The 72,089-nt window shown below is 42.9% G+C and overlaps 1 protein-coding gene and 1 pseudogene across 4 annotated transcripts; both read right to left on the bottom strand.

The window, feature by feature from the left end:
* Nucleotides 1-16,963: 16,963 nt before the first annotated feature.
* Nucleotides 16,964-51,178, bottom strand: LOC140211722 (sialidase-2-like). 4 transcript variants are annotated; one of them, XM_072281814.1, is made up of 4 exons: nt 51,092-51,103; nt 22,451-22,518; nt 21,595-21,792; nt 16,964-18,611 (listed from the first exon to the last, which is right to left on the bottom strand). In XM_072281814.1, exons 2-4 carry the CDS (start codon nt 22,451-22,453, stop codon nt 17,514-17,516), a joined length of 1,299 nt encoding a protein of 432 aa, XP_072137915.1. In that variant the 5' UTR covers nt 22,454-22,518; nt 51,092-51,103; the 3' UTR covers nt 16,964-17,513. The 4 variants fall into 4 exon arrangements, with proteins under 4 accessions (XP_072137915.1, XP_072137914.1, XP_072137916.1 ...); XM_072281813.1 differs by lacking the exon at nt 51,092-51,103 and adding an exon at nt 23,715-23,766; XM_072281815.1 differs by lacking the exon at nt 22,451-22,518 and having other exon boundaries at nt 51,092-51,114.
* On the bottom strand, nt 47,860-56,876 carry LOC140211721 (sialidase-2-like; annotated as a pseudogene).
* Nucleotides 56,877-72,089: the final 15,213 nt, after the last annotated feature.

Here is a 72,089-nt window from a genome sequence, read left to right on the forward strand (position 1 = left end):
CTCCATTCTAAATGGCCTACCGCTTATCCTTAAACTGTGGCCTCTGGTTCTGGACTCCCTCCAACATCGGAACATGTTTCCTGCCTCTAGCGTGTCCAATCCCTTAATAATCTTTTATGTTTCAATCAGATCCCCTCTCATCCTTCTAGATTCCAGTGTCCACAAGCCCAGTCGCTCCGATCTCTCAATAGCAAGAATGTCCTTCCTCAAATCGGAAGTTCAGTTCGACATGTCAGAGCTGCAGCTAAAGGAAGTCAGAGAGGTCATCTGGAAAGCAAGGGCAAGCTCGGCTCCAGGACCAAGCAACACCTTCATACAAAGTGTACAAGGACTGCCCCAAACTCCTGCTGCGTCTGTGGAAGATCCTGAGAATCTTCTGGAGAAGGGGGAAGATCCCAGAACAGTGGAGAGTGGCTGAAGGGGTGTGGATCCCAAAGGAGGAAAATGCCACCCAGATAGATCAGTTTCGCATCATCTCCCTGCTGTGTGTCAAGGCAAAGATTTTCTTCAGTGCAGTTTCTAACCGGCTGTGCAACTACCTAGCAAAGAACACCTATATTGATACATCAGTCCAGAAGGGTGGCATTTCAGGGATGCCAGGCTGTCTGGAGCACATCGGTGTGGTGACACAGCTCATCAAGGAGGCAAGAGATAACAAGGGCAACCTGTCAGTGTTGTGGCTCGATCTGGCAAATGTATATGGCTCCATTCCGCACAAGCTGGTGCACCTCACACTGACCAAACATCAAGTCCCCAGCAGCATCAGAGACCTTATCGCTGATTATTACAGCAACTTCAGGATAGGGGTCTCTTCAGGAGCAATTACATCAACTTGGCACAAGGTGGAGATCGGCATCATCACAGGGTGCACTATCTCAGTGACACTGTTCTCCCTAGCCATGAACATGCTCACTAAATCTGCTGAACCAGAGTGCAGAGGGCCCAGAATGAATTCCGCTCAACAGCAACCACCCACCACAGAATCAGTCCCAGGCTGCAAGGGTTCGAAAAGCCGGTGGAGTGGGCCCGGATGCATTTTAAACCAGCCAAATCAAAATCGATGGTGCTAAGGAAAGGGAAGGTGGAGAACAAGTTCCGGTTCAGCATCGCAGGCACAGCCATCCCAACCATCACAGAAAAGCCAGTCAAGAGCTTAGGCAAGGTTTTTGACAGCTTTTTAAGGGATACGACATCCATTCAGGCAACCTGCACTGAGTTGGATGGCTGGCTGAAATCTGTGGACAAATCTGGCCTACCTGGGAAGTTTAAAGCCTGGGTGTATCAGCATGGCATTCTTCCCAGAATCCTGTGGCCCCTCCTTTTCTATGCAGTTCCAATCTCAACAGTCAAAACCTTAGAGAAGAGGGTTAGCAACCACCTCAGGAGATAGCTGGGGCTGCCAAAGTGCCTGAGCAGCATCGCACTCTATGGACACCACAACAAACTGCAACTGCCCTTCAAATCCTTGGAGGAAGAATTCAAGGTAACAAGATCCAGAGAAGTGCTACAGTACAGGGAGTCAAGTGATCCGAAGGTGGCTAGAGCAGGGATCCAAGTGAGGACTGGTAGGAAGTGGAGGGCAGAGGAAGCTGTTCAGGAAGCAGAGGCGAGGCTACATCACAGGAGGCTGGTGGGGGTGGTCACACGAGGCCCAGCTGGGCTAGGATCCTTTCCAACTCCCCAAATGGACACCTGAGGGAAGGAAAGGCGTCGTCTAGTTCAGGAGGAGGTGAGAGCAGTAGTGGTGGAGACGAGAACCTGCAAAGCAGTGGGAATGAAGCAACAGGGAGCTTGGACAAGATGGGAGAATGCGGTTGAGAGGAAAGTGACCTGGGCTGATCTTTGGAAAGCCGAACCACACCGCATCCAATTCCTCATCCAGGCAGTGTATGATGTGCTTCCAAGCCCATCAAACCTGCACACATGGGGCAAGGCAGAGTCATCTGCGTGCCCACTATTCTCCAAGCGAGGAACCCTGGAGCACATCCTCAGCGGCTGCGCAAGGGCACTTGGTGAGGGATGGTACAGGTGGAGGCATGATCATGTTCTGAAGACCATCGCTGAAGCCATCAGCACAGGAGTTGAGTGAGCAAAGTGGTCCCGATCCTCCAAGCAGTCCATTGCCTTTGTCAGAGCTGGGGAGCAGCCAATACCCACCAAAAGAACATCTGCAGGCATTCTGACCTCTGCAAGGGACTGGCAGCTGTTGGTGGAACTCGAATGGCAGCTGAAGTTCCCCAACCATATCGCAGCCACCACCCTGCGACCAGACATTGTCTTTGTGTCTGAGTCTACTAAGCAAGTGGTGCTGCTGGAGCTGACAGTCCCATGGGAAGATCGCTTGGAAGAGGCCTTTGAAAGGAAGCTCTCCAAGTACGCAGGACTGGTCAGCAACTGTCAGCAGGCTGGATGGAGAGCGAGGTGTCTCCCAGTGGAGGTTGGTTGTAGGGGATTCGCAGCCCGTTCCTTAGCTAGAGCCTTCAGCGTTTTGAGCATCGAGGGAGAGAGGAAGAGGAGAGCCATCCGCAGTACCACCGATGCGGCAGAGAGGGTCTCAAGATGGCTGTGGCTCAAAAGAGGGGGTCCATGGAGTCATAAGTAGCTAGCCATCTGGACACAAGCTGGGTCTGATCAGCCCCGGCTGGGTCACCTGGAGGAGGTTGTATGATGTTGAAAGACCCGAAACACCCGATGATTCCAGGAACATCACTGAAGATGTGTCCAGAAGCATCAATAGATGTATGTACACAGTAACTATTCAGATAGTAATCTGCCTTCCCGTTCTTGCCACCAAAGTGGATAATCTCACATTTATCTACATTAAGCTGCATCTGCCATGCATCTGCCCACTCACCCAACCTGTCCTAGTCACCCTGCATTCTCATAACATCCTCCTCACATTTCACACTGCCACCCAGCTTTGTGTCATCTGCAAATTTGCTAATATTACTTTTAATTCCTTCATCTAAATCATTAATGTATATTGTAAATAGCTGCGGTCCCAGCACCAAGCCTTGCGGTATCCCACTAGTCACTGCCTGCCATTCTGAAAAGGATCCGTTAATCCCTACTCTTGGTTTCCTGTCTGCAAACCAATTTTCCATCCATGTCAGTACCCTACCCCCAATATCAAGTGCACCAATTTTGCCCACTAATCTCCTATGTAGGACCTTATCAAAGGCTTTCTGAAGGTCCAGGTACACTACATCCACTGGCTCTCCCTTTTCCATTTTCGTAGTTACATCCTCAAAAAATTCCAGAAGATTAGTCAAGCATGATTTCCCTTTCATAAATCCATGCTGACTCGAACCGATCCTGTTACTGCTATCCAAATGTGCCGCTATTTCATCTTTTATAATTGACTCCAACATCTTCCCCACCACTGATGCCAGGCTAACTGATCTATAATTCCCTGTTTTCTCTCTCCCTCCTTTCTTAAAAAGTGGGATAACATTAGCTACCCTCCAATCCGCAATGATGTCATCCAGTTAACACTGTGTGCCTGGGCAGCCTTGCACCACCTGAGCCAGAACCAGAGGCCACAGTTTAAGAATAAGGGGTAGACAATTTAGAACGGAGTTGAGGAAAAACTTTTTCACCCAGAGAGTTGTGGATCTGTGGAATGCTCTGCCTCAGAAGGCAGACATGCTCTTTGTATGTGCCCTACTTTGTTGCATTTTTTGCACGCTTCACCTTTAAATCTGCATTTGTTTGGTGTATGTGAGCTCCCGTTTGTTTGGCCAGGCTGTTTCATATTTTGATGCTGCAATTTAATCATGCTCACTTTCATTCCAGACTGCAACTCAGTTGCATCTCTGTCTGCAGTTTCCATTGAAAGTATGATTTCCACTGCTCTTTTAAATGTAAGCTGGGCTTCAGGTTTGAATGCTTTCTTTTAAGATTCCTCAGGATTCTCCAGGACGTACTCATGCAGTGAAGTTGTCTTTGGCTTCGCTCCATTCCCGTTACCTTTTTTTAAACTTAAGATCTCCTTTATTTAATTAATTTTTACCTACACTAGATGATTTATTCTATACTACTGATCTTTCTTTGAACTGTAACTGTAAAATCTGAAGAAATGAGCAAAGAAATAAGTACAAGATCCGAAGCGCGTGAAACTAAAGACGGGAAGGATTCCAACGGGAATGGAGGGAAAAGAAAAGGTGAACCTAAGCAAATGGAACTATCTTATGATATTCTGTTGAAGCTTTTAGGTGAAAAATTTGAAGAACAACATCAAAGTTTAACTGAAAACTTTGAACAACAACGTCAAAGTTTTAAAGAAGACTTAAAGTTAATCACGGACTCTCTGAAATCGCTTGATTGAGAGGTTAAGCAACATCAAAGTAAAATTACTGAATTAGATACTGAATCTCAGAAGAGAGCTTTGAAAATCGAGAAATTGAAGCAGAAATTATCTTCGACCACTAAACAGCTGGAACATTTTAAATCCAAGATTATTGATCTTGAAAACCAATCTAGAAGAGGGAACTTGCGTATAATTTGTCTCCCCAAGGATGTCGAGGAAGGAGACCCTTCAATATTCTTTTCTCAACTTTTAAAGCATGAGTTTAGTTCTGTATTCCCTGATGATCCTCCATTGCTCGACCGCACCCACCGCACAGTGCGTCCAAAACCGGTGTCCTCTGAATTTCAACTGAGGCCAGTGATTCTCCGGTTCTGTTATGTTAGCGTTAAAGAGCATCTTATCCGGATTGCTTGCCGGCAAGGTATGATTAAATTTCGACAACATCAGTTCCGTTTAGTGGAGGACTAGAGTCCTGAAGTGATGAAGGCGCGGCTGGCTTTTAAAACTCTGATGTCGGAATGCTACCAAAAAGATCTCAGACCAGCCTTATTGTACTCTGCACGTTTAAGAATTTCTCTTTCGGATGGATCATGTCGTGTCTTTCATTCCACAAATGCGGCTCGAAGTTTTTTGAATGAGCTCTATTCATCTGCTTCGGATACCATGCTTTAATTAATGTTTAGTGCTCACAGCATCGGCTCTGTTCTTCAGGTGCTTTTTTTAAAACGTCTTCAATAATTGTATGAAGAAGGTCTATATAAGTTCAAGATTTTCGTCTTCGGTTAGTAGTGTAGGTATTTTTCACAACTCAAAGTTCATTTTTCCTGCGGATGATTTTACTTTTCTTTAATTTGTTAATTTTTAATTATTTGATTTCTGATTTGATGGTAATTTTGACTGTATGGAGGAACATTTTCTTTATTTTTGGCTTTGTATAAATAAAATGGCGATCTGTTTCCCTTTTTTCATAATTTCTTTAGTTCTTTCTGACTACGCCATCTTCTTAGGTTTCTTCTTCCCATAATTCCTCTCTTTTTTTGAAGCGTCATTTCCAATTATTTATGTTTGTAATTGATTAACCATATGTATCGGTGCTTACCTTTTTTATTCATTTTAGAAATCACAACATATAGATTATTATAGTACAGTGTTTAATTTTTTTTATTGGATTTCGGGGGGGTTCATTTTAACATATATTTTTGGAGTTGCCTTCTGGAGAAATGGGGTTAGATTTAGTATTTGTTCTCAGTTCTTTCTCTAGCTGTCTCTGGCTTAGTTTTGGGAATTCAGGGGTGGAGGGTCGGGGGAGGTTCTTTTCCTTCTTTATTAATTTTTTTTCTATTGGGCTGATTCAGTACTACAAAGATGTCTGCAGTGTCGTGATTTCCGGTTCCGCTCTGAATATTTATTCTTCTTCTGATCTCATGAGTTTACATTCTGGTTAACTCTTTAACTCAAAGGGTTAACATTAAGTTATGGCTCAGATTATTAATTTTGTCTCTTGAAATACAAATGGTTTAAACCATCCAATAAAACGGAAAATGTTTTTTAAAGTATTCCAAAGACTGAATGCTCACATTATTTTTGCATAAGAAACTCATGTGAGGAAAGAGGGTAATCAACGTTTCTTTAGGTTTTGGAAAGCTTAACAGTACCACTCGAACTCCCAAACCAAATTGCAAGGAGTTTCAATTTTTATAGATTCCTAAAGTACATTTACTCATCAAGACATTATTTCAGATCCTAGTGGTAGATTTTTGTTAATTACTGGGTTACTTTTTAATTAAAAAAAGTTGCTATGGTTAATGTTTATGCTCCAAATGTGGATTATCCGGAATTTTTTAAGCACTTATTCACTTCCTTTCCTAACTTAAACAAGTATATGTTGATAATGGGGAGTGATTTTAACTGCTGTTTAAATCCCATGATGGATAGATCCATATCTAGTCAGGCTTTACCGAATAAGTCAGCTACTCTTTATTAACTCTTTTATGATTGACTCTGGAATTTCAGAAATTTGGAGATTTCTAAACCCTAAGGATAAAGAGTTTTCATTCTTCTCATGTTTGTCATTCTTATTCTTGAATTGACTACTTTTTTATTGACTCTCATTTAATTCCATCTGTAATTGACTGCAATTATGACATTATCGCCATTTCTGATCATGCTCCAATGAAACTTTCTATCAAGTTAACGGATACTTCTTCTACTAATAGGCAATGGTGATTTAATTCTAATTTACTTCAAGACCCAGACTTTGTTAAGTTTATGAAGGAACAGATTGATTTCTTCTTTTCAACTAACATTACGGAAGAAATTTCCAATGGGATGGTATGGGATGCTTTTAAAGCTTATATCCGTGGACAGATTATTTCTTATTCTGCTGGTTTGAAAAAACGTATTAAGAGTGAAACACTTCTGTTGGTTGACAAAATTAAAGAAATTGTTAAGAAATATTCTATTGCTCCTAGTAAGGAGCTTTATAAACAGAGAGTCGAACTTCAAATGGAGCACAGCTTATTATTAACATCCTCAATTGAAAATCAATTAATGAAAACTAGATGAGTGTTTTACATTCATAGTGATAAATCGGGTAAATTATTAGCTAATCAATTGAAAACTACTTCGGTTAAATGTCAAATTATCAAGATCCGTAAATATGATGACACTTTGACAGTTGATCATGACGAGATAAACAAAACTTTTCAAGAATTTTATACCTCTTTATACCATTCTGATTTTCCTCATAATCCCAACACCATGCATGATTTTTTAAGGAAATTGAACTTTCCGAAATTATCACCCGAAGGATGTTTAACATTAGAAACTCCTATTACAGATGAAGAAATAATAGCTGTTATTTCTTCAATGAATTCCGGCAAAGCACCTGGTCGTGACGGTTTTACAGTGGAATTTTTAAAGTCTAATTCCTCTATTCTCTCTCCTTGGTTGTCTAGAATATTTAAAGAAGCAATCAGATTAGGTAAATTACCAGAATCGTTTTATGGAGCTTCTATTGCTTTAATTCTTAAAAAGAATAAAGATCCTACTGATTGTGTATCATACAGACCGATATCTCTTTTGAATGTAGATTCAAAAATTTTTTCTAAAACCTTAGCAACTAGGTTAGAAAAGGTACTACCTCAAATTATCTCTGTGGACCAAACAGGATTTATTAAAAATCATTATTCATCTTTTACTATTAGGAGGTTAATGAATATTGTTTATACTCCTTCACTTAGCACTCCGGAATGTATTATTTCATTAGATCCTGAGAAAGCTTTCGACAGAGTTGAATGGTCATATTTATTTAGTGTGTTCGAGAAATTTAATTTTAGTAGGATATTTATATCTTGGATTAAATTGATATATCATACCCCTGTAGCTTCGGTTTGTACTAATAATCAAAGATCTCTCTTTTTCCGTTTATTTCGGGGTACTAGGCAGGGATGCCCTCTTAGTCCATTATTATTTGATATTGCCCTTGAACCTTTAGCAATTGTCACCCGAAACTCACCTAACATTTTTGGTATTACCTGTGGAAATGAAATACATAAGTTATCATTATATGCAGATGATTTGTTATTATATATCTCTAATCCTGGGAAATCTATTCCCATTATTTTATCTTTGCTGGCTCAGTTTAGCAACTTTTCTGGTTATAAATTGAACCTTAATAAGAGTGAACTATTTCTCCGAAATATGCAGGTTCCTATTTATGGATGTTTACCATTTAAATTGGTTACTGACTCTTTTACATATTTAAGGGTTAAAATCACAAAAAAGCATAAAGATTTATTCAAAGCTAATTTTTTACCTTCAATTGATCATGTCATGCGTGACGCCAAGCAGAGCTGCAGGACGGATGATGCTAATGAGAGAGATAACGGAAGACAATGGAGAAACATTCAAAATGCTAGTAAGAGAGAAGAGAGAGATTAACGAGAAAGAACACAATTCCGATGTTGGCGTCTGTGACAGGCCATTTGCTTTGAACCTGAACTGTTTGAAGTTTGATGGACAGGTGATACCCCAGCAAGGGGATAAAAATAGCAGGTTTGCTAAGGTACGGGACACACACGCCTCAAGACCCTGGAAAGAGCACTGTGCCCCACAAGGTGGTGGGAGTTTGGAGGACTGGTTCATGGGAATCGGTTAGAGGCTCACAGGGTGTAAAGGTACGATCAGTGGGAACCTGGTGTGTGTCCGCCCTTGCCTGGGTGTTGGGTTCACCACAGAAGAATGATCGCATCCGGAACAGAGGGGTCATAGTCGGTAACAACAGCTGGATCAGAAGGCATCGAAAAGGTTTGCCTGAAACCAACTGCATCTCTCACTCTCTCTCTCTCTCTCTCTCTCTCTCTCTCTCTCCCTCTCCCTCCCTCCAACGGTACAACGACAGTGATTACTTTGAACTGCACTAGACTGTACTGAGCTCTGCTTCACCTTAAGACTGATCATTTTACCACTAGACTGCAATAGAGCTTGGTTGATTCCTATTACCCTGTTTCTGTGTATATGTGTATGCTATCATTGCTAACCTGTTACATTTATAACCTGTTACATTTAGTGTACTGTATTACTTATTTCTTTAATAAAACTTTATTAGTTCCTACACGTGTTCCATTTCTGCTGGTTTGGCAACCCAGTTACGGGGTATGTAACATAAGTGGGGATCTTGTCCGGGATTTTGAACGACAAATTTGGGACGGGGTAAATTGATTGGGTTAAAATTCCTGAAAGAAAAAAAAGGGCAAACAGCACAAATGGAGATTGAAGAATTTCTAAAGGCGCCAACCTTGGAGGCATTAGAGGATGCCAGGAAATCAGAATTGGTGACTGTTGCAAAATGGTTGGATCTTTTTAAGGGGAAGCCAACTCTTTTTAAGGAGAACGGAGATGCACAGAGCTATCGTTGAGCATTATGTATCTAAAGGTGTGTTTCCCCACGGGGAGCTGGAGGTGGTGTCTATGAGCAAACCTGGTGGAGAGGCAGCGCAGCTGCAGATTGAAAAATTAAGGCTTGAACATGAGCTCCGAATGAAGCAGTTAGAACGGGAAGAGAGAGTAAAGCAGCTAGCGTGAGAAGAGAGAGAAAAGCAGCTGAAACGGGAAGAGAGAGGGAGAAGGAAAGGGAGTTTAAGCTGGAGAAGTTAAGGATGGCGCTAGAGAGGGGCCAAAAGCCAGACCAAGGTGGAGGGTTCAGGGCGATCTAGGAGGTTAGGTTGGTTCCCCCATTTGAGGAGGCCGATGTTGATTGATACTTTCTACATTTCGAAAAAGTCGCTGCAAGTCAGGACTGGCTGAGGGATAAGTGGGCTGTTTTGCTTCAGAGCGTACTTAAAGGGAAGGCTCAGCAAGCTTACTCAACATTGTCAGCAGAAGATGCCCAGAGGTATTATGTGGTAAAAGCGGCTATAACTCAGGATTTATGAGTTGGTCCCGGAGGCATACCGGCAAAGTTTCCAGAATGTGAGGAAGCAGTGGGGCTGCACGTATTTAGAGTTTGCCCATGAGATGCAGATGTATTGTGAGCGTTGGTGCACCTTGAAAGGGGTCACTGGGAATTATGATAAACTGCTACAGCTAATACTGATTGAGCAATTTAAAGGTTGTGTCCCTGAAGGTATGAGGCCCTATCTAGATGAGAAAGAGGCAGAAACCTTAGCCGCAACTGCTAAGTTAGCGGATGAGTACATGTTAACACACAAAGCAAAGTTTACCTCGAGCAAAAGCTACCAGAAGGGTAGTTGAGAGGGCGGAGAAAGTCCGCCGGCAAAGCCAGAAAATAAGCTGTGGACCAGTGAGAAGGATAAGGAAGACGGGATGCAGTTTGGTAGGAAGTCTCCTGGGATCGTATGCTATAATTGTGAGAAAGCCAGTCACATTGCGTCCAGGTGTTTTGCCCCAAAGGAGGAGACAGGGAAAGGAAAAACGACGACTCCGACTGGCTGTATTGAGCTGGCAAACAAACCGCTAGGGGAGAAGAGGTCTGATAGAGTTCAGGAAAGGTGCGAGAAGTTTATTTTGGCCGGATTGGTGTCGGTGAAGGAGGGGTCAATCCCAGTTCCAGTACGGATCTGGAGAGACACTGGGGCTTGTCGGTCATTGATCTTAAAGAGGGTGTTAGACTGTAGTGCAGAGACTGAGACTGGGGAGGTCAGTGTGATAAAAGGCATTGGAAAAGGGACTGAAGCAGTATCTTTGCACCAGATATACCTGAAAAGTGACTTGGTCTCCGGACCGGTCACGATAGGGGTGAGGCCCAAATTACCGATGGAAGACTTGGAGGTCTTACTCAGTAACGACCTTGAAGGTGGAGATGTGTACCCAGCAGTAAAGCTGACAAGCCAGCCTGCCAGGACTGAGGACCCGCCCATGGACTCACAGGTTTATCCCGTTTGCGCAGTAACTCGGCACATGTCCAGAAAGGCTGCCGAAGCGAATGTAGATTTAGCTGAGACGTTTTTACCAGCCTTGTACCAGGAGGGGTTAGAAAGTGAGAAGAAGGAGCACAGTGGAGCGGAAGGAAGTGAGGGAGTTGAGGTAGATTTACCATTAGCGAGGAAGGAATTTATACAGGCACAGGAATGAGACGAGGAGCTGACGGTTTTGACAGAGACGACCCTCTCTGAAGCAGAAATAAAAAGGGAACCAGTGGGCTATTATGTGAAGGAGGGAGTACTGATAAGGAAGTGGAGACCAAGTACCGTGCCCGCAGATGAGGAGTAGGGGGTGGTACCCCAGGTGGTAGTGCTGAAAACTTATAGGGACGAGATTTTTAACCTGGCCCACAAGATACCCCTCGGTGGACATTTTGGGGTGAGGAAAACAGTCGATAGAATTACTGGCCGAACATGAGGAAGGATATTACTGGATATTGTAGACGGTGTCATTCCTGTCAGGTGGTAGGAAAGCCGAACCAGGTCCTGCCTAAAGCGCCCCTTCGAACCTTTTTCCCGAATAATTGTGGATTTTGTTGGTCCCCTGCCCAGAACTGCGAGTGGGCGAGAGTATGTGATGACTATGATGTGTGCCACCACCAGGCTTCCAGAGGCTGTGCCCCTGGCAAGCGTCAAGGCTCCTGCAGTGGTAAAGGCACTTCTGAAATTTTTCACTACAGTGGGGCTGCCAAGGGAAATCCGATCAGATCAGGGGAGTGTCTTCACAGCTCACACATTCCGACGGATGTTGGATGAGATGGGAGCAAAGCAGAATTTGAACTTCACGTACCACCCGGAGTCCCAAGGGGTGATGGAAAGATTCCACGCAACATTAAAGACCATGATTAAAACTTATTGTCAAGAGAACGCTAGAGACTGGGATGATGCCTTGCCTCTCTTGTTATTTGCCATAAGGGACACGGTTCAGGAGTCATTGGGGTTCAGCTCATTCGAGCTCGTCTTCAGTCATCGGCCCAGAGGACCTCTGACCTTACTGAAAGAACAATGGTCTAGTCCGACAGTACAAGTCAATGTGATTGATTATGTTTTAAAATTTCGTGAGAGGCTTAAAAGGATCTGTGACCTTGCCAAGGAAACCTACGAAACTCCCAAACAAATACGAAGCAGTGGTATGATAGATGTGCCCGCGAACAAGTGTTTCAAGTGGGCGATAGGGTCTTAGTTCTGTTTCCAGTGGTAACCAACCCCCTCCAGGCGAGATTCCATGGTCCGTACAAAGTGATTAAAAAGATAGATTCTTTGAATTACGTTATTGAAATGCCGGACAGACATAAGCCAACCCAATTAGTGCATATTAATATGTTAAAAGCTTACCACGATAAGAAAGCAGATCCAGTCGGTGTTATCACAAAAATAAATGAGGCTGGGGTGCCAAATGATAAGGGGAAAACCCATCTTGAAAAGATAAATATGGTGCCGACCAGATTGGAGAACTCTATTGTTTTGGCCAGCTTTGCTGATAAGTTCTCTCACTTAACCCCTGAACAGAGCGAGCCGCTGATAAAGCTAATTAACCGGCACGCAGACGTATGTCCAGATGTCCTGAGGCAATGCAAGGGGACGGTACATGATGTTGTTGTTACATCAGATCAGCCTATTAAGCAACACCCCTATAGGATGAACTTGGAGAAGGGAAAGCTAGTGGAGAAAGAAATTGAACACATGCTAGCCACAGGTATTATTAGGCCATCCAAATCGGAATGGGCTTCTCCCTGTGTGGTTGCCCCGAAACCCGATGGGAGCATACGATTCTGTACAGATTACAGAAAGGTGAACGCCACCACAAAAACTGATGCTTACCCCATCCCAAGGGTAGATGATTGCATCGATAAACTGGGGAGAGCTAAGTATATCACAAAGATCGATTTGCTGAAAGGGTATTGGTGTGTTCCTTTAACCGACCGGGCTAGAGAAATCTCAGCATTTGTCACTCCATCGGGGTTATACGAGTATAATGTTATACCTTTTGGCATGAAGAACGCCCCAGGGACCTTCCAAAGGATGATTAATTCAGTGATAAAAGGGTTAAAGAACGCAGAAGTGTATATTGACAATTTAGTGGTCTGGAGTGACACGTGGGAGGAGCACATTGTGGCAGTAGAGAAACTGTTTAAACGGCTGTCTGAAGCCAACCTGACACTCAACCTTGCGAAAAGTGAGTTTGGCCACACTAAGGTCACTTATCTGGGGTATGTGGTAGGACAGAGGCAGCTGGCACCGATGAAGGCTAAGGTACAGGCTATCTCCGAAGTTCCCATCCCGATGGACAAGAGGGCCCTGAGAAGGTTCTTGGGAATGGTGGGGTACTATCGGAAGTTTTGCAAAAACTTTGCAGATATTACCCTCCCTCTTACTAAGCTCTTGCTGAAGAATGAGAAGTTTGTGTGGAACGACCTTTGTCAAGAGTCTGAAGGCGATTCTGTGTCACCTTCCTGTATTGAATGCGCCTGACTTTTCAAAACCCTTCTCCCTAGCAACAGATGCTAGCGACGAAGCAGCAGGTGCGGTACTCTTGCAGACAGACAAAGAGGAAATTGACCACCCAGTGGCTTATTTTTCTGAGAAGTTTAATGTCCATCAGAGAAATTATTCCACTGTGGAGAAATAATTACTGGCAATCATTCTGGCATTACAACACATTGAGGTTTATATTTGTCTGTCACGGAAACCACTGATAGTTCACACTGATCACAATCCGTTAGTGTTTTTGGCCACAATGAAGGATAAAAACAAACAGTTGTTAAGTTGGGGCCTGGTACTACAGGAATTTGATATTAATATAAAATATATAAAAGGAACTGACAATGTGATTGCTGATTGTCTGTCCAGGTGTTAAAACTTAAAGTTCTCTGTATTAGCCGAATAGCTGATGATTACCTGTATATTAGTGTGTATCTTGTAATGTGCATTCATGCCCATAATCTTTACCCCGGTAAAAATCCTTTTCAGGGTGGGGTTGTCATGTGTGAGGCTAAGAAGAGCTGCAGGACGGATGATGCTAATGAGAGAGATAACGGAAGACAATGGAGAAACATTCAAAATGCTAATAAGAGAGAAGAGGGAGATTAACGAGAAAGAACACAATTCCGATGTTGGCGTCTGCAACAGGCCATTTGCTTTGAACCTGAACTGTTTGAAGTTTGATGGACAGGTGATACCCCAGCAGGGGGATAAAAATAGCAAGTTTGCTAAGGCACGGAACACACACGCCTCAAGACCCTGGAAAGAGCACTGTGCCCCACAAGGTGGTGGGAGTTTGGAGGACTGGTTCATGGGAATTGGTCAGAGGCTCACAGGGTGTAAAGGTACGATCGGTGGGAACCTGGTGTGTGTCCGCCCTTGCCTGGGTGCCGGGTTCACCACGGAATAACGATCGCATCCGGAACGGAGGGGTCACAGTCGGTGACCACAGCTGGCTCAGAAGGCATCGAAAAGGTTTGCCTGAAACCAACTGCATCTCTCACTCTCTCTCTCTCTCTCCAACGGTACAACGACAGCGATTACTTCGAACTGCACTAGACTGAACTGAATTCTGCTTCACTTAAGACTGATCATTTCACCCCTAGACTGCAATAGAGCTTAGCTGATTCCTATTACCCTATTTCTGTATATGTGTATGCGATCATTGCTAACCTGTCACATTTATATCCTTGCGATTAGTGTACTGTATTACTTATTTCTTCAATAAAACTTTATTAGTTCCTAGTAATCACAGACTCCAACACGTGTTTCATTTCTGCTGGTTTGGCAACTCAGTTACAGGGTACGTAATGATCAGATTAAACTTTTGTTCCCTAAATGGTCACCAATACCTCTGTCGTTGATCAGTTGGATCAATGCTATCAAGATGATTATTTTGGCTAAATTTTTATATGTATTTCAAGCGGTGCCAATTTTTATTCCAAAATCCTTTTTTGATAATGTTGATTCCAAAATTTCCTCATATATATGGCAGAATAAAAATCCTTGGTTAGGTAAAAGATATTTACAGAAATCTACAAAGGGGGGGAGTTTAGCTTTGCTAAATTTTAGATTTTACTGTTGGGCAATTAACATTCGATATTTAAAATTTTGGTTATGGGACTTGGATGTAACTTCAAGTCCACATTGGGTAAATCTTGAATATAATTCTTTACAAGGGTTTTCACTGGGTTCTATTTTAGGGATTTCACTTCCCTTTACTCTTTCTAAATTGTATAAACAAATGGATAACCCAATAGTTAAACATACTTTACGTATATGGTTTCAATTTCGAAAATTTTTTGGGTTGAATGAATTTATTTTAGCAAGTCCTATTATATCTAATTTCTTTTTTCAACCCTCTACTATGGATCAAGCATATCTGGTTTGGAAAATTAAAGGTATAGTTTGATTTTGTGATTTATTTTTGGATAATTGTTTCATGTCCTTTGAACAATTATCTAATAAATATAATCTGCCTAGGTCTCACTTTTTTAGACATTTACAGGTTAGAAATTTTTTAAATACTGTTTCTCCTACCTTTCCGAATTTATATTCAATGGATATTTTGGAAAAAGTTTTAGATTTAAATCCTTTTCAGAAAGATGTAATAGCAATTATTTATAATACAATTATGAAAATATGTCCAGCAGTATCTAATAAAATTAAGACATAATCGGTAAAATTATGGTACCGATTGAAAAATGGGAAAAATTCTTCAATTAGTTAATTCATCCTCTGTATGTGCTAAACACGCATTGATACAGTTTGAAGTAGTGCATAGGGCTCACATGTCTAAGGATAAATTATTTCATTTTTATTCTTATATAAATCCTATTTGTGATAGATGTCACTCCGAGATAGCTTCTTTAACTATGTTGGTCATGTCCTTTGTTGAAAAAAAATTGGAAAAATATTTTTGATATTATTTCAACTCTTTTGAATATTGATTTACAAACCTCACCCTATTACTGCCATTTTTGGGTTACCAAAGATAGAATCAAGTCATTTAACCTCTTCAGCTCCTCGGATGAATGCATTTCTTACATTAATGGCTAGAAGATCCATTTTGCTGAACTGGAAAGAGATTAATCCTCCCACCACATTTCATTGGTTCTCTCAAATTATGTTGTGTTTAAACTTGGAAAAAATTAGAAGTGTTGCTTATTAAATTCGAAAAGACTTGGGGGCCATTTATTTAACATTTTCAGATGATGTAATTTGACCTTTTCCAAACTTATTCTATTTCTTTGTAATATTTGTTGAGAGGAGCAGAGTCATTGACACTAATCGTTCCTTTTTTATGATGTTACATAACAGCCCATGTCTTTTTTTTAGTTTAGTTGATTAACACTGTTTAGGTCAGTTTTTTTTGGGGGGAGATATATATTTTTTTCCTTTTTCATGTTTTTTTTTCTTTTTCATGATTTTTTTTAGATATGTTTCCTTGTTTTATATCGTTCATCTGTATCCTGTATGACTGGGAGATTTAACACTCAAGTGTCAACTGGGCTTATATTGAACTATGTTATTTACAACAATGTATTCCCAATAACGTTGTATCAATAATATGCTATGTTTATTATTATGAAACCAATAAAAAGATTGAAAATGAAAGAAAGAAAAGAAGATTCCTCAAAGTAAACAATCTCTTAGTGCATCATTAAGTCCCTTACCGAACTGAGAATGCTCAGACAATCTCAATTCAACCACGTACAACGAAATGGACTCCCCTTCCTTTTGATTCCGCTTATGAAACTTAAAGAATGCTGCAACCAACAAAGGCTTTGGTTCTAATTTTCCTGCATTACTTTGATAATATCAGGAAAGCTCATTTCTGATGGTTTGGTTGGAGCAGTCAAACTTTGAAGCAAACTGTATGCCTTTAAACCACATGAACTCGACAAAATTGGCACTCACTTCTCATTGGCTATTTCATTGGCTTCAAATAGCTCAGTAGACATGAGTCAATTACCAGTTGTGTAAATAAACTCATCAGTCTTTCCGATGTAGCCAACCATTTCTGATTTTCTTAATGGTTGTTGGCACCCAATTACTCACTCTTCATGAAACCTGAATTCTTGCATTTCTGGCCTTTTTTCAGACTCAATCATGTCTTCCCTTTTGAAGAACACGTGCTATTGTGTTTCCTTGTTCCTCACTGAGACAGTGTTGTTTTGTAACTTCAAGACATTGAACTAATTCAAAGGAAGGCACGAGTCCAAGGATACTGGTGTAACTTAGAGTTTACTTTAAGTGAGGGATACATATATCATGTGGTAGTGTGATGACGTATGCAATTAATGCATTTATGCATATAACCGGAAATGAATTATTGAAATGACCAAGAATGCTTTTTATATTTACCCAAATAATATTGAAATATTGAATAGACAACACCCCCATTTTGTTTCATCCTCCTGGCCATTAATGTAAATAGTAAACAACTGAGTGCCAAGAATCGTCTCCAGGAGTACTCCATTGGTTATGTTGTTACAGTCTGAGAACGACCAATTTATTCCAACTGTCTACACCAACACACTTCCTCCCATATCCTGGGCTCTTCCCTCGAGTGGTGTCAAGTGCCTTTTGGAAATCCAAATCTATATCTATAGGCTGTGCTCTGTCTACTCACCCTGTCACATTCCCAGAGAAGTAGAGTGTATAAAGTTGTCAGACGTGGGTTTCTGTTCAATGTGTCATGTTAGCTTGATTTTATTATATTCAGCCCGTAGGATCATTGGGGACCCAAACATCCCAGTCACAATCTATTCCAGCTGCTAGCAGCAAAAACAAAAGCATCTGCTAATTGCACATTTGTCTGCTTCTGGTTTCCCACAATATTTCTTTTTCTTTACAGTTTTCTCAATAATATCATCAATTTGAAAAACACAAAATGAGATCGTATTGTTTTTATCCCCATATTCAAACAAACAAGTAACAATAGGATTTCTTTCCTCAGGAAGTTTAACAAATGCCAGTTCTGAGTAGGCACTTTCATGAGGGAAAAAGATCCAAGGATTTGTCCAGGTAAGATGGACAGGAGGATAAGTATCTGCCTGGGTATAAGCATCATCAGAATAAGTACTGAGGTAAATTCCTAAATCCTTCCGTGGGCTGGAGTTTGTGATGTGTGAGAACAATATAATGTGAAAATTTGGAGCATGACCTCCCTTTTGAGTGTGGTAATTTTCAAGGTCGGAATAGTTTTGGACATTTGAAATGTCTGAGGCAGGAAAACTGATGATACTGCCATGGCAACCTTGGGAATGTTCAACCAGCTGTGTTGACAATTTCCCTTCTGTGAAGGTTTTTCCACCATCAGTACTGAAGGCTTCCACCCGATACGGATTGTTATGTGCTTTATTGTTCCGAGCATTGCAATATATTAAAGACTGCTCATTGCCTTGATCCAATGACACCATCTGACATTCACCACACTCTTCCCCGTATATATATTTGCTGATTTGCCAGGAATTCCCACTATCATCACTGTAGAAAGTGAGAGCCCGTACCCTGATGGTATCATTGGACTCTATCACATGAGCATTGGCAGGGATAACAAGACGGCCACTCTTTAGCTGAGTGCCGTGGCCTGGACCCAGAGCAAATGTTGCCCACGTATTGATGGTGACACCTAAGCAAGACTCTGTTAGATCTGTAGTGTTACTCCACGTCTGTCCATTGTCGACACTAGTAACGTAACAAAGTCGTGCGGCATTCTTTCTATTTATGATTTGATCTTCCTCTGACTTTGATCGATCGACTGCAATGAAGAAGAGGAAGACCGTGTTCGTGCTTTTCTCATAGACAGGACAAGGATTCATGGATCGGTGCTTCTCTAGTCGTGCAGACTGGATAGGTGTCGCATCCTTCCACTGAGAAAATGACACCAAGAAATAGTCAGGTAGAATAGAATTATAGCAATTTTAACATTCAAAAATTCATGGGTATTTTCCATTCATTTAAATGATGTAAATACTGAACAATGAGAGCCAGTTGACCCATTTAGCTCAGCCATGTGTGTCCTTCTGATCCCCCTTTAAATGAACTGACTTTAGAATGGCTGCAGTTTTTGTTTGCCAGCACTTCCTACAATCCACTGCAGACATTAATCACGACAAAAAGACAGTTCTGATTTCAGAAAGGAATTTACCTTTAACAATTTATAACCAGCATGATCGATCTGCAGTGATAATTTAACTTCAAGCAATCTTTTGCATTGACCTTCCATATTCCAGCTGTTTAAATCTGCATGATCTGTCTCCTCTTAACAGCAGATTAATTACTTTATTTTAATCCATCCCCAAGTTTCAAATGTCATGAACCTAAGTCAAGTTTAATCCTTTTGCTGTATATCGTTCAGTGACTGGGAACTTTCTCAGCATCCCAGGACAAACAAACATCAAAGTCTAAAAATGCACCCAGTTATCATCATACTCCAGTTTCTGGCTTTGTGTCCAAGCACCAGCTTTCTCACATTCCTTCAGCCCTGATAACAAAACCAACATCTGCTGCCCTTCCTTAATTGCTCAGGAGAGGGTGACAGTGAACAATTTTCTTGAAGGTTGAAGATTTCTCAATATTGTTCTAATGGTTTAGCTTTAATAAGTTTTCAGATACTTTTGGAAGCAGTACTGAGGAGTAGGAGTATGGCATTCAGTTCCTCAGTTGACACAACCAGTTACTGAGATTAAGTAGACAGCACGTACGACAGCCACTGTAGAGATAGTAGACCCAGTACCAAAAGGTGTCTCCTCTGAAATAAGATCAGGTTTCATAAATGTTATTGGATCCTTCCAGATGGCGGCAAGGTTTTGGGGAAATACAAAGCAAATGACCTACGACAGAGAACCCAGACTCTGACCTGCCCTTGTAACAGTAATGTGTGTGTCTGGTCAGTTCTGTTTGTATCCTCGAGAATACTATGAGATTTGTCACACATAGAACATAGAACAGTACAGCCCCTTTTAACCTACTGTAAGATCAATTTAACTCCTCCCTCCCACATAGCCCTCCATTTCTCTCTCATCCATGTGCCTATTTCAGAGTCTCTTAAATGTTCCTAATGTATCTGCCTCTCCCACCACTCACTGCAGCGATTCCACACACCCGGACCTCTGTGTAAAACATCTGTATCTGACATCCCTCTCCAATTAACAACTCAAAAGGTGACCTTTGAACAAAACTGGGAATAACTGGAGATGGAGCGTCTTTTAGGATGGAGCAAATTGTGAATGAAAGGGTAAGTCTGTGACAGGTGGAAGACTGAAGATATTAACTGATAAAACAGGTGAAATGCAAGATGAAAGGAAGCACCATTAAGGAAACTGTGGTTATTCCACATTTATCTACAAATTTAGGGGTCTTTCCTGGAAGTACATCTTCTACAGAATACCTGCTCTTTAAATAACAACATCTTCCACCTGAAACATTACAACTACTTCTTCTATAGATTAATTAATATTAAAACTTAAAATGTATGAAGATTTTACAATATCAAGAATTATTACTGCATAGTTAATTCAGAGTAGTCATTTAAGATGCTTGTTTTCCTGTCCACCCTTTGCTCCATATAGTCATAAGTGGAGATATGAATTGGTGAATTCACTATGCAATAGGTAGATTCATTCACAATGCAGAAAAGAAAACATCTTATCCCAGCATGCAGCAAGACGTGAATAAAAGCTAGGTGTAGGCTAATAAATACCAAGTAATGTTTATGCCACTTGAGTAACAATGATGGGTAAAGATCATTACCAAGAGAGATCATAAGAAATAGGAGCAGGAGTAGGCCATCTGGCCCATCGAGCCTGCCCTGCCTTTCAATAAGATCATGCTAAACACTCTTCCCTTGTCATTCAATCACTAGATCATCCTGAGGAGGAATAACCATTGACCAGAAATTCATTCAGACCAACCACTCAAATACTGTTGCTGATCTGACTGGTAATATGCCAATTCACCTCATGACTCCCCAAATCACAGGTCAACAAAGTGATTACGTACTCTTACTATAGTTTGAACAACATTAGAACATCATTCAGTGCAAAGCAGCTTCCCTAACCCTCTGACTTCCAGCCTATATCATTTGACCGTTTTGTCAGCACCTCCCAAACCCAACATCTATCAACTAAAATTACAAAGGTTGTAGCTGAAGGAAATGCCACCAATTCTTCCCCCCTCCACCAAGTGTCAGACCACCAGAGGTGGGAATATATTGTCATTCCTTCATTAATTCCTAATTAATTCATTAATTCCAGGCTAATTCCTGGAAAATTCTGTGGAGAACCTTCACCAAAGAGGTTGCAATACTTCATGAAAATAATTCCCAGCATGTTCCAATGAGTAATTATGGAGAGAAACGAAAGGAAGATCTTGCCAGTTACACCCACAGTCAAACAGTCAAGACACACGAAGTGGAAGTTAATGCTAACTGGGAAAAGCTGAGATTTTTTTCTTAGTATTGTAGTGCCAGCAGCTTCCAAGTCCAAAGCCTGAGACAGGAAGGAAGCTGCCTTCTGCAAGTGGACAAAAGACAGGGTGGAAGTTTTGTAGAAGTCTTATCTCTCCCAAAATAAGGAAAAGTACATTCCTCTGCATACCTTCTGCAGTAAGGACAATTCACAAGCTATGTTTAAGATTGACATGTGGTACATATGAACACTTTACAAGGAAAGTAATTTTGAGTGAGTTGCAGGGTAATATACACAGTCTCTGTAACTGAATCAACATACACAAGATGCTGGATGAGGCCATACTGGTGTCAACAATTTGCTCAGTTTGGTTGTATTTTTAAGTATAGTCACATTTGCTTCATCAGCATTTGCTTACTTGCTCAGATTTCTACTTCTAGTTTACCTGAAAATCTTTTGAAGATTTATCATATTCGCCGCATTGCAGGTACAACACGTCAGCACTTTCATCTTTGAGTCCGCGTCTGCTCTCCGCAAAGGCCAGAAGTATGTTTGAGTCTGGAATGTGGAGCAGTGCAGGAATTCGAAATCCACACTTTTTCTTGAACAGATCGCTTTTGCGCAAAGAATCTGAACAAGCCATCTTGGTAGAAAAGTAGAAGATTTTGTAGTTATATAAAAGGTACCAATTCCTCTGCTGAAGGAGAAAGTTACTCAACATTACTTCTGAATCTTGGTTTTAAACTGTACACACTGAATAAGAGAGGAGCCCAGGCATTTGGCCTATCTAGATCATAGCAGCACTATAAAGAGCAATTCAGCTTGTCCCTTGCCCTGCCCTCCTCAACACACTAAGGAATTCTTCCCTTTCAGTTATTTGAATAGTATGAATTTTCCTTGTCTTTTACCATGTCCAAAGTAACTACGTCAAATCTGACCAGAGGATTTGACCTTTTAATCCTTTCCTCTCAAAGAGCCAATTGCAATGAAGAGTATTGATTTAATGCCAGACCAATAAATAACTTCTATTGGATCAACACTGAGTATTTTGTGCAATGATTAGCAGTCATCAAATTAGTTTGTGCATTCATATTTCTAAATAAGAGGTTGTGGGTTGAATGTTCAGACTATCAACACTTCAGCACACCACTGAGGGAATGCTACAGTGTCAGAGGTGCTCTCTCCTTGTTTGTTGATCTGCTGAATATTAATATCTTAGGAGATGATAATAAGGAAGATGATGCAGAATCTTCCACATTCTTAATAATGGCAGAGATTCTGGTCATCTTCAAATGACTCACCATCTTCAATGTCACCCTCAGCAGAACTCAAGAGCCTTATCAAGGAGGGCTGGAAAAAGCAAGGGCAGCTGTATGTGGAATGAAAACACAAATTAGTAGCTACATCAAACCAGTTGGTCTATTTTGTGTTGTCAGTGGGCATCTATACTCATGTTAGGACAAACTTCTCATCCCAGAAATTCACCTGCTGAATCTCCCTTGGAATACTTGTATCACTACTAAATGCTTTTCATGTAAGGCAACTGAAACTGTTTGATGCATGGCCTCATCCTGTACAATTATTAAAAAAAAGGCCTGCTTTTTGATCCCCAATCCCTTACAACATTGGCTAAAATATAATTTGCCTTCTGAGCTACCTTTTGGACTTTCCTGTTAGCTTTTTGTGATGAATGTACTGAAACGCCCAGACCCTCTCAACTTCACTCATCTGCAATCCCTCTGCATTTCGATAATAATCCATCCTCTGATTGTTCACACATCCTACATTTATCCACACCACGTCTTTTCTCCCAGCCACTCAATCTATCCTTTTGCAGATCCACTAAGTCCTCATCACCAAATAGCACCTCCACTTAATTCTCAGTCATTGGCAAGCTTGGAACTTCACATTTTGTTCCATCCTCCAGGTCATTAATCTAATTACTGTAGTAATCAGCAGAGAGTAAAGAATTGATCCCAGTAGTACTCAATTGGCTGGGTCTTTCCAGCCTGTACCATCCACACTAACACACTTCCTCCAATAATTTGGGGCTTACCTACTGTATATATAACTTTCTATAAACCAGTAAGACCCCGGCATTGCATCAGATACACAACTTTCACAAAAAGTCCCGATGCCTCTTGTCCAGTCTGCCAGTTCCTCTTCAGTGCTTCTCTCATTCACAGGCACCGATCCTTCCGAACGAAATGAAGGATCACTGGCAGTTGAAAAAATTGGTTGGGATTTGTGGAGATTGTGCAGCAAGTAGAGGGAGGAAGAGGGAAAGTGACAGGAAGTGTCCAGGGTATTGGGATGGGAGAACAGACTGGTGCCGCTTTGTGCTCTGAGAGACGGGGGTCGCTAAGGCTGAGCCTGAGAACCGCTGCTCGGTGCCGCAGGTCGCGGGTCCTCAGAAGCGGCGGGGCGTCCACTGACAGAGACGAGGATGGGACAGCACATTCCACCCCTCGGTTCACCAGCCATCTCTGGATTCGCTCTCACTGTCTCCGGAGGCAACAGGAGGAGTTGTACCATTCGCCCCAACTCCGACCGATGACAACTTACCCTGGGTCGGTAACTGTCTTCGGGTCCAAAACTCTGCCGCCGTCTCAGCCGCTGTGAAATACAGTCACCACCAGTGCAAGTACCAGTGCAAGTTTCCGCTCTTTATATAGTGAGACCACTGCCCCCCACTCCCCACCGTCACCGCCCCGGATCCAAGTTGTCCGACTGCTTCTGCCAACAACACTCCTCTGCAATATCGAACTGTTTACTAGAAATTCACTGAACTGTGAATTCCTGGAAGATGCATTGGCAAGAAAGAGATGCAGTTCTTTAGCTATTTGCCATGATTTATTTCCAGACATCCCACCCTGCAAAAACTCATTTCAGGGAGGTAGCACCACTACCCCTGCCCCCAACAACCCCAGATCCGCCCTCCCCAACCGATCGACCTCCAAGGGTGTATGTATGCAGGACATTTGATTATGAAGAACACAACAATTTATTTGATCACATATTGAAACTATTTACACACACATATATATATTCCTTGTTGAGTATTTTGTTGGCAGTCTCAATGCTAATAGCTAAATGCTAATGCAAATATGTTCCAGAGGCACACATCAACTGAGGGTGTCTACCTCCACACCAGATCAGATGGGAGGCTGTTCAGTCTGTCCCGGTTGAGGGCAAAAACCAAGGATTGTGAAGTACTCATACGGGACATGTTGTTTACAGACGATGGCACTGGCAACACACTCTGAAGAGCAACTGCAACACCTCATGGACAGCTTCTCAAGAGCCTGCCAGGACTTCAGCTTGACCATCAGCCTGAAGAAGACCAACATGTTGGGCCAAGGCATTGAGCACCCCCCTGCCATTACCATCAACATCTACAAGCTGGAGATAGTTCACAAATTTACATACCTTGGCTCCACCATCACGGACAGCCTCTCCCTAGACCCCGAGATCAACAGACGGATCGGACGAGCAGCCTCAACATTCACCAGGCTGACAAAGAGAGTCTGGGAGAACAGAAAGCTGACGACGCACACCAAAGTTGCAGTCTACAGGGACTGCGTCCTCAGCACACTGCTTTACGGCAGCGAGACCTGGAGCCTCTACTACAGACAAGAGCAGCATCTCAACGCCTTCCACCTTTGCAGCCTGAGACGCATCCTGGACATCAAGTGGACCGACCGAGTCACCAACAATGAGGTCCTGGCCCGCGCCCAGATACCCAGCCTCTTCACTCTGCTCCAACAATGCTGTCTCTGCTGGCTGGGCCACATACACCGCATGTCAGATGGGAGGATCCCGAAAGACCTGCTGTACGGGGAACTGGCCTCTAGCAAGAGAGCGCAAGCGCGGCCCCTTCTTCGTTTCAAAGACGTTTGCAAGAGAGACATGAAGTCACTGAAAATGAACGTCGAGGGGTGGGAGGACATCACAAGTGATCGCTTTCACTGGAGGCTGGAACTACGCAGAGGTCTAAAAAGAGGAGAAGAGAAGCTGAGGCATGCTGCTGAAGAAAAGTGCACTCGTCGGTGAAACAGCACCAAGACAACACTGGAGGACAGCGCCTTCAAGTGCAGTCGCTGCAGCCGAGACTGTCACTCCCGTGTGGGCCTCTACAGCCACAACAGACACTGCTCTAACAGACTGAAGCCAGACATTCCAGGTGCAGATCCGTGGTCTCGCGAGACTAACAGATGCCACCAATGCAAATAGCTTTTCTATTTCTTTTGCAAACTTTCCTTGTACTGTGATGTGACTTGCTTGGCAGGTTTGAACATTTTGCCGGAAGTCTCAACTTCGTAGCAGTCTGCATCAATAAATTTATTAATTTTGCAAGACATCAGATTCACAAGATTCACAATTATATTATATTATCATGGAGTTGTTTTTTTATTCCATTACTACTTTAAGCAAGTCTACAGGGAGTTTGGGCTCATCACGTAGGACACCAATAGAGTAGCTCCTTAGCAGCTAGCCAGCTATTTAAGTAATGTTAGCTTTGCTAATGAACGAATGACACCTGTTAAACTCACCTCAACAAGTCTTTTACAGTTATTTAACCCACCATGGGCAATAGAAAAATCACTGTTGCAAACAGTGCAGCGAGCAACACTGTCATTATTTATGACCCCTTTTAGGCAAGGGTACACTTTAGTGTAGTCTGGGGTGACGTATGTTTTATATTTTCTTGTTTTGGAACACTCTGCCATGGCACTGCAGGACACTAAACTGAACTGATGGACAATGAAAGAGAGAGCGATTTCGACTGTAAAGCCCACCCACAGAGAAAACTGATAGGTCTACTTAGCACAAAGAGAGACCAATCAGGATGCTCTCTCTGTCACTCTGTCGCTATGTCTGTCACTTGCTCTCTCTGTCTAAATCTGTCTCTCTCTCTCTGTCTGTCTGTCTCCTCTCTCACTAGCTCATTCTCAAAAAAAAATCGACTTCCGGGATATTGTATGTAATTTGCGGGCATCAGGAAGCCGATCAATATGCGGGAGATTTCTGGAACTTCCGGGAGGGTGGGATGTCTGTACTTCCAACTTTGGTCCGCTGCCTTCATCGCAAATAATTTACGTTACAACACACACATAAAACGCTGGAAAACCCAGCCGGTCAGGCAGCATCCACAGAGGGAAATAAACAGTTAATGTTTCAGGCTGAGACCCTTTATCAGGATTGAAAAGGAAGAGTGCAGACTTTCGAAAATAAAAAAAAGTGAGGCATTTTATGTTTCAGAAAAAACATAACACATTTTACTACAAAATTACTACATAACGTCAGACCAGCCACGTAAAGTGAACCCCAACTCAATGTCAACGTCGGTGGGTGTGAATTACGTATGTTTCCACCAGTTACGTTACCCTACACAGGCCCAGCCCAGAATTCACTAAAACCGGCATTGTGAGCCTGTCCATAGCTCAGACCAGGACCCCTGTAAGCCTTGGAAATGGCATTCAGGATACATCGGAGGTCTTTGTCAGAGTGTACTGTGATGGAGATGTCATCCGCATACAGAAGCTCCATGATAGTGGTGGTCCTGACCTTCTTCTTGGCCTTGAACTGGGCCACTAACTCTGCCACCTAACAGCACCTTCTGTCCTCGTTTGGATAAAGCTTCAACAGGAATATCCAGAGGGTATTGGAGAATACTGGGGTCTGTTTAAATCTTCAAAAACATCCTTGGGTACAGGTCCAGCATACATCAGGATTGGTCTGATATAATGACATGGAGACAGGTTTGTTCTGTCTCCAGGAAAAGGAAAGCCTTTTGTGCCCGGCAGAATGACATTGACAGCAAGGCCAAAAGAGAGGCCTACTCCCGAGCCGAGGCAAATGTCCAACTCGGTGAAAGAGCTAAAGAATTCTTGATAGACTAGAAATCCAGAGCCTGGCAGATTCTGGTAATACGAGAGGCTTCCTCAGTGCCACCAAATCAGACTGTAGTCCAAGTTACTGCAGATTAAATCCTCTGCGGAAAGGGCGGGAAGAAATTGCTGAAGGATCGGCAGGATATCAACAATCGATGGAGAGGGCTCTTTCAGGAACTGCAGCTGCACTGTTGTACCAGAGGTTACTAACCAAGTCCTCCAGAGACCTGTGAGAGAAGATATGGGGGAACCTCCCAGTGTGAAAGAGGACCATAATACTAATGGGAGACTGAAATGAACAATGCCACTGGTTCTGAGGGGATCCCAGCAGAGATCCTTAAGGAAGGGGAACTGCTACTCCTGCACCTTGCTCCTGATGGTCTGAGCAAAAGGTGCAACTGCCCTCAGACCTCAGGGATGCTGTAATAGTGACCATACTCAATAAGGGAGATGAGGCAGCTCATGGCATTACAGAGGCATCTTCCTCCTGTCACCAACAGGCTACGTGCTTGCACGTATTCTTGTCAACCGGCTTCTTCCTCTGTCTCAAGAAGTACTCCCTGAATCGCAGTGTGCTTTCTGCCCAACTAGAGGTACTAGGGATATGATCTTCACAACACGCCAATTACAGGAAATAAGCTGTGAACAAAGGCAACCCTTGTACTTGGCTTTCATACACATGACAAAGGCATTTGATACAGTATACCTGTACCACCAAGCACTGTGGTGTATACTATCAAAACATGGCTCTCCTGGAAAGTACTGATGAATACTGAGGCGTGTTAGCCACAGGGCTCAGCACAGTGGAGCTGAATCTGAACCCTTCACTGTAAGCACAGGGGTTAAACAGGGCTGCATCATTTCACCCACCCTGTCAGCCATCTTTATTGCTGTGATCCTTCACCTCATTGGCCAAGACCTGCCACAGAGAATCCCAGTCATTTACAAAATGGACAACAGACATAGAGTTGTACAGCATGGAAACAGGTCCTTTGAGCCACTGCTTCTGTACCAACCTTTATGCATATCCACACTAATCTCACTTGCCTGTGTTAATTCTATACACTGCTATATCCTGCTTATTCAAGTACCTTTCAAGATCCCTTTAAATGTTGTTACCATTCCTGCCTCCACCACACCTTCTGGCAGCTCATTGCAGCTACTCTTTGGGTGAAAAATTTACCCTTCAGTTCCTCTCCTCCTGCTCAGCTTCAACCTGTGCCTTGTGGTGTTTGACACCCCTACCATGGGGACCAGACATTGACTATCTACTTCATCTAAGCCTCTCATAATTAAAAAAATGCTCTTTCTTTGAAGTTTCATGTTCCTATTGAGACGCTCACCACATAGACTATGTTCGTTATTTATTCTACTAAAATGGACAATTTCACATTTCCCTTCCAGTTGACACATATCTGACCCCTCACAACACCGAACTACATCATTTTTATTCCCACTTTACAAACTACTTTCTGACAACTCGTTGCCTCATTAGTAAATGGTGTTATCGCAAGAAGAAATAGGAACGGAGGTAGTCTGCCCACCATTCGATCTAGTCATGGCTGATCTGTGTTGGCCTCAGCTCCTCTTCTGTTTCAGTTCCCCATAACCCTTGATTCCTCACCTTTATCATATGTATTTCTAGAGATTTAGCCTACGCCACCACCCTTTATGGCAATGAATTTCTGAGATTCGCTACCCTATGAGAGAAAGAATTTCAATGTGTCTCAGTTTTGAATAATTAAGCTCTTATTTTGTATCTACAGTACATCCCCTTGTTCATGACTCATACAAGTGAAAACATCTAAACATCTACTATGCTTGACAAGGTCATGCCTCATTCTTCTAGACTGCTAGGAAAGATACACAATTTGACTAGTCTCTGTTTGTAGGAGAAACTTGTGATCCCAGAGGTTTGCCTGGTGAATCTCCTTTGGAATGCCTCTAACACTACTACATTCCTTTTCAGGTACAGAGATGAAAACTATGCACTTTCTGTGGTCTCATATGTAATAAAGCCATCCTGCTTGTAAACTCGAACCCATTTGCAATGAAGGCCAAAATACAATTTGCCTTCGAAACATCCATTAAAACTTCCTGTTAGGTTTTTTTGGGGTGGCTAATGTACTAGAACACTGAGATCCTCTCAACTTCAGTCACTTGCAATCCTTCTCCATTTACAGTAGATAATAATCCACCATTTGATTCTTCTTACAAAAGTGCGTGACCTCACACACATTAATCCACGTAATAGATTTTGACTCAGCCACTGGAGGTCATGGTCAGGGAGCACTACAGCCCAGAAACAGAAGCTTCTGTCAATCTAGTCAGTGCCGAACTGTTAATCTGCCTAGTCCCATTGACAGGCATCTGGACCGTAGACCTCCATACTCCTCCCAACCGTGTACTTACCCAAACTTCTCTTAATGAGCACACATCCTCACTTCTGCTGACAGCTTATTCCACACTCTTACTATCTTCTAAATGAAGATGCTCCCCCTCACTTTCCCTTAAATATTTCACCTTTCACCCTTAACCTATGACCTCTAGTTCTAATCTCAACCAACCTCTGTGAAAAAAGATTGCTTGCATATACCATATCTGTACCTCTATCTGCAAACCTCTACAAAATCTGCCTTCTTTCTTCTACGCTTCAGGGAACCTATTCAACCTTTCCCTATAACTCAGGTCCTCGCGTTCTGGCAACATCCTTGTAAATTTTCTCTGCACTCTTTCAAACTTATTGATAACTTTCCCGTAGGTAGGTGAGCAGAACTGTACTCAATACCCCACCTTGACCTCACTAGCATCTTGTCAACTTCAACATAACATCCCATCTTCTGTTCTCAATACTTTCATTTATGAAAGCCAATGTGCCAACAGCTCTCTTTACAAGCCTCTCTGTAATGCCACTTTCAAGGAATTATGGATCTGTATTCCCAGATCCTTCTGTTTTCCTGCACTGTTCAGTGCCCTACCGTTTACTGTACAAGTCCAATCCTGTTTGTTCTCCCAAAGTGCAACATCTCACACTCCAACTGGTCCAGATCCCACTGTAAATTTTGATAGCCTTTCTCGCCTCCTTGGTGAGCTGTCTACAGCCCACTCCCTCAATCTTAGTGTCAGCTGCAAACTTGCTGATTGAGTTTAACACACTAGCATCCAAATCATTAATTCAGATGACAAACGACAATGGGCCCAGCACCAATCCCTGCAGCACACTGCTAATCAGGAGGAGAAGATGGCAGCACAACGCACCTCGCAGCGACCACTCCGGTGGTGATGTCTATTATTTGTCAAGTAGGGTGCCGTGCGCAATCCTTATTTGATGGAGACGGACGTGAGAGCATGGAGGAACATCTGGTGAAACTTCTGAAATGCCTGCTTCGCTGCTGCTGCTAACCGTGTGGTCCAGAATCTCCAGAGAAGAAGGCCCCGAGTCCTCAGCTTTGCTTGTTGCTCGGCAGCCGGGGCGGAGTGGAAGTGCTCAGAGAGGCTGTGTTGGAGGGGCTGGTCAGAGGCTCGAAGTTTTTGGACGGACTCAGATTCTGCTGCAGTCAGGTGCTTCCAATGGTGCTGAATCAGCAAGTTGGCGGCGCTTGGAGGTTCAAGGCAGGGAGGGTATCTCCCTTCTGCCGCCTGCGTGAGATGATGAGTCCATTGGGACATTGAGACTTTTTTTTTACCATGCCCATGTTCTGCTCTTTATCGAACTATGGTATTGCTTTGCACTGTTGTAACTATATGTTATAATTATATGGTTTTGTCAGTTTTAGTCTTGGTTTGTCCTGTGTTTTCTTGTGATATCATTCTGGAGGAATGTTATATCATTTTTTAATGCATGCATTTCTAAATGACAATAAACCAGGACTGAGTGTCCTCATAATCTAATCTAATATCAGGCTACCAGTCAGAGAGATAACCAACCACTACCACTCTCTGGTTCTACCACTAAGCCAATGTTGAATCCAATTTACTACCTCATCCTGACTGCCAAGTGATTGAACCTTCTGGTCCAGCCTCCCATATGGGACTTTGTCAAAGGTTTTGCTAAGGTCCATGAATAGCTATCCTTCAGTCCTCCAGCACCTCTTCTATGCCTAATGATATTGTAAATATCTCTACCAGGGACCTTGCAATTTCCAGAGCGTCCCACAAGCTCTGAGGGTACATATTGTCTATCCGTGGCACTTAACAACCCCAATTTGCCTCAAGATAGCAAGCACCTTCTCTTTTGCAATGAAGATGTGGTCCATGACCTCACTACTGTTTTGTCTCACTTCTATAAACTCTCTGTACTTCTTCTGAGTAAATACAGATACAAAAAAAACCCTTTCAGCTCTCCCTCATCCCTTTGAGTTCCATACACAGATGACCAATAAATCTGTAGAAATCCTTGGGCTTCTCCTTCACCTTGTCTGTCAGAGCAATGTCATGCCTTCTTTTAACCCTGCTGATTTCTCTCTCCCATGTTGTCATGCATTTTTCTGATTTAGAATCTCGACCTGAGGACCATTCCTATCCTTCATCATAATTATCCTGAAACCAAAATGTTCCCCTACATACTCTTCTGTCACCTGGCCTGTCTCATTTCCTAATAGGAGATCTAGTATCACACACTCTCTAGTTAGGAACTCTATATACTGATTAAGGAAACTTCCCTAAGTATATTTGACAAACTCTATCCCATCCAGCTGCCAGTTCTCCCCTATTGCAACCAGGTTTCATTAATAGCTACCACATTTTAACTTCACATGCTGATCCATGCTCTAAGCTGATCTGTCTTACCCGTGAAACACTTTCGTTTTCCTTGTCTGTGTTAGTCTAGGGAAGACAATCTTCGGCCCCACCAAACGTGTGAGATTGAGGTGTGAGCCCCCGCCAACCCCTGTATGAGTGGACGCTGGGTAATTTTCCACCCTGTTACAAATTAATGTCACAAAATATCAGACAGTACAGTGCATACGATTAAAGGAATTATATTTATGAATCTTAACTAAACGGTTAATAAAGAAGAACAAAAAGAAAAGGGTCTATTCTAATTAAACAGTCAATGTGCACAAATTGGAGCTCATCTTGAACTTCTCTGTCACTCAAGCACTGGGCCCTCGGTCAACATGAAAGCACACACCACCTTCTGAACATCGCTCACAATACATCTCCCACCGGATCGTATGCTATGACCGGTTCTCCCCAGCGTCTTCTCTCTTCATCTCCTCTCGAACAAATAAAACCTCAAGCCCAATCTCATTGGCCCTCACCAAGAAAACCTCCCGCTAATTAGATGGCACATATTTCACATCATCCCTTATAGACAATAGATAATAGACAATAGGTGCAGGAGTAGGCCAATTGGCCCTTCGAGCCAGCACTGGCATTCACTGTGATCCTGGCTGATCATCCACAATCAGTACCCCCTTCATATCCCTTGACTCCGCTATCTTTAGGAGCTCTATCTAACTCATTCTTGAAAGAATCCAGAGAATTGGCCTCCACTACCTTCTGAGGCAGAGCATTCCACAGATCCACAATTCTCTGTGTGAAAAAGTTTTTCCTCAACTCTGTTCTAAATTGTCTAACCTTTATTCTTAAACTGTGGCCTCTGGTTCTGGACTCCCCCAACATCGGGAACATGTTTCCTGCCTCTAGCGTGTCCAATCCCTTAATAATCTTATATGTTTCAATCAGATCCCATCTCATCCTTCTAAATTCCAGTGTATACAAGCCCAGTTGCTCCAATCTTTCAACATATGACAGTCCTGCCATCCCGGGAATTGACCTCGTGAACCTACGCTGCACTGCCTCAGTAGCAAGAATGTCTTTCCTCAAATTTGGAGACCAAAACTGCACACAATACTCCAGGTGTGGTCTCACTAGGGCCCTGTACAACTACAGAAGGATCTCTTTGCTCCTATACTCAACTCCCCTTGTTATGAAGGCCAAAATGCCATTAACTTTCTTCACTACCTGTCGTACCTGCATGCTTATTTTCAGTGACTGATGAACAAGGACACCCAGATCTCGTTGTACTTCCCCTTTTCCTAACTTGACACCATTCAGATACTAATCTGCCTTCCTGTTCTTGCCACCAAAGTGAATAACCTCATATTATTCCACATAATAAACTGCATCAGCCATATATCTGCCCACTCACCCAACCTGTCCAAGTCACCCTGCATTCTCAAAAAATCCTCCTCACATTTCACACTGCCACCCAACTTTGTGTCATCTGCAAATTTGCTAATATTACTTTTAATCCCTTCATCTAAATCATTAATGTATATTGTAAATAGCTGCGGTCCCAGTACCAAGCCTTGCGGTACCCCACTAGTCACTGCCTGCCATTCTGAAAAGGATCCGTTAATCCCTACTCTTTGTTTCCTGTCTGCCAACCAATTTTCTATCCATGTCAGTACCCTATCCCCAATACCATGTGTTCTAATTTTGCCCACCAATCTCCAATGTGGGACCTTATCAAAGGCTTTCTGAAGGTCCAGGTACACTACGTCCAGCGGCTCTCTCTTGTCTATTTTCATAGTTACAGCCTCAAAAAATTCCAGAAGATTAGTCAAGCATGATTTCCTCTTCGTAAATCCAAGCTGACTCAGACCAATCCTGTTATTGCTATCCAAATGTGCCGCTATTTCATCTTTTATAATTGACTCCAGCATCTTCCCCACCACTGATGTCAGGCTAACTGGTCTATAATTCCCTGTTTTCTCTCTCCCTCCTTTCTTAAAAAGTGGGATAACATTAGCTACTCTCCAATGCACAGGAACTGATCCTGAATCTATAGAACATTGGAAAATGATTACCAATGCGTCCACGATTTCTAGAGCCACCTCCTTAAGTACCCTAGGATGTAGACCATCAGGTCCCGGGGACTTATCAGCCTTCAGTTCCATCAGTCTATCTGACACCATTTTCTGCCTAATGCGAATCTCCTTCAGTTCCTCCGTTACCCTAGGTCCTCTGGCCACTATTACATCTGGGAGATTACTTGTGTCTTCCCTAATGAAGACAGATCCAAAGTACCTGTTCAATTCATCTGCCATTGCTTTGTTCCCCATAATAAATTCAACTGTTTCTGTCTTCAAGGGCCCAACTTTGGTCTTAACTAATTTTTCCTCTTCACATACCTAAAGAAGCTTTTACTATCCTCCTTTATAGTCTTGGTTAGCTTACCTTCGTACCTCATCTTTTCTCCCCGAATTGCCTTTTTAGGTATCTTCTGTTGCTTTTTAAAAGTTTCCCAATCTTCTGGCTTCCCACTCATCTTTGCTATGTTATACTTCTCCACTTTTATTTTTATACTGTCCTTGACTTCCCTTGTCAGCCACGGTCGCCCCTTACTCCCCTTAGAATCTTTCTTCCTCTTTGGAATGAACTGATCCTGCACCTTCTGTATTATTCCCAGAAATACCCGCCATTGTTGTTTCACTGTCATCCCTGCTAGGGTATCTTTCCAGTCAACTTTGGCCAGCTCCTCCCTCATGGCTGTATAGTCCCCTTTGTTCAACTGTAATACTGACACTTCCGATTTTCCCTTCTCCCTCTCAAATTGTAGATTAAAACTAATCCTATTATGGTCACTACCTCCTAATGGCTCCTTTACCTCGAGTTCCCTTATCAAATCTGGGTCATTACGCAACACTAAATCCAGAATCGCCTTCTCCCTGGTAGGTTCCAGTACAGGCTGCTCTAAGAATCCATCTCGGAGGCACTCCACAAACTCTCTTTCTTGGGGTCCAGTACCAATCTGATTTTCCCAGTCTACCTGCATGTTGAAATTTCCCATAACAATGGTAGCATTACCTTTGCGACATGCCAATTTTAACTCTTGATTCAACTTGCAACCAATATCCAGGCTACTGTTTGTGGACCTGTAGATAACTCCCATTAGTATCTTCAACAATAACCCAAAAACACTGAAAGCAGAGCAGTGGCTCTTACAGAGCTGCTGAATGAAATACCTACAGCATAACAGTAAGGATGTGAACCAGGGCACTACACCTAATAAACTCCTTGCATTGAAATAGTTGCAATGCCATGCTCAACCTTTTGGTTCCTGTCTTTGAATGTGTGTTTAACATCTACTTTCCCCACACCCACTACATTTGCTGTGCTGGAATGCTGGTTCCCATCCCTCTGTAACTCTCGTTTAAACTCCCTGGAGCAACACTTTAAACTGTCTGGCAAAGATACTGACTCCCCCTCCAGATTAACTACAAACATTTGTACAAACTGTTGCATTTGTACTGGTGCTGCACTCCCTGGAAGAGAACCCAATGATCCAAAAAATCTAAAGCACTCACTCTTGCCCCATCTCCTTAGACACAAGCTAAACTGTATTCTCTTCATATTTCTGGCCTCACTGGCACATGACACAGTTAGCAATTCTGAGATCACAACCCTGGAGGTCCTGTCCTTTAACTGAGCTCATAACTCCCCGAATTTGCTTTGCAGGAACTCAGCACCCTTCCTACCTACGTCTTTGGTACTGACATGGACAATGACCTGTGACTGCTCCCCCTCCCCCTTGAGAACGCTATGGACTCGATCTGAGAACTCCCTGACCCTGGAACCTGGGAGGAAACATAGCATTCAGGAATCTCATTCTTGTCCACAGAAGCTCTTGTCTGTTCACCTAAACAATGAACCTCCCCACCAAACACGACAGTTCACCTATTCTGCCCAATTCCCCTCTGAGTCACAGAGCCAGATTCAGTGCCAGGTGTGACGACAAACCAAGTTATCAGAAGATTGATGCTGATCAGAGAGATAAGGGAGACAATGGAGAAACATTCAAAATGCTAATGAGAGAAGAGAGAGATTAACGAGAAAGAAACACGTTTCAGATATTGACAGACCGATTGCTTTGAACCTGAACTGTTTGAAGTTTGGTGGACAGGCGATACCCCAGCAGGGGGATAAAAAAAACAGGTTCGCTAAGGCACGACAGACACCACGAGATCACGAGATAACAAGACCCTGGAAGAGCGGTGTGTGGTGGGAGTTGGGAGGTCTGGTCGCGGGACCGACCATAGGTGAACAGGGTGAAAAGGGACAATCGGCGGTAACCTGGTGTGTGTGTCCGCCCTTGCCTGGGTGCCGGGTTCACCACGGAAGAACGGTCGTATCCGGAATGGAGGGGTCACAGTCGGTGATCACAGAAGACACAAAAGGGTTCGTCCGAAAGCTAACTGTGAAGAACATCAAAGGTCTGTTTGAATCAAAATTTGCATTCTCTCTCTCTCTCCAACGGCACAACAGCGATTATTGCAAACTGTACTAAGCTGAACTGAATTCTGCGTCACTTAAGACTGATCACTTTACCCCTAGACTGCGATAGAGCTTGATTGATTCCTGTTACCCTAGTTCTGTGTACACATGTGTATTATCATTGCTAACCTGTTGCATTTACATCCTTACGATTAGAGTACTGTGTTACTTATTTCTTTAATAAAACTTTATTAGTTTCTGTTAAACCAGACTCCAACTAAGTGGTCCATTTCTGTTGGTTTGGCAACCGAGTTACGGGGTACGTAACACAGGGAACTGAATGCCATGGCTTCCTCTGCGAGTCATCCCCCACTACAGAATCCAAAACAATATACTTGTTATTGAAGGGAATGGCCACAGAGATAACCTGCGTTGTCTGTCTGTCCCCGTTCCTTCTCCTGATGGTTACCCTGTTCACTGAATCTTCACCTTAGGTGTAACCACCTCCCTGTCTCTCCTGTCAGTCAATGCTCAGCTTCCTGAATAAGCCAAAGGTCATCCAGCTCCAACTCCAGTTCCCCAACGCTGTCTGTAAAAAGCTTCAGGTTGATGCAGTTCTTGCAAATGTAGTTGTCAGAAAGACTGGCAGTCTCTTTGTCTTACTACATCCCATTAGAGGAGCACTCTACTGTCCTGTACTGTCATTTCTACTGCTCTAGCTGTGCAATAAGTAAGAAATACTCCCTATCTTACCGAGGGTTTGAGACCCATCGGCTACCCTCACCTGGTTTAGCCAGCTTGTCGAAGTCGTTGCCCGGGGTGTGGCCACTGTTGCATGCAAACAGCATATGAAGACAGACTCCGGCAGATTGAGCAGGCGAGACCTATGGAAGGTCCAATGGTCAAGAAGGCGGACTCTGCAAGCATCGTGGAGCGTGTAGAGCAGGACAAGACACAGAAGATGTCCTGGTCATCCACTGCGCCTAGTCCCTTCTCCAGCCGTCTCGACTCTGACTTGCCACTGGATCCAGATGGGAATTGGGAAGAGAGAGTGAGGCTGACGCTGCGCAACTCTCCCTCACTTAAATCCAAATCACACGCTAGTCTCGACACCATCATAAAAGTGTCGAGGCCCTCATCGACATCTATGATGGACGATCACAAGTAAGAAAGAAAGAAAAAAGTTTACCAATAACTTCTCTCAGCCTCCACCTTTCCTTGGTGAAGCACCTTGAACCACAGCCTCAGCTTCCTACTCTAACCCTGGCCCGCTATCACAATGCCTGCTCCCTAAATGGTTGCTCTGATTAAATCTAACTTCTTTTTATTGGCCCTTGCCAACTTCCCAGTAACTCAAACGATCTGTAGAGCACTGGAAATCCCGACAGGCCCCACTCATTTTTTAAATCTAGTGCTAAAATCTGCATGCAATTTCTTCTGCAATCTATTCTATCTATTCCTTTGCTGACTCACAATGTCCTCAACACCGCATGCCCTTCCACTTATTTCTGTATCATCGGCAAGTGTGGAAACTGACTGCTATATTTGTAACTGCAAAACATTCAACTAGTTCAATGGAAGACAAGAGAGTCAGTCCGAAGTACGGGTGTAATTTCGAGTTTACTTTAAATGAGGTGTGCACATATCACGTGGTACTGTGATGACGTGTGCAATCAATATATTTTTACATATAAGCCATAATTAATTATTTAAATGAACATGAATGCTCAATCAAACAATATTTATATACAAGATTACTCAAACATTGCTGAAATATTAAATATACAACACCCCTCCCTGCTTAGCTATAAACTCCAACTTAATAGAGAATGTATCTCAACTATATACACAGTATGCTACCTAATATAACAACCTTATACAGACATCCACAAAATTTTCAGATTGTCCCATTCAGGCCGACAGGTATAATCACACTGGAAGATTTATACTCTTGTGGGATAGCATCTTTCCTGACAAGGGGTCACTTTGCTTGGCAAGTGAGACTTGTGGTTGTACAACAACCTCAGGTTCTGAGACCTCTTCGTGATGATTATAGGAGCTGACTCTGGGATGGCAGGAAGTGGTTCTGAAGCTGTGGCCCCCTTTCTTCTTTAAAATTTGACTCTATTCTTCTCAATTGATTGATGTGTCATCTCTGGATGATATCAGATGCAGTCTCCACCGTGTAGGGGAGTGGTCCAGATCTGTCCTTAATCTTTCCGAGCACCCACTTTTGATCTCCTCTATAGTCCTTCATCAGGACTATTTGTTCAGGATTGAAACATCTAACCTCCTTGTGTGAGGAGCCCTCAATTTGTCTCAGGTGTTTGTCCTGCATAGTCCTTCTGGAATTGGGTTTGAGGAGATCAAGCATGAGTGCAAGGGACAACCCAGGAATGGTGTAGCTATTCAGTAGCTGGTTGTGGAGTGTGCTGCATTACAAAATGCAAGGAGGAAATTGGTGAGCTTCTGGTTCAGTGTCAGTGTCGTGTGTTCTGCTGATTTTGCATGCAGTGTGTTGTTTAGACGTTGGACAAAACTTTCCAACAAGCCACTTGTAGCTGGGTGGTACGGTGCAGATGTAATATGTCTGATTCCATTCATTTTCAGAAATGACTGAAACTGTTCCATAACAAACTGGTCCATTGTCACTGACTAAGTGTTCTTGAACACCAGTCCTTGAAAAGAGGCTTCTCAACACATCAACAGTGAGTGAGGCTGTAGTAGAGGATATTGGGAACATTTCTGGCCACTTTGTGGCTGCATCCACTTGCCCATGAACACTCTGGAAAAATCCCCATGAATCTTTTGCCAGGGAAATGCAGGCCATTCCCAGGGATGGAGCGGCGCTGCTCTTGGCAACCTCTAGACATGTTGGCAACCCACACAGTGAATGGGAAGCTGCTCGATCTGCTGATCTATCCCCGGACACTGGAGAAAACTATGAGCCAGCACTTCCATTTTAACCTTGCACAGATGACCAGCATGTTGCTCCTCCAACATCTTAGCTCTCAGCTTGGATGGTCAAACAACTCTCAATCCCCACATAGGACAATTCCGTCAAGGGCAAATTCATCCTGGCACTGGTAAAAATTGGGGAAGCGGGATGGCAGTTGCACATTCCAGCCATTTAGAGTGGCCTTGTAGACCGGAGACAATGTGTGGGTCCTTCCTGTTTTCCCTTTGGATCATCTCTGCTATAATTGGGAGAATTTGGATGTTTGTTAGGGAGATTATGTCAAGAGGAGTGTTCTCTTCTGTAAAATTTCTGTAATTGGGACAATCCATCAGCATTTCCGTGATTAGTCATCCTCTTTGAATTCAGTCCTGTAATTGTGTTCTCCACGAAACAGAGCCCATCTCTGCAATCGTGCTGCTGCTGTTTGTGGAACCCCTTCTGTAGACTGAACATGGACACGACTGGTTGCTGAATAGTAACGAGGGTAAACTCTCCATACAGATACTGGTTGAAATGTTTTACTCCCCAAACCAGATTCAAGGCCTCTCTGTCAATCTGTACATAATTTTTCTTTGTTTTCCCTTTGGGAAGGGAGGGAACGTGATGCAAAATCTATGGTGTGTTCACTTCCATCACTCATGATTGTTCCTGTACCATAAGGCGAAGTGTCACAGGCAAGCTTCACTGGATAATGTGGATCAGAATGTGTGACTACAGCCACTGACGTCAGTATTTCCTTTACCTTTTCAAAGCCACCTCACACAGCCTTGTACATTGTTATTTCTTCCCAATCTGAAGTGAAAAGTGAAGGGCTGGGGCACAGCAACTCGGTTTGGCAGGAACCTGTCATAGTAATTGATGAATCCTAAAAAGTACTGCAACTGTGACACATCATGTGCCCTTGGAGCATTCACTACTGTGTGAATTTCCTCAGCACATTTGTGTAATCCTTATGTGTCGATGGTGTGACCACTGTAAGTGATGTTGGTTTTGAAGAATTCACACTTGTTGCATTGTGCTCTGAGCCCATAATCTTCTAATCTTCTTAACACTGTCTTGAGGTTTTGGAGATGTTTGTTGTTATCCTTAATGGTAATAATGATGTCATCCAGGTAACACTGAGTGCCTGGGCAGCCTTGCACCACCTGGTCCATAGCTTTCTGCCAGAGTGCAGATGCAAATCAGAAGCTACAGTGGCATGCAAAAGTCTGGGCACCCCTGGTCAATATTTCTCTTACTGTGAACAGTTAAGTGAGTGGAAGATGAACTGATCTCCAAAAGTCATAAAGTTAAAGATGCAACATTCTTTTCAACATGTTAAGCAAAATTTTGTTTTGTACAATTTTAGAGTATGAAAAAGGAAAGGAGCATCATGCAAAAGTTTGAGCACCCCAAGGGAGTTGAGCTCTCAGATAACTTTTACCAAGGTCTTAGACCTTAATTAGTTTGTTAGGGCTATGGTTTGTTCACAGTCATCGTTAGGGAAGGCCAGGTGATGCAAATTTCAAAGCTTTATAAATACCCTGACTCTTCAAACCTTGTCCCAACAATCAGTAGCCATGGGCTCCTCCAAGCAGCTGCCTGGCACTCTGAAAATTAAAATAAATGATGCCCACAAAGCGTTTTCAGGTAGCAGTTTCCTTGGTTCGTAATGTAATTAAGAAATGGCAGTTAGCAGAAATGGTGGAGGTCAAGTTGAGGTCTGGAAGACCAAGAAAACTTCCCGAGAGAACTGCTTGTAGGATTGCTAGAAAGGCAAATCAAAACCCCCGTTTGACTGCAAAAGACCTTCATGAAGATTTAGCAGGCTCTGAAGTGTTGGTGCACTGTTCTACTGTGCAGCGACATCCTCAAACCTTTCCTGCATGCTCACCACAAAATTCAGCATCAGAAGTTTGCAAAGGAACATCTAAACAAGCCTGATGCCATTTTGGAAACAAGTCCTGTGGACTGATGAAGTTAAAATAGAGCTTTTTGACCGCAATGAGCAAAGGTATGTTTGGAAATAAATGGGTTCAGAATTTCATGAAAAGAACACCTCTCTAACTGTTAAGCATGGGGATGGATCGATCATGCTCTGGGCTTGTGTTGCAGCCAGAGGCACAGGGAACACAGGGTAGAGGGAAGAATCAATTCAATTAAATACCAACAAATTCTGGAAGCAAACATCACACCGTGTGAAAAAAAATGCTGAAGAAGAAAAGAGGATGGTTTCTACAACAGGATAATCCTAAAACCACCTCAAAATCCACAATGGACTCCCTCAAGAGGTGCGAGCTGAAGGTTTTGCCATGGTCCTCACAGTCCCCTGACCTAAACATCATCCAAAATCTGTGGATAGACCTTAAAAGAGCAGTGCATGCAAGACGACCGAAGAATCTCACAGAACTAGAAGCCTTTTGCAAGGAAGTATTGGGCAAAAATCCCCCAAACAAGAATTGAAACACTTTTAGCTGGCTACAGAAAGCATTTACAAGCTGTAATACTTGCCAAAGGGGGCGTTACTTCGTACTGACCGTGCAGGGTGCCCAAACGTTTGCATCGGGCCCTTTTCCTTTTTTGTTACTTTGAAACTCTAAAGGATGGAAATAGAAAAGTAATCTTGCTTAAGATATTAAAGAAATGTGTCATCTTTAACTTTATGCCTTTTGGAAATCAGGTCATCTTTTACTCGCTTAGCTATTCACAGTGACAGAAATGTTGACCAGGGGTTCCCAAACTTTTGCATGCCACTGTACTCCAAAAATCAGCCTATTATAGTGATAAGACCCTTAGCAAGCAGTTTTGGACTCTTCTTCCTTCTCCACCTGCACGTAGGCCTCAGCTAATTCCGCTTTGTTGAAGTGCTCTGTCCAGAAAATTTTGCAAAGATGTCCTCTACCCTAGGCAGATGGTATTGATCTACATTCAGTACGGAATTGATGTTCAAGTTCAAGTTAAAGTCTGTCCCGAGACTTATAGACTCATCAGGCCGGTGCTTATGCCAGTTTCCTTGGCTTGAAGCAACAGAGAGTACGAGACTCCCTCACCTCTGGATAGGACGCCAGTCTATCACGAGGTTAAACCCCCAGCATTTTGCCGGTACCCATTTTCAGCTGGGTGGACTGGAGCAATGTGTGGTTAAGTGCCTTGCTCAAGAAAACAACATGTTGCCTCGGCCTGGGTTCAAACTCACGACCTTCAGATCACTAGTCCAATGCCTTAACCACTTGGCCACATGCCACACATGGGACTGATGGTGACCTTAAAATCACCACAAATCCTGACAGGTCAATTCTTCTTGGCTGCTGGGACCACTGGCATTGCCATTGTCCACTCAATCCTGGAAAGAATTCCTTCAACCTCCATGTAATTTAACCTACTGGCTACTTTATCATGGCTGGTATAAAGAACCGGATAGGTTTGCAAAGCTTGGGCCTGACATTTTCATTTAACACTATTTACCCTTGAGATGTTTGAATTTTCCAATGCCATCCTTGAAGACTGCAGTGTCATCATCCAGTACATTTCTTAATTCACTTTCAGTTGACTCTATTGCAGGGGGTGTGGCATGCAAATTGTGAAGTATCTCCAATCAGGTTGTAGTTGTCTGAGCCAGTCACTTCCCACAATGTTGATACACGATGTTTTTACCACATACAAGCTCAACGTGGCACCCACTTCTAGTGTAAGCAATATTGCTTGTCTGTCGGTAGCTTTCACATTGTAAGGTTCAAAGCTACGCATTTCTGTGTCACTCTTATCCCTGTGGTTTTGCATCCCAGTGCAGACTATTTATTTTTGTCTGCCTGACATCCTCCTTTAATGTGTGCTACTTTGTTGCATTTTTTGCATGTTTCACCTTTGTTTGGCCAGGCAGTTTCATATTTAGATGCTGCAATTTAATCATGCCCACTTTCATTCCAGACTACAACTCAATTACGTCTCTGTCTGCAGCTTCCATTGAAACTGTGATTTCCACTGCTCTTTTAAATGTAAGCTGGGCTTCAGTTTTGAATGCTTTCTTTTAAGATTCCTCAAACTAAACAATCTCTTAGTGTATCATTAAGCCCCTTACCGAACTGACAATGCTCAGACGATCTCCTCAATTCAACCACGTACACTGAAATGGACTCCCCTTCCTTTTGATTCCACTTATGAAACCTAAAGCAGCGGTCCCCAACCACCGGGCCGCGAGGAAACAATATGATTTGGTGATATGAGCCAGCTGCACCTTTCCTCATTCCCTGTCACGCCCACTGTTGAGCTTGAAGACACACGAGCTCATTACCCGCGCGTCATCCATGTCAGCGCGGGAAGGAGATCAACTCCTCGAGCTTGCAAATGACGGCGGGCTGAAAAGTATATTTGACATAACATCTCTGCCGGCATTCCGGATCAAAGTCAAGGCTGACTATCCTGAGATAGCTACGGAAGCACTGAAAACATTGCTTCCATTTCCAACATATCTCTGCGATGAATGTAACAAAAACTAAATTGTGGAATAGACTGGACATAAGGAACCCCTTTCAAGTATCACTGTCTCCCATCACCCCTCGATAGGACCGTCTTGTTGCAGGGAAACAGTTATTCAGCCCAGGGCTCCCACTGATTCAGTGATATTGGTGCATTGCAATGATTTTATATGTTCATACGAGGAAAATATGCGCTTTGTGTTTAATATCCAAACATTACTTAAAATGTTATGATGCTATTATAAGTGACTTATATAACCATATAACAATTACAGCACGGAAACAGGCCATCTCTGCCCTTCTAGTCCGTGCCGAACACTACTCTCATCTCGCCCCACCGACCTGCTCTCAGCCCATAACCCTCCATTCCCTTCCTGTCCATACACCTATCCAATTTTTCTTTAAATGATAATATCGAACCTGCCTCTACCACTTCTACTGGAAGTTCATTCAACACTTACTTCAAGCTCCCCTGATAATTGACTTATTCATGCGAGGAAAATATGTGCTGTGTTTTAATAGTAAATTCGTTAGATAAACCCTTTTAGAAACGAAATTGAGTGTATCAGGCACTTATCACCGATATTCCGGTCGTGATTATCACCCCCCCTCCCCCCCACCGCCAAAAGAATAGGCAAAAACGATTTTTAAGAAATCGGGACGTACATGCATACGCAAGTTACGCATGCGCACTGGTGCCCGCGTAAGGCTTCATGGTCATTGTAGTCTTTCTCAGGGTAAACACTACGTATTTGCCTGCTACTCTTGTACGTTGGCAACACTAACCCTCCCCTAGTCGGCCGGTCCGCAAGAATATTGTCAATATGAAACTGGTCCGCAGTGCGAAAAAGGTTGGGGACACCTGCTGAACAGTAACAAGGGTAAACTCTCCATACAGATACTGGTTGAAATGTTTTACACCCCAAACCAGATTCAAGGCCCCTCTGTCAATCTGTGTGTAACTTTTCTCTGTTTTCCCTTTGGGAAGGGAGGAAACGTGATGCAAATTCTATGGGGTGTTCACTTCCATCACTCATTTTGCATTTTGTAGTTTGCATAGTTTGCATTTTGTTGTTTGATTGTTTGTGGTTTTTGTGTTGCTATATTTATGCTCTGTTCTTGGTTGGTGCGGCTGTAACGAAACCCAATTTCCCTCGGGATCAATAAGGTATATCTATCTATCTGTCTATCTATAACGTGTAACGTGATTGTTTCTATAACATAAGGTGAAGTGTCACAGGCAAGCTTCACTAGATAATGTGGATCAGAATGTGTGACTACAGCGACTGATGTCAGTATTTCCTTCACCTTTTGAAAGCCACCTCACACTGCCTTGTACATTGCTATTTCTTCCCGATCTGCCGTAACACATCCTGTACCCTTGGGTTATCCACCACTGCTTGAATTTTCTCAGCACACTTGTGTAATCCTCATGTGTCAATGGTGTGACAACAGTAAGTGATGTTTGTTTTGAAGAATTCACACTTGTTGCATCATGCTCTGAGCCCATAATCTTCTAATCTTTTTAACATTGTCTTGAGGTTCTGGAGATGTTCCTTGTTATCCTTAATGGTAAAAATGATGTCACCCAGGTAACACTGAGTACCTGGGCAGCATTGCACCACCTGGTCCATAGCTTTCTGCCAGAGTGCAGAAGCAGATAAGAAGCTACTCCAAAAATCAGCTTATTACAGCAATAAGGCCATTTGCAAGCATTTTTGGACTCTTCTTCCTTCTCTAACTGCAAGTTAACCTCAGCAATTTCCATTTTGTTGGAGTGTTTTTGTCCAGAGAGTTTTGTAAAGATATCCTCTATCCTAGGCAGATGGCATTGATCTACTTTCAGTACGGGATTGATGGTGACCTTAAAATCACCAAAGATCCTGACAGGTCAATTCTTCTTGGCTGCTGGGACCACTGGCATTGTCTATTGTCCACTCAATCCTGGAAAGAATTCCTTCAACCTCCATGTAATCTAGCCTACTGGCTACTTTATCACGGCTGATATAAGGAACCGGATGGGTTTGCAAAGCTTGGGTGTGGCATTTTCATTTACTACTATTTACCTTTGATATGTTTGAGTTTTCCACTGCCATCCTTGAAGACTGCAGTGACATCAACCAGTACCTTTCTGAATTCACTTTCAGTTGACTCTTTGTAGGGGGGTGTGGCATGCAAATTGTGTGATGGATCTCCAATCAGTTTGTAGCTGTCTGAGCCAGTCATGTCCCCACAATGCTGATACACAATGTTTTTACCACATACGAGCTCAATGTGGCATTCACTTCTAGTGTAAGCCATATTGCTTCTTTGTTGGTAGCTTTCACATTGTAAGTTTTAAGGCTACGCAGTTCTGGGTCACTCTTATCCCTGTGTTTTCGTTGCCTTGTGTAGACTATTTATTTTTGTCTCCCTGACATACTCTTTGTATGTGCCCTACTTTGTTGCATTTTTTGCACGCTTCACCTTTAAATCTGCATTTCTTTGGTGTATGTGAGCTCCTGTTTGTTTGGCCATGCAGTTTCATATTTAGCTGCTGCAATTTAATCGAGCTAATTTTCATTCCAGACTGCAACTCAATTGCATCTCTGTCTGCAGTTTTCATCGAAACTGTAATTTCCACTGCTCTTTTAAATGTAAGCTGGGCTTCAGTTTTGAATGCTTTCTTTTAAGATTCCTCAAACTAAACAATCTCTTAGTGCATCATTAAGCCCCTTACTGAACTGACCATGCTCAGACGATCTCTTCAATTCAACCACGTACACCGAAGTGGACTCCCCTTCCTTTTGATTCCGCCTATGAAACCTACAGTATTTTGCAATCAACAAAGGCTTTGGTTCTAATTTTCCTGCATTACTTTGACAATATCAGGAAAGCTTATTTCTGATGGTTTGATTGGAGCAGTCAAACTTTGAAACAAACTGTATGCCTTTAAACCGCATGAACTCAACAAAATTGGCACTCACTTCTCATTGGCTTCAAATAGCTCGGTATACATGAGTCAATTACCAGTTGTGTAATTAAGCTCATGAATCTTTCCAATGTAGCCGACTATTTCTGATTTTCTTAATGAATATTGGCACCCAATGCTCTGTCTTTATGAACCTTGAATGCTTCCATTTATGGCCTTTTTCTGGACTTGATCATGTCTTCCTTTTCGAAGAACACGTGCTGTTGCGTTCCGTTGTTCCTCATTGAGCCAGTGTTGTTTTGTAACTTCAAAACATTGAACTAATTCAAAGGAAGACACATTATCCAGGGATACTGGTGTAACTTAGAGTTTACTTTAAGTGAGGGACACATATATCATGTGGTAGTGTGATGACGTATGCAATTAATGCATTTATGCATATGACCTGAAATGATTTATTGAAATGACCAAGAATGCTTTATCATGCAATATATTTTTATATTTACCCAAAATATTATTGAAATATTGAATAGACAACACTCCCATTTTGTTTCATCTACCATTAATGTAAATAGTAAACAACTGAGTTCCAAGAATCAACCCTAGGAGTACTCCAGTGAGACTGACCAATTGATTCCAACTGTCTACACTAACACACTCCCTCCAATATCCTGGGCTCTCCCTCGAGTTTTGTCAAATGCCTTTCGGAAATCCAAGTCTATGTCTATAGGTTTTGCTCTGTCTATTCACCCTGTCACACTCCTAGAGAAGTAGAGCATATAAAGTTGTCAGACGCGGTTTTCCGTTCAATGTGTCATGTTGGCTTGGATTTATCATATTCAGCTGTCCGAAATTATTAACTATTTCCTCCATGATTCTTGAGACTAGCAGCTTACCCACAATAAATGTTAAACTAACTGCATGTCCCGACTTTCACAGTGGGCGTGGCAGTGGATGGCACCCTCCCAGAATGTAGTCAATGGGTTCATCTAACTATTTCATCTTAAATATGAAATTCAGGCTAAAATAGCTAAAGCACTGTCAGATTTTAACACAATCCAGCACTTATTGTGGATCTTAAACAAAGACAATGTGAAATGGGGTAAGATCTATAATACATTGGACCTGGATAAGGGCTCTTAAATTTCAGCATTTCTTAATTGTGTTTTCTATTGAGTTCTGTAAAGACAGGGTCTACGATGTTGCAAGTCAAATGTTTATTACTCACTGCAGTAGTTGGGTTTACAAAAGGTAAAGGGAAACACAAAACTTCAGCAGAATGTGTTTTAATACAGATAAATACCAAATTGCCATTGGACTGTGACAGTGAAAAATAATGCAGCAAGCACAGTATCAATGAGCTTCACAGGCTGACTCCCACTGTCATCATGAACACAACTTTCAGTTGGTGTAGATATTAGAGTTTGTGCTTTAAACATCAGCACAATTTGAAGGAACCACCTTTACATTGGAGAAACCAAACCCAACTTTGCACCATTAACAACTGAACACTGTAGTAAGCTTTTGCTCTTAAGAATGCAATGTTTTGATTCATGAAAAACTCTAAAAAAAAAGTCATAACAGTGTATCTCTATTTCGAGAGTGATCTTTTTCAATAAAAGATTATTAAAAGCTTATTGTTTCTATACATGAACTCCCTTATTAAATTTATTTATTTTTTAGCAAGATATTAGCAGGCTGACTGCTGTCCTCTACCTCTGGCATTAATAGAGAATGCGGAAATTTTCCATGTGTTCTCTGGTATCAGCAGGTGGAATCTGACAAGCTGTTGTGCTTGTGATTGTTTACATTGAATAAAAGTGCTTTTGTGGTTATATCTGCATTTTCATTTCAAAGCTAGCGAGCATTACAAAATTCTTTTGATTTAATTAACCTGCCACAAGGTTATTTCATATAATTAACATACAATTCTTACAGCTCAACATTGAACTTACATTGCTGGTGATCAGCTGGAGCTGAAAACAAGCAGCTATGATCTGCACAAAGCTATCAAGGCTGCGAAACACTACAGGGACAAGACTGAGTCAAGATTCACAATGACTAGCACACGTGACTTGGGCCAAGGGCTGCATACCATCGCAGACTTCAAACCAAATTTTGTGGTGCTGCCAACATCACAGCCTCTCTCCCGGATGAGCTCAATTGCTTTTATTATAGGTTCGATGTCACTAACTCTGAACCTCTGAGGAAAGCCACTTCTACAACCTGTTACTTGCTCATCTGAGGCTGAGGTACGCAGATGTTTCCAATGAGTAGACAGTCACAAGGCATCCCAGGGCGGGTACTCAGGATGTGCGCAGCACAACTGGCAAGTGTGTTTACTGACATTTTTAATTTCTCCCTCTCCCAGTGCAGAGTGCCCTCCTGCTTCAAATTATCCACCATTGTCCCTGTACCGAAAAAGGACCGAGGTAACATCCCCGAACAACTGGCGTCCTGTCGCAATCACCTCAATGATAAGCAAATGCTTTGAGAGGCCAGTCAAGGATTACATCTGCAGCTTGCTATCATTCACACTGGATCTCTTACAATTTGCTACCGACACAACCGATGAACAGATGATGCAGTAGCCAAAGCTCTACACACGGTCCTTACACACCTGGAGTACAATGTGTATGTGAGAATACGGTTCTTGGACTACAGTTCAGCATTCAACACCATAGTTCCATCCAGGCTCAACAAGAAGCTCAGAGAACTCAGCCTTGACCCTGCCTTGTGCAGCTGGATCCTGGATGTCCTCTCAGATCACCAGCAGGTTGTAAGAGTGGGCTCCCTCACCTCCAACCCTCTGGCTCTCAATAGAGCAGAGACTCAGGGCTGCGTACTGAGTCCCCTCCTTTACTCCCTGTATACCCATGACTGTAACACCACCCATAGCTCCAAACTGCTAATTAAATTTGCCGATGACACTACATTGTTTGGCCTTATCTCAAACAATAACGAGGTGGCCTACAGGGAAGAAGTCAACTCTCTGACACAGTGGTGTCAGGAAAACAACCTCTCTCTCTCTCTCTCTCTCAATGTTGCCAAAACAAAGGAGCTGGTTGTGGATTACAGGGGGAATGGAGACAGGCTAACCCCTATTGACATCAATGGATCTGGGGTTGAGAGGGTGAACAGCTTCAAGCTCCTCGGTATCCACATCACCGAGGACCTCACGTGGTCTGTACACACGAGCTGTGTGATGAAAATGCACAACAGCACCTATTTCACCTCAGATTGTTGAAGAAGATTGGTATGGGCCTCCAGAAACTAAGAAATTTCTATAGGGGCACAATTGAGAGCATCCTGACTGGCTGCATCACTGCCTGGTATGTGAACTGTACCTCTCTTAATGGCAGGACTCTGCAGAGAGTGGTGCAGACAGCCCAGCACATCTGTAGATGTGAACTTATGATTCAGGACAATTATAAGGACAGGTGTGTGAAAAGGGCCCGAGGAAGCATTGGGGACCCAAGCCATCCCAATCACAATCTATTCCAGCTGCTAGCAGCAACAACAAAAGCATCTGCTAATCGTGAATTTGTTTGCTTTCTGATTAATTCATTTTCTTTACAGTTTTCTCAATAATATCATCAATTTGAAAAACACAAAATGAGATCGTATTGTTTTTATCCCCATATTCAAACAAACAAGTAACAATAGGATTTCTTTCCTCAGGAAGTTTAACAAATGCCAGTTCTGAGTAGGCACTTTCATGAGGGAAAAAGATCCAAGGATTTGTCCAGGTAAGATGAACAGGAGGATAAGTATCTGCCTGGGTATAAGCATCATCAGAATAAGTACTGAGGTAAATTCCTAAATCCTTCCGTGGGCTGGAGTTTGTGATGTGTGAGAACAATATAATGTGAAAATTTGGAGCATGACCTCCCTTTTGAGTGTGGTAATTTTCAAGGTCGGAATAGTTTTGGACATTTGAAATGTCTGAGGCAGGAAAACTGATGATACTGCCATGGCAACCTTGGGAATGTTCAACCAGCTGTGTTGACAATTTCCCTTCTGTGAAGGTTTTTCCACCATCAGTACTGAAGGCTTCCACCCGATACGGATTGTTATGTGCTTTATTGTTCCGAGCATTGCAATATATTAAAGGCTGCTCACTGGATACATTGCCTTGATCCAATGACACCACCTGACATTCCCCACACTCCACCCCAGATACATATTTGCCAATATGCCAGGACGTCCCATGATCATCACTGTAGAAAGTGAAAGCCCTTACCCTGATTTTTGTTATGCACTCTTTCACATGAGCATTGGCGGGGATAACAAGACGGCCACTCTTTAGCTGAATGCCATGGCCTGGACCCAAAGCAAATGTTGCCCATTTGACGGTGTCACATATGCAACACATTGATTTGGCACCCATGCAATCGTCTGTTAGATCTATAGTGTTACTCCACGTCTGTCCATTGTTGACACTAGTAACATAACAAAGCCGTGCGGCGTTCTTTCTATGTTTGATTTGATCTTGCTCTGACCTTGATCGATCGACTGCAATGAAGAAAAGAAAGGCAGTCTTCTTTTTTTCGTCATAGACGGGACAAGGATTCATGGATCGGTGCTTCTCCAGTTGTGCAGTGTTCATAGGTGTTGCATCCTTCCACTGAGAAAATGACACCAAGACAGAGTCAGGTAGAATAGAATTATAGCAATTTTAACAGTCAAAAATTCATGGGTATTTTCCATTCATTTAAATGACGTAAATACTGAACAATGAGAGCCAGTTGACCCATTTAGCTCAGCCATGTGTGTCCTTCTGATCCCACTTTAAATGAACTGACTTTAGAATGGCTGCAGTTTGTTTGCCAGCACTTCCTACAATCCACTGCAGACATTAATCACGACAAAAAGACAGTTCCGACTTCAGAAAGGAATTTACCTTTAACAATTTATAACCACTATGATCAATCTGCAGTGATAATTTAACTTCAAGCAATCTTTTGCATTGACCTTCCCCATTCTAGCTGTTCAAATCTGCATGATCTGTCTCCTCTTAAAAGCAGATTAATTACTTTATTTTAATCCATCCCCAAGTTTGAAACATCCTGAACCTAAGTCACGTTTACTCCTTTTCCTGCATTTTGCTCAGTGCCTGGGAACTTTCTCAGCATCCCAGGACAAACAAGCATCAAAGTCTAAAAATGCACCCAGTTATCATCATACTCCAGTTTCTGGCTTTGTGTCCAAGCACCAGCTTTCTCACATTCCTTCAGCCCTGATAACAAAACCAACATCTGCTGCCCTTCCTCAAATGCTCCGGAGAGGGTGACAGTGAACAATTTTCTTGAAGGTTGTAGATTTATCATAATATTGTTCTAATGGTTTAGCTTCAATAAGTTTTCAGATACTTTTGGAAGTAATACTGAAGAGTGGGAGTATGGCATTCAGTTCCTCAGTTGACACGACCAGTTACTGAGATTAAATAGACAGCACACACTACAGCTACTGCAGAGACAGTAGACCCAGTACCAAAAGGTGTCTCCTCTGAAATAAAATCAGGTTTCATAACTGTTATTTGATCTTTCCCCATCCAAAGAAATGGAGAATTTCTCATCACACATCGGACCTGCCCTCTAGACGGTGGCAAAGCTTTGGGAAAATACAAAGCAAATGACCTACGACAGAGAACCCAAACTCTGGCCTGCCCTTGTAACAATAATGTGTGTGTCTGGTCAGTTCTCTTTGTATCCTCAAGAATACTATGAGATTTGTCACACATAGATCATAGAACAGTACAGGCCCTTTTAACCTACTGTAAGATCAATTTAACTCCTCCCTCCCACATAACCCTCCATTTCTCTTTCATCCTTGTGTCTTTTTCAGAGTCTCTTAAATGTTCCTAATGTATCTGCCTCTCCCACCACTCACTGCAGTGATTCCACACACCCAGACCTGTGTAAAAAAATCTATATCTGACATCCCTCCCCAATTAACAACTCATAAGATGACCTTTGAACAAAACTGGGAATAATTGGAGATGGAGCGTCTTTTAGGATGGAGCAAATTGTGAATGAAAGGGAAAATCTGTGACAGGTGGAAGACTGAAGACATTAACTGATAAAACAGGTGAATTGCAAGATGAAAGGAAGCACCATTAAGGAAACTGTGGTTATTCCACATTTATCTGCAAATTTAGGGATCTTTCCTGGAAGTACATCTTCTACAGACTACCTGCTCTTTAAATAACAACATCTTCCACCTGAAACATTACAACTACTTCTTTTACAGATTAATATTAAACCTTAAAATGTATGAAGATTTTACAGTATCAAGAATTATTACTGCATAGTTAATTCAGAGTAGTCATTTAAGATGCTTGTTTTCCCGTCCACTCCTCACTCCATATGGTCATAAGTGGAGATATGAATTGATGATTTCACTATGCAGTAGTTAAATTCATTCACAACAATGCAGAAAAGAAAACATCTTATCCCAGCATGCAGCAAGACGTGAATAAAAGCTAGGTGTAGGCTATTAAATACCAAGTAATGTTTATGCCACTTGAGTAACAATGATGGGTAAAGATCATTATCAAGAGAGAACATAAGAAATAGGAGCAGGAGTAGGCCATCTGGCCCATCGAGCCTGCCCTGCCATTCAATAAGATCATGCTAAACACTCTTCCCTTGTCATTCAATCACCAGCTCATCCCGAGGAATAACCGTTGACCAGAAATTCATTCAGACCAACCACTCAAATACTGTTGCTGATCTGACTGGTAATATGCCAATTCACCTCATGACTCCCCAAATCACAGGTCAACAAAGTGATTACATACTCTTACTATAGTTTGAACAGCAGTAGAACATCATTCAGTGCAAAGCAGCTTCCCTAACCCTCTGTATTCCAGCCTATATCATATGATCATTTTGTCAGCACCTCCCAAACCCAACATCAACTAAAATTACAAAGGTTGCAGCTGAAGGAAATGCCACCAGTTCTCCGCGTTCCCCCCACCCCCCACCAAGTCTCAGACTGCCAGAGGTGGGAATATATTGTCATTCCTTCATTAGTGGCTATTTCCTGGAAAATTCTGTGGAGAACCTTCCCCAAAGAGGTTGCAATACTTCATGAAAATAATTCCCAGCATGTTCTAATGAGTAATTATGGAGAGAAACAAAAGGAAGATCTTGCCAGTTACACCCACAGTCAAACAGTCAAGATACACGAAGTGGAAGTTAATGCTAACTGGGAAAAGCTGAGATTTTTTTCTTAGTATTGTAGTGCCAGCAGCTTCCAAGTCCAAAGCCTGAGACAGGAAGGAAGCTGTCTCCTGCAAGTGGACAATAGACAGGGTAGATGAATTCAATTGTAGAAGTCTTATCTCTCCCAAAATAAGGAAGAGTATATTCCTCCGCATATTCTCTGCAGTGAGGACAATTCACAAGCTATGTTTAAGATTGACATGTGGTACGTATGAACACTTTACAAAGAAAGTAATTTTGAGTGAGTTGCAGAGTAATACACACAGTCACTGTAACCGAATCAACATACACAAGATGGTAGATGAAACCATACTAGTGTTAACAGTTTGTTCAGTTTGGTTGTATTTTTAAGTATAGTCACATTTGCTTCATCAGCATTTGCTTACTTGCTCGGATTTCTACTTCTAGTTTACCTGAAAATCTTTTGAAGATTTATCATATTCGCCGCATTGCAGGTACAACACGTCAGCACTTTCATCTTTGAGGCCGTATCTGCTCTCCGCAAAGGCCAGAAGTATGTTTGAGTCTGGAATGTGGAGCAGTGCAGGAATTCGAAATCCACACTTTTTCTTGAACAGATCGCTTTTGTGCAAAGAATCTGAACAAGCCATCTTGGTAGAAAAGTAGAAGATTTTGTAGTTATATAAAAGGTACCAATTCCTCTGCTGAAGGAGAAAGTTACTCAACATTACTTCTGAATCTTGGTTTTGAACTGTACACACTGAATAAGAGAGGAGCCCAGGCATTTGGCCTATCTAGATCATAGGAGCACTATTAAGAGCAATTCAGCTTGTCCCCTGCCCTGCCCTCCTCCACACACTAAGGAATTCTTCCCTTTCAGTTATTTGAATAGTTTGAATTTTCCTTGACTTTTTCCATGTTCAAAGTAACTATGTCAAATCTGACCTTTTAATCCTTTCCTCTCAAAGAGCCAATTGCAATGAAGAGTATTGATTTAATGCCAGACCAATAAATAACTTCTATTGGATCAACACTGAGTTTTTTGTTTAATGATTAGCAGTCATCAAATTAGTTTGTGCATTCATATTTCTAAATAAGAGGCTGTGGGTTGCATGTTCAGACTATCAACACTTCAGCACACCACTGAGGGAATGCTACAGTGTCAGAAGTGCTCTCTTCTTGCTTGTTGATCTGCTGAATATTAATGTCTTAGGAGATGACAATAAAGAAGATGATGCAGAATCTTCCACATTCTTAATAATAATGACAGAGACTCTAGTCATCTTCAAATGACTCACCCTCTTCAATGTCACCCTCAGCAGAACTCAAGAGGCTTATCAAGGAGGTCTGGAAAAAGCAAGGGCAGCTGTATGTGGAATGAAAACACAAATTAGTAGCAACATCAGACCAGTTGGCCTATTTTGTGTTGTCAGTGGGCATCTATACTCATGTTAGGACAACCTTCTCATCCCAGAAATTCACCTGCTGAATCTCCTTTGGAATACTTGTATTGCTACTAAATGCTTTTCAAGTAAGGCAGTAAAACTGTTTGATGCATGGCCTCATCCTGTACAACTATTTAAAAAGGCCTGGTGTTTGAACACCAATCCCCTACAACATTGGCTAAAATATAATTTGCCATCTGAGCTACCATTTGCACCTTCCTGTTAGCTTTTTGTGATGAATGTACTGAAACACTCAGACCCTCTCAACTTCACTCATCCGCAGTCCCTCTGCATTTTGATAATAATCCATCCTCTGATTGTTCACACTTCCCACATTTATCTACACCACCTCTTTTCTCCCAGCCACTCAATCTATCCTTTTGTAGATCCACTAAGTCCTCATCACCAAATAGTGCCTCTGCTTATTTCCAGGTCATTGGCAAGCTTGGAACTTCACATTTTGTTCCATCCTCCGGGTCATTAATCTAATTACTGTAGTAATCAACTGAGAGTAAAGAAGCGATCCCAATAGTACTCAATCGGCTACGTCTTTCCAACCCGTACTATCCAGCCCGCACTTCCTCCGTGTCATGGTCCCTTCTGGCAATCCCCCACCTTGCCATTTGCCTCAACATTTGGGCCTCGATCACCTCATTTAGATTCCAATCATTCCCAGGTACCACTAACTACACGCACTTGCTTCCCATCAAACTGCAGGATAAAAACCCTGTGACCACAGCAGGAAGCTGCCAGTTCGTTGGTCGACTCTTGTGAGAGTAAACCTTGTTTCCTATTCCTGAGAACTGTTAGTTCTAAGCTTCAGATTGTCTCCTGGATATCGGCTCGCCGTTCGCGGTGGTGCTACGCCTAACGACTCTGCCTCAATATTTGTGTCCTGCACTTGGGTTCGTCCCCAGCCACGTCCTTGCAACACTCCGATAATTTGGGGCTTACCTACTGTATATACAACTTTCTATAAACCAGTAAGACCCCGGCATTGCATCAGGTACACAACATTCACAAAAAATCCCGATGCCTCTTGTCCAGTCTGCCAGTTCCTCTTCAGTGCTTCTCTCATTCACAGGCACCCTTCCTTCCGACGAAAGTGAAGGATCACAGGCAGTCGAAAAAAATGGTTGGGATTTGTGGAGATTGTGCAGAAAGTAGAGGGTGGAAGAGGGAAAGTGACAGGAAGTGTCCAGGGTATAGGGATGGGAGAACAGACTGGTGCCGCTTTGTGCTCTGAGAGACGGGGGTCGCTAAGGCTGAGCCTGAGAACCACTGCTCAGTGCCGCTGGTCGCGGGCACCTCAGAGGCGGCGGGGCGTCCACTGACAGAGACGAGGATGGGACAGCGCATTCCACCCCTCGGTTCACCAGCCATCTCTGGATTCGCTCTCACTGTCTCCGGAGGCGGCAGGAGGAGTTGTACCATTCGCCCCATCTCCGACCGATGACCACTTACCCTGGGTCGGTAACTGTCTCCGGGTCCAAAACTCTGCCGTCCGTCTCGGCCGCTGAGAAATACAGTCACCACCAGTGTAAATTTCCTCTCTTTATATAGTGAGACCACCGTCACCCAACGCCCACCATCACCGCCCCGGATCCAAGCTGCTTCTGCCAACAACACTCCTCTGCGATACTGAGCTGTTTACTAGAAATTCACTGAACTGTGAATTCCCAGAAAGATGCATTGGCAAGAAAGAGATGCGACTGTTTGCCAAGATTTATTTCCTCCTTTAGTCCGCCGCCTTCATCGCAAATGGTTTCCTTTACCACACACACACACACCCCCACCCCGCTGGAAGAACCCGGCAGGTCAGGCAGCATCCACAGAGGGAAATAAACAGTTAATGTTTCAGGCCGAGACCCTTCATCAGGACCCAAAAGGGAGAGTGTGGACTTTCTAAAGTAAAACAAAGTGAGGCGTTTTATGTTTCAGAAAAACCATAACACATTTTACTGAACACTCAAGCACTAAAGCACCTTACGTAATTACTACAGAACGTCAGACCAGCTACGTAAAGTGAACCCCAACTCAATGTCGATGTCAGTGGGTGTGAATTACGTACGTTTCACCCGTTTCGTTACCCTACACAGGCCCAGCCCAGAATTCACTAAAACCGGCATTGTGAGCCTGTCCATAGCTCAGACCAGGACCCCTGTAAGCCTTGGAAATGGCATTCAGGATACATCGGAGGTCTTTGTCAGAGTGTGCTGTGATGGAGATGTCATCTGCATACAGAAGCTCCATGATAGTGGTGGTACTGACCTTGTTCTTGGCCTTGAACTGGGCGACTAACTCTGACACCTATCAGACCTTCTGTCCTCATTTGGATAAAACTTTCAACAGGAATGTCCAGAGGGTATTGGAGAATACTGGGGTCTGTTTAAATCTTCAAAAACATCCTTGGGTACAGGTCCAGCATACATCAAGATTGGTCTGATATAATGACATGGAGACAGGTTTGTTCTGTCTCCAGGAAAAGGAAAGCCTTTTGTGCCTGGCAGAATGACATTAACAGCATGGCCAAAAGAGAGGCCTACTCCCGAGCCGAGGCAAGTGTTCAACTCGGTGAAAGAGCTAAAGAATTCTTGATATACTGGAAATCCAGAGCCTGGCAGATTCTGGTAATACGAGAGGCTTCCGCAGTGCCACCAAATCAGACTGCCAGGCACAAAAGGCTTTCCTTTTCCTGGAGACAGAACAAACCTGTCTCCATGTCATTATATCAGACCAATCCTGATGTATGCTGGACCTGTACCCAAGGATGTTTTTGAAGATTTAAACAGACCCCAGTATTCTCCAATACCCTCTGGTCCTTGTTACTGCAGATTAAATCCCCTGCGGAAAGGGCAGGAAGAAATTGCTAAAGGATTGGCAGGATATCAACAATCGATGGAGGGGGCACTTTTAGGAACTGCAGCTGCATTGTTGAACCAGAGGTTACTAACCAAGTCCTCCAGAGACCTGTGAGAGAAGATATGGGGGAACCTCCCAGTGTGAAAGAGGACCATAATGCTAATGGGAGACTGAAATGAACAATGCCACTGGTTCTGATGGGATCCCAGCAGAGATCCTTAAGGAAGGTGAACTGCCACTCCTGCATCTTGCTCCTGATGGTCTGAGCAAAAGGAGCAACTACCCTCAGACCTCAGGGATGCTCCAATAGTGACCATACTCTAGAAGGGAGATGAGGCAGCTCATGGCAATTACAGAAGCATCTCCCTCCTGTCGACAACTGGCTAAGTGTTTGTACGTATCCTTGTCAACCGGCTTATTCCTCTGGCTCAAGAAGTACTCTCTGAATCACAGTGTGCTTTCTGCCCAACTAGAGGTACCGCAGATATGATCTTCACAACACACCAATTACAGGAAATAAGCTGTGAACAAAGGCAACCCTTGTACTTGGCTTTCATACACATGACAAAGGCATTTGATACAGTACACTTGTACCACCAAGCACTGTGGTGTATACTATCAAAACATGGCTCTCCTGGAAAGTACTGATGAATACTGAGGCGTGTTAGCCACAGGGCTCAGCACAGTGGAGCTGAATCTGAACCCTTCACTGTAAGCACAGGAGTTAAACAGGGCTGCATCATTGCACCCACCCTGTCAGCCATCTTTATTGCTGTGATCCTTCACCTCATTGGCCAAGACCTGCCACAGAGAATCCCAGTCATTTATAGAATGGACAATAGACATAGAGTTGTCCAGCATAGAAACAGGTACCAACCTTTATGCATATCTACACTAATCGCACTTGCCTGTGTTAATTCCATACCCTGCTATATCCTGCTTATTCAAGTGCCTTTCAAGATCCCTTTAAATGTTTTTACCATTCCTGCTTCCACCACCCCCTCTGGGAGCTCATTGTAGCTACTCTTTGTGTTAAACATTTACCCTTCATTTCCTATCCTCCTGCTCACATAGAAACATAGAAAACCTACAGCACAACACTGGCCCTTCGGCCCACAAAGTTGTGCTGGACATGTCCCTACCTTAGAAATTACTAGGCTTACCTATTGCCCTCTATTTTACTAAGCTCCGTGTACCCATCTAAAGGTCTCTAAAGACCCTATCATATCCGCCTCCACCACCGTTGCTGGCAGCCCATTCCATGCACTCACCACTCTGAGTAAAAAACTTACCCCTGACATCTCCTCTGTACCTATTCCCCAGCACCTTAAACCTGTGTCCTCTTGTGGCAACCACTTTAGCCCTGGGAAAAAGTCTCTGACTATCCACACGATCAATGCCTATCATCTTATACATTTCTATCAGGTCACCTCTCATCCTCCATTGCTCCAAGGAGAAAAGGCTAAGTTCACTCAACCTATTCTTAAGGCATGCTCCCCAATCCAGGCAACATCCTTGTAAATCTCCTCTGCACCCTTTCTATGGCTTCCACATCCTTCCTATAGTGAGGCAACCAGAACTGAGCACAGTACTCCAAGTGGGGTCTGACCAGGGTCCTATATAGCCTCTCGGCTCTTAAACTCAATTCCACAATTGATGAAGGCCAATACACCATGTGCCTTCTTAACCACAGAGTCAACCTGCGCAGCTACTTTGAGCGTCCTATGGACTCAGACCCTAAGATCCCTCTGATCCTCCACACCGCCAAGAGTCTTACCATTAATACTATATTCTGCCATCATACTTGACCTACCAAAATGAGCCACTTCACACTTCTCTGGGTTGAACTCCATCTGCCACTTCTCAGCCCAGTTTTACTGTAACCTCTGACAGCCCTCCACACTATCCACAGCACCTCCAACCTTTGTGTCATCAGCATACTAACCCATCAATTCATTTCCTCATCCAGGTCATTTATAAAAAGCACAAAGAGTAAGGGTCCCAGAACAGATCCCCGAGGCACTCCACTGGTGACCGACCTCTATGCAGAATATGACCTGTCTACAACCACTCTTTGCCTTCCGTGGGCAAGCCAGTTTTGGAACCACAAAGCAATGTCTCCTTGGATCCCATGCCTCCTTACTTTCTCAATAAGCCTGGCATGGGGTACCTTATCAAATGCCTTGCTGAAATCTATATACACTACATCTACTGCTCTTCCTTCATCAATGTGTTTAGACACATCCTCAAAAAATTCAATCAGGCTTGTAAGGTACGACCTGCCCTTGACAAAGCTATGCTGACTGTTCCTAGTCATATTATACCTCTCCAAATGTTCATAACTCCTGCCTCTCAGGATCTTCTCCATCAACTTACCAATTACTGAGGCAAGACTCACTAGTCCATAATTTCCTGGGCTATCTCTACTCCTTTCTTGAATAAAGGAACAACATCTGCAACCCTCCATGTCATATGCAGGTGCTGGGAACGGACCCAAATGCAAGACACAGACACTGAAGTACATGGAACAGGACTTGACTAGAGTAGGGACGTGACAGGATTCAGGCAAGGAGCAGGGACAAGAATGCAGACTTGGGCTAGGGAAAGAGGGACCAGGACTAGGAACCATGGACAAGGAGACAAGGCTTGGACTCAGAGCCCGAGACTGGACAAGGACCCAGAACCTGGGTCTTGCCTCAGGCTCAGACTCCAGAACCAGGCAAGGACATGACATGGCTTCAGGACAGGACATGGCTGGGGTCTCGAGACCTGAGCTTGGAGACAGGCTGGGTTCTTAGCTCTTCTGGCTTGAGGCTGAGGTCTTGGGTCTTGAGCTTGGCCGCAGGATCCTCGAGGCTTGGGGTCTTGGGTCTTGAGCTTGGCCATGGGATCCTTGAGGCTTGGGGTCTTGGGTCTTGAGCTTGGCCGCGGGTTCCTCGAGGCTTGGGGTCTTGGAGCTCAGAGACAGACTGGGAACCGAACATCAACATAGAGCCGGGACTTATCCTTCAACGAGCCGGGACTCATCTTTAACACAACACTAACAAGAGACAGGACAGAACATAGACATAGAGCCAGGACTTATCCTACGACAAGCCAGGACACAACCTCATCTCCACACCAAGGTGGGACAGGTCTCTCCGTCAGGTAACAGCAGAACAGCCCAACTTACCTAACAGAGGCAAGGAAAAGACAAGACAGGTCCCCCCACAGGGAAACAGCAAAACATCCTGGCTTACCCCACAGAGGCAAGGACAAGAAGAGACAAACAGCAAAGAACAACAGACAGTTCCATCTCTGCTCCAGGGTAGCTCCAAGTCTCAGTTCAGCCAGCAACCTCAGCTAGCTAGAGAAACAGCCAGATCCCTACCTAGCTCAGAGTGCCCAGCAGCCACTCAGCTGGCCCAGGAAACAGCCAAATCCATACCAAAAAACCTACTCTAATAAGTAGAAACAAGGCTTCATGAAGCAGTGGTCCTCCAACTAGGCCTAGAGATCACAAATGGTTTCACTAGCCTTCCCTCAGCAGGTTACTCCAAGGGGGGCTGACAAGACAAACCAACAGCCCACAGTCAATCCCAAGACTACTTATATTGCAAGCCCAAAGATGGGAATCAGGTGCCTATGATTAATTCAAACAAGGGACAGCTGGAAGACCTGGAGTCCTGAGTCCACAGACCGGACCGTGAACCGGAATACAGACTTCACGGACCGGACCATGACACTCCAATCCTCCAGAACCTCCCCTGTCCCCATTGATGATGGAAAGATCATCGCCAGAGGCTTGGCAATCTCCTCCCTCGCCTCCCACAGTAGCCTGGGGTACATCTCATCCAGTCTCGGCGACTTATCCAACTTGATGCTTTCCGAAACCTCCAGCACATCCTCTCTCTTAATATCTACATGCTCAAGCTTTTCAGTCTGCTGCAAGTCATCCCTACAATCACCAAGATCCTTTTCCATAGTGAATACTGAAGTAAAGTATTCATTAAGTACCTCTGCTATTTCCTCCGGTTCCATACACACTTTCCCACTATCACACTGAAGTCTTATCCTCTTGCTCTTCACATACTTGTAGAATGCCTTGGGGTTTTTCTTAATCCTGCCCTTCTGGTTCTCCTAAATTCCTTCTTAAGCTCCTTATAATCTTCTAGATCTCGAACATTATCTAGCTCTCCGAACCTTTTCTTCTTAACTAGATTTATTACACCTTTTGCGCACCACAATTCCTGTACACAAATATCCCCTGAATATTTGCCACATTTCTTCCGTACTTTTCCCTGAGAACATCTGTTTCCAGTTTAAGCCACCGATTTCCTGCCTGATAGCCTCATAATTCCCCTTACTCCAATGAAACGCTTTTCTAACTTGTCTGTTCCTATCTCTCTCCAATGCTATTGAAAAGGTGTTTAGTATTTACATAATGGCCAGGGGGATGAAAAATCAGCCGTTCACTGGCAGCCCTCTTGCTCCGAATCAAAAACCGTTGAAGATTCCTTGCCTGTTTAAACCATTCGCGCTCCACTGCTGACGTCACACGGCTGCGCAGTCTCGCCTCTCTTTTCCCCGAGCGGGAAAAGAACTCCCTCTGGCGTGGGGGGAGGGGGGGTGTGCTCCGACGGTTGTCCGAGGGCGGGAGAAGGAGCGGGATAGGGATTCGGGATCAGCTGGGGAGAAATGGATTCTTGTGAAGGGGGAAGTAAAGGGAATGAGGAGATAGTGAGGGGACGGATGAGTGAAAACCGAGACAAAGGGAATAAAGAATAAGAAATGACAGTGGAGAGAGCTCTGAAAGTGAGGAAGTTGAGCAAGTCCGGTTGTCATAATTTGGTTTAATGAGAAGGCTCAAGGAAACATGGAGAAAATTAACCCGTTTGTGCTAACAACAACTCTGGCAAATAAGATAGGGGAAATAGTATTTGCAAAAGACCTTAATGATAGCCGTAAGATGTGTGAGTGAGGAACAACTTGAGAAAGCAGTCAATCTAGAAGAGATAGGAAAATGCAAGGTGGAATACGCAGGGAGGGTGGGAGCACGGAATGGTGGTGGATGTAAAGGAGTGATCACGGGGGTACCAATGAGAATAAATATGGAGGAGTTAAAGAGGAATATCAAAGAAGGTAAAGTAATGAATGTTCAAAGACTGAAAACAACAAAGGAGAGAGAAAAAGGAAAGTGAAACAATATGGATTGAATTTGAAGAAGAAAGCGTGCCAAGGAAGGTGTTCCTGGGTTTCATGAGTTACCCAGTAAGGGTGCATGTGTCAAAGCCATTGAGGTGCTATGATTGTCAAAGGTTTGGACACATAGCTAAAAACTGTAAAAGGCAGAGGAGATGTACTATATGCGGGGGTGATGGTGAATATGGAAAGTGCCGAACAGGAGTGCAACCAAAATGCTACAATTGTGGAGGAGCTCATAATGTTGCATATAGTGAGTGTGAAGTTATGAGACAGAAGAATAAAAGTCAAGAAATAAGAGTGATAAGAAAGATCACTTATGCAGAAGCTGTAAGAATGTCAAGAGAACAGAATAATGCTCCTAATGAACAGGGAGCAATAGGGATATGAGAGATGCAACAAAGAACAAATGACAAGATTTATGTAGACAAATAGGCTCTAGTAACATTCATTGCAGGAGTGATTAATAGTACGGCTGAGGTAAAGTCAAAAAGTGACAACATTCAGCTGGTGGTCAAAGCAGCAGTGAACCATTTAGGGTTAGTAGGACTGACACGGGAAGAAATGAGGGAGAACCTCACTAATCAGTCAAGCCAGGAAGTGTCATGGGTTGGTTAGTACTAATTATGGTGATTCTTTTACAATGGAATGCAAGGAGCTTACTGGCCAATAGCCAGGAATTCAAGGACCTTATTAAAGAAATGGTGGTAAAACCGGATGTAGTGTGTATTCAGGAAACTTGGTGGAAGTCGACTTTAGGCTTTGTGGTATATGAGTATACAATGATAAGGAAGGATAGAAGTCTAGGGGGAGGAGGGGGTTGTGCTATGTTAATCAAGCAAGGTATACCATATAGGGTGCTAGAAAAAGGAGATGATCAAGAATACATAGTGGTGGAAGTGTGGGAGATGGGAGGGAGTGGTTATAATTAACTACTACAATCCATGTAAAAGGTTGGATTTTGACAGCCTATTAAAGATACAAGGACAAAACAGACATTAAGTAGTGTGGTGTGCAGATTTCAATGCTCACAGCACAATATGGGGGGGGGGGAATCTGATTACAGATTTAAATGGAAAGGTAATTGAAGATTTGATGGAAGAAAGGGATTTGGTGTGTATGAATGATGGTAGAGGAACAAGGATAAACGTAACAACTGGAATTGAGTCAGTATTAGATATTGCATTAGTGTCTAATACCTTGGCTGGAGTTAGTAACTGGGGGGTTTGGATTGCATCAGCAGTAGGCAGTGATCACTACCCAGTTTTGTGTTCAGTGGGTGAAAGAGTTGAAGTAAGCCCAGGTGGTGAAATCCCAAAGTGGGTGTTTGGAAAAGCAGATTGGGGTAAGCTCCAGAAGTTGAGTGAAGAAGCATTAACAAGGATTGACATTTCTGGAAATATAGGTGAACTAAACAGTCAGGTGACTTCAGCAATTATTATGACAGCAGAAGGATCTTTTCCCAGGAGTAAAAATAGGATGAATAGAAAACTGGTACCACGGTGGACAGAGGAATGTTGTCAGGCTGTAAAAAACAGAAATAGAGCATTCAGGCTAGTTAAAAGAACCCTTATTAGGCAGCATTTGATTCAATATAAGAAGGCACAGGCAGTGGTGAGAAGAACTATACGTCAAGCTAAATGGGCAAATTGGAGAAGCTTTTGAAAAAAAATAGGAAGAACAGTACCTGTGGGAGAGGTATGGGGAATGATTAAAAGGATGGGAGGAGATAGAAGGGAATGGGAATATCCAGTATGATATCTGAGGAGGAAACAGCAGTATCCAGTCAGGATAAGGCTGAGATCATGGCCAAGTCATTTGTGCAGATACACAGTTCAGAAAATTGTCTGAAGAAGGGAGAAGGAGAAGGGAAAGAACAATGAGTCAACACCCAGGTGTGTTAAACAGGAGGGAAGGAACAGATGATATAACTGATGATCCATTTACGTTGGCAGAAATAGTAAGAGCTATAAAGAGATCGAGACCAACCTCTTCAGGGAAAGATCGGATATGTTATGTTATGCTAAAAAATCTAGGAGAAGGAGTGTTCTTGAAGTTGCTGCATTTTTATAACAGAGTGTGGGAGGAGGGAAGATTACCAAGTGCATGGAAAGAAGCAGTAGTAATTCCAATAAGGAAACCTGGTAAGGATCCATCAAAACCCACTAGCTACAGACCAATAACATTAACATCAAATATATGGAAAGGATGACAACAGAAAGGTTATCGTATGAGCTTGAGAAGAGGGGAATGCTGGCAAGTTATCAGCGTGGTTTTAGGAAGGGAGGGAATTCCATAGACTCATTGATAAGGTTAGAGACTGAAATAAGAAAGGCCCAGGCAAATAAAGAGTCAGTAGTTGCAGTGTTTTTTGACATAGGAAAAGCCTATGATATGATGTGGAAGGAAGGATTGTTAATTAAACTGCACAAGATGGGTGTTGGTGGGAGAGTTTTTAATTGGATAAAATATTTTTTGTTTGGTAGAAAAATTCAAGTTCAGATTTTCTCAGCACACAGTACATAGTGGGAAATGGCACACCTCAGGGTAGTGTGATTAGCCCGTTACTTTTCATCATTATGATCAGTGATGTCTTCACAAAGGTACCAGTGGATATAGGTAGGTCACTGTTTGCGGTTGATGGGGCCTTGTGGAAAAGAGGCAGGAGCATGGAGCATAGAATCAGGAAACTACAAGGAGCAAGTGATGGAGTGGGGTTATGATTAGGGATATAGATTTTCAGTAGAAAAAACTCAAACTGTATTTTTCACCAGGAAAGGAGTTGAGGTAGGGAAAAAGTTAAGGATTGAATTAGAAAGGATTGGATCATTTAAATTTCTGGGAGTTATATTTGATTCACAATTAACATGGGCAGACCATATGAGGAAAGTTGAGGAGAAATGTAAAAAAGTGATAAATGTGATGGAATGTTTGACTGGTAGGGAATGGGGAGCAAGTTGTTCAGCGTTGAAGAGAATGTATGTGACTTTAGTAAGATCTGTGATGAACTATGGAAATATAGCATATGGATCAGCAGCTAGGTCTCTTATAAGGAAACTGGATGTGATTCAGGCTCAGGCTTTGAGAGTGTGCAGTGGAGCTTTTAAAACATCACCAGTATCAGCCCTACAGGTAGAAGTGGGAGAAATGCCTTTGGAACTAAGAAGGATGCAGTTGATGGCAAGCTACTGGGCTAATTTACTGGGGCACAATGATTCTCACCCTGCAAAAAGAGTGTTGCAGGAGTGCTGGGAAAATGGGAGGTTTCAGAGGGATAACTTTAGTCAAGTAGGGAATGACATTGCTGAAGAATGTGGAGTGTTTGATCTAAGGACAAGTCCTTCAGTAGTTTAACCGGTTGTAGCTCCATGGAAGATTGTATGGCCTGACATAGACTGGCATTTGTTAGAGGTAAAAAAGAAAGGAAAATATAAAACTGATTCGGTAAGTGCATTTAGCTGTCATGTGATGGAAAAGTATAGTGATTATATTCAGATTTATACGGATGGTGCTAAGAAACCTGAAACAGGAGTGACAGGGTTTGGGGTGGCTATACCAGCAAAAGAAGTTGGAATCAGCAGAAGAACATCTAATAAGTTAGGGGTGTATACAGTGGAGATGCTGGCAGTGTTGGTTGTGTTGCGATGGGTGGAGAAAGCTAGACAAGTCAAAGCGTGGATATGCTCAGATTCAGCCTCAGTTCTAGCAAACTTAAGGTCTTTTCACTCAAACAGTTGGCAAGGTGTACTTTATGAAGTCCCTCAGTCAGTCACAAGAATTGTAAATCAGGGAGGTCAGGTAAAATTTCTAGGGGTTCCAGCACATGTAGGGGTGAAGGGGAATGAGAGGGTGGATGAGTTGGCAAAGAGGGTGTTAAAGAAAGAAAATATAGAAATGAACATTAGTATCAGTAAAGCAGAGGTTAAGTGTGTAATCTGGGGGAAAAAAACAACCAAATGTGGCAAGAAAGATGGGACAGGGAGGCATTTATATCAAATACAAAGAAGTGTTGCAGGTACTGGGGTAGGTAGTGGATACAGAAGAGAGGAAATTGTGTGGACTAGGTTAAGGCTGGGGCACTCTGCATTAAACAAAACATTGAAAATAATAGGGAAACACCAGACAGGATTGTGTGAGGAATGTCAGGAAGAGGAGTCAGTAGAGCAGGTAGTTCTGAGTTGAAGGAAGTATGGGATACAGAGAGAGATGATGAGAATTAATCTAAGGGAATTGGGGGTGCAGGAATTTGCATTGAAAGGGTTGCTGGGCATGGGTGAAAAAGCACAGGTCAGGGTATTTTTAGCTTTCTTAAGGGGTACAGGGGTTTTTTATAGATATGATGAATAAGCAGGAATAGGGTACTAGGATGGCCGAAGATGGGAAGATGAAGTGTAGGCTAGGGTATATGTTTATGTGTGTGATTGGGTGAAGGGATTTAGAATGTAAGTTTATCACACACTCTGGAGCAGAATGTGGTGGTAATGCACCAATAAGCTGGGTGCCAACTGCCATAAAACAAGACGGAGAAGAACAAGAAAACTCCCTTTGCTCTGAAAAATCAGCTGTTCACTCGCAGCCTTCTTGCTCCGAATCAAAAACCATTGAAGACTCCTTGCCTTTTTAAACCTTTTGTGCTGTACTGCCTGACATCACGTGCCTGCGCAGTCTTGCCTCTCTTTTACCCTGAGTAGTAAAAACATCCCTTCGCTCCGAAAATCAGCCATTTACTTGCAGTCTTCTTGCTCTGACCCCTCACAACACCGAACTACATCATTTTTATTCCCCCTTTACAAACTACTTTCTGACAACTCGTTGCCTCATCAGTAAATGGTGTTATCGCAAGAAGGAATAGGAACGGAGGTAGTCTGCCCACCATTCGATCTAGTCATGGCTGATCTGTGTTGGCCTCAGCTCCTCTTCTGTTTCAGTTCCCCATAACCCTTGATTCCTCACCTCTATCATATGTATTTCTAGAGATTTAGCCTACACCACCACCCTTTACGGCAATGAATTTCTGAGATTCGCTACCATATGAGAGAAAGAATTTCTATGTGCTTCAGTTTTAAATAACTAACCTTGTATGTACTAATAACTAATCTTGTATGTACAGTACAACCCCTTGTTCATGACTCATACAAGTGAAAACATCTTAACATCTACTATGTCTGACAAAGTCGTGCCTCATTCTTCTAGACTGCAAGGAATGCATACACAATTTGATGAGTCCCTGTTTATAGGAGAAACTTGTCATCCCAGAAGTTTGCCTGGTGAATCTCCTTTGGAATGGCTCTAACATTATTGCATTCCTCTTTAGGTATAGAGATGAAAACTGTGTACTTTCTGTGGACTCGTATGTAATAAAGCTATCCTGTTTGTAAACCCTAACCCATTTGAAATAAAGGCCAAAATACAATTTGCCTTCGAAACATCTGTTAAAACTTCCTGTTAGTTTTTTTTTGGGTGATGAATGTACTAGAACACCTAGATCCTTTCAACTTCAGTCATTTGCAATCCTTCTCCATTTACAGTAGATAATAATCCACCACTTGATTCTTCTTACAAAAGTGCGAGACCCACACACATTAATCCGCGTAATAGATTTTGACTCAGCCACTGGTTATCATAGTCAGGGAGCACTACAGCCCGGATACAGAAGCTTCTGTCAATCTAGTCAGTGCCGAACTGTTCATCTGCCTAGTCCCATTGACAGGCATCTGGACCGTAGACCTCCATACTCCTCCCAACCGTGTACTTACCCAAACTTCTCTTAAATGAACACACATCCTCACTTCTGCTGACAGCTTATTCCACACTCTCACCACCTTCTGAATGAAGATGTTCCCCCTCACTTTCCCTTGAATATTTCACCTTTCACCCTTAACCTATGACCTCTAGTTCTAATCTCAACCAACCTCTGTGAAAAAAGATTGCTTGTATATACCCTATCTGTACCCCTATCTGCAAAGCTCTACAAAATCTGCCTTCTTTCTCCCACGCTCCAGGGAATCTATTCAACCTTTCCCTATAACTCAGGTCCTCGAGTTTTGACATCATCCTTGTAAATTTTCTCTGCCTCTTTCAATCTTATTGATAACTTTCCTGTAGGTAGATGACCAGAACGGTACACAATACTCCAAATTAACGTAACTAGCATTTTGTACAACTTCAACATAACATCCTATCTTCTGTACTCAATACTTTCATTTATGAAAGCCAATGTGCCAAAAGCTCTCTTTACAAGCCTCTCTGTAATGCCACTTTCAAGGAATTATGTATCTGTATTCCCAGATCCTTCTGTTCTACTGCACTGTTCAATGCCCTACCGTTTACTGTACAAGTCCTATCCTGTTTCTTCGCCCAAAGTGCAACACCTCACACTTGGTCTGCATTAAATTCCATCAGCCATTTTTCAGTCTATTTTTCCAACTGGTCCAGATCCCACTGTAAACTTTGATAGCCTTTCTCACTGCCTTGATGAGCTGTCTACAGCCCACTCCCTCAATCTCAGTGTCAACTGCAAACTTGCTGATTGGTTTTAGCACATTAGCATCCAAATCATTGATTCAGATGACAAACAACAATGGTCCCAGCACCAATGCCTGCAGCACAGTACTAATCACAGGCTACCAGTCAGATAGATAACCAACCACTACCACTCTCTGGTTCTACCACTAAGCCAATGTTGAATCCAATTTACTACCTCATCCTGAATGCCAAGTGATTGAACCTTCTGGTCCAGCCCCCCATATGGGACTTTGTCAAAGGTTTTGCTAATGTCCATAAATAGCTATCCTTCAGTCTTCCAGCACCTCATCTATGCCTAATGATATTTTAAATACCTCTGACAGGGACCCTGCAATTTCCAGAGCGTCCCACAAGCTCTGAGGGTACACATTGTCTATCCTTGGGAACTTAACAACCCCAATTTGCCTCAAGATAGCAAGTACCTTCTCTTTTGCAATCCAGATATGGCCCATGTCCTCACTACTGTTTTGTCTCTCATCTATAAAATTCTCTGTACTTCTTCTGAGTAAATACAGATACAAAAAATCCCTTTCAGCTCTCCCTCATCTCTCTGAGCTCCTTACATAGATGACCAATAAATCTGTAGAAGCCCTTGGGCTTCTCCTTCACCAGTCCTTGAGAAGAGGCTTTGCAACATATCCACAGTGCTTCAGGCTGTAGTAGAGGATATTGAGAACAATTCTAGCCACTTTGTGGCTGCATCCACGTGCCCATGAACACTATAGAAAAATCTCCATGAATCCTTTTCCAGGGCAATGCAGGCCATTCCCAGGGATGGAGAGGCATTGCTCTTGGCAACCTCTAGACATGTTGGCATCCCACACAGTGCATGGGAAGCTGCTCGATCTGCTGATCTATCCCAGGACACTGGAGAAAACTATGACCCAGCACTTCCATTTTCACCTTGCCCAGATGACCAGCATTTTGCTCCTCCAACATCTTAGCTCTCAGCTTGGATGGTTAAACAATTCTCAATCCCCACATAGGACAATTCCGTCAAGGGCAAATTCATCCTGGCACTGGTAAAAATTGGGGAAGTGGGATCTCAGTTGCACATTCCAGCCATTTAGAGTGGCCTTTTAGACCGGAGACAATGTGTGGGTCCTTTCTGTTTTCCCTTTAGATCATCTCTGCCATAATAGGGAGACTTTGGATATTTGTTAGGGAGAATATGTCAAGAGTAGTGTTCTCTTCTGTACATTTTCTGTAATTGGGACAATCCATCAGCATTTCCATGAATAGTCGTCCTCTTTGAATTCAGTCCTGTAGTTGTGTCCTCCACGAAACAGAGCCTGTCTCTGCAATCATGCTGCTGCTGTTAGTGGAACTCCTTCCGTGGACTGAACATGGACACGACTGGTTGCTGAACAGTAACGACAGTAAACTCTCCATACAGATACTGGTTGAAATGTTTTACATCCCGAACCAGATTCAAGGCCTCTCTGTCAATCTGTGCGTGATTTTTCTCTGTTTTCCCTTTGGGAAGGGAGGGAACATAATGCTAATTCTATGGGGTGTTCACTTCCATCACTCATAACGTGTAACATGATTGTTCCTATACCATAAGGCGAAGTTTCACAGGCAAGCTTCACTGGATAATGTGGATCAGAATGTGTGACTACAGCGACTGACGTTAGTATTTCCTTCACCTTTTGAAAGCCACCTCACACTGCCTTGTCCATTGCTATTTCTTCCCAATCTGCAGTAATAAGTTCAAGGGCTGGAGCACAGTAGGCAGGTTTGGCAGGAATCTGTCATAGTAACTGATGAATCCTTAAAAAGTACTGCAACTGTGATGCATCCTGTGCCCTTGGGGCATCCACCACTGCGTGAATTTTCTCAGCACACTTGTGTAATCCTTATGTGTCAATGGCGTGACCACAGTCAGTGATGTTTGTTTGAAGAATTCACACTTGTTGCATTATGCTCTGAGCCCATAATCTTCTAATCTTTTTAACATTGTCTTCAGGTCTTGGAGATGTTCCTTGTTATCCTTAATGATAAAAATGTTGTCATCCAGGTAACACTGAGTGCCTGGGCAGCATTGCACCACCTGGTCCATAGCTTTCTCCAATCAGGTTGTAGTTGTCTGAGCCAGTCACGTCCCCACAATGCTGATACACAATGTTTTTACCACATACAAGCTCAATGTGGCATCCACTTCTAGTGTAAGCCATATTGCTTGTCTGTTGGTAGTTTTCACAATGTAAATTTTAAGGCTACATAGTTCTGTGTCATTCTTATCCCTGTGTTTTCGTTGCCTTGTGTAGACTATTTATTTTTGTCTGCCTGACATA

Source organism: Mobula birostris, chromosome 17 (assembly GCF_030028105.1).
Source record: "Mobula birostris isolate sMobBir1 chromosome 17, sMobBir1.hap1, whole genome shotgun sequence".
Lineage (NCBI taxonomy): Eukaryota > Metazoa > Chordata > Chondrichthyes > Myliobatiformes > Myliobatidae > Mobula > Mobula birostris.

Coding starts and splice junctions, on each gene's coding strand:
- LOC140211722 (XM_072281814.1), bottom strand. Junction 18,612..21,594: donor AATCTTCAAAAGATTTTCAG/GTAAACTAGAAG, acceptor TCATTTTCTCAG/TGGAAGGATGCGACACCTAT.